Raw genomic sequence first — 72,089 nt, 5'->3', positions numbered from 1 at the left:
ATTTGGGATACCTAATTTAAGAAAGAGAATACAAAGACAGGAGTTGATCATTAGATCTGACACATATGAACACTTTGCTGGAGCCCCACCTAGGTCTGTGAAAAGAGCCCTGGAAGGGAAGAGCCCTGGATTTTAAGCCCCGTGAGCTACACAGTAAACCCACTTCTGTTCACAAGACAGGGCCAATGAGAAATGATGAAACTGGCACTTTCATGCATTTCAGGTGTCTTCTGAAAACTCATCTCAATTAGATAAACAAACATGCTGATAATATTTTTATTCCTAAAAGTATTTCTGTTCATTTCAATGACATTTATTTATATCAGTAAAAATATAGAATCACACAAAATTAAATACCTTTACATCCATAACTACTTCACAAAAAAATTCATAAAAGCTGAAAATAAGGCTTAAAAAGATTTTCTAAAACTCTGGAAAGTTTTAGGCAAAAATATAGAACACAAAACAGGCCTGTTTGGCATAGTCTGAGCTATTTCCCATACATATACAGCAAAAGTGGAAGAAATAACTAAATCTGACTAGTTGTCCTCTTAATCAACACTATTGGTGTTTTCTCCTTTTCTTGTATCTATATTTTTCTAAAATAAGGATGCATTACAATCTCAGTGAAAATTTGATACAATAAACTTTTGAACTTGTTGAGTGATCATAGGAAAACGATTCATAAGTAAAAGTTCGGTTTATCACCGACAGTATCTAGAAAGTCGCAAAAGAAAAAAATAATTTTAACTTACTTTAATGTATAAATCAATTCACACTCTCCAGATTTTTTTTTTCCTAGGCTGAGATGCCATTTGACGTTGGAACGAGTAAACTCTGATGAGGTGTCATAATTTCTAGAAGCCCAAAGCGACAAAGAAAATGTGTTGAGAGACTGACTAGCAAACCAGAAGCTCCTCCAGTGCTGGGTGCTTCCCATGTCCTCTCCCCAATCTCCACACCCCTGCCCAGTACCCCTGAGGGCTCTTCCAGCTGTATTACTTTCCACTTCATCAGATCTTGGCATTAAAATAGAACTCAGTTGTTACTCGAAAGTATAAAAATGGACAATGGAGCGACAACATGACAATTTCATACATAGCAAATAATTTCTTTTAACTTCAGCCCACAACTCCAGCTTTGTTTGTTTGTTTGTTTCTTTAAACTGATTTAAAACTCTCTTGTGTGAAGTTTCAGCGAAATCCAACTGAGGTGCCCTGATTTCAAATACTGGTTGAGTTGTTTTCTGACTGTATGACCTGAGATGGTTCATTCAACCTCTTTTAAATTAAATTTTTCTCATCTCTGAAAGGAACTCGAATGAGTTCTGCAAAGGATCATGATGCAGTCTAAATGAGATAAAGTAGTAAAAGTGCTTGATGCAATAACTTAGTGATAAATCATATTATTTTTTACTAGCTTGCACAAGGTAATAATGAGCTACCCATAACATTTTTGCTAAATTTATTTTTCATATCTTAAATGGGAACAGCTTGCAGAATATGAAGCTGCTTTGGGGGGACTTCTTTCCTCCCTATGCTTTTATGTGCCTTTTTCTTCTTTCCTTTTTTTTCTTTCTTTCTTTCTTTCTTTCTTTCTTTCTTTCTTTCTTTCTTTCTTTCTTTCTTTCTTTCTTTCTTCTTCTTCTTCTTCTTCTTTCTTTCTTTCTTTCTTTCTTCTTTCTTTCTTTCTTCTTTCCCTTTCTTTCTTTCTTTCTTTCTTTCTTTCTTTCTTTCTCTCTTCCTTTCTTCTTTCTTTCTCTTGCTCTTCATCCTCTGATTTCATCTTTTTGCACAAACACACATAAACACTCATTCTTGGTCGTGCATACCCTCTTGGTGAAACAGACTCTACCCCTCCTACCAATCTTTATTTCTCTCTTTCCATCTCCGCCCGACACATAGGCATACACACACTCACTCACATCCACCCGCACCCACATTCAAGCATGGTGAAGAGACCCAACGATAGAATGACAGTTTCAGCTTACATTTTAGTCTTGGACTAGTCTTCAGCTGATAGAAAGAAGGTTCTGGTCCCCAGCCCTTGTGTATAAACAAGCCCATAGGAATTTCAAGTGAAAAAGACTCTCTGTCTTTGAACATCCAACAATTAGGATGATCTACTTCCTGGGACTGGCAGCAAGAGCAGTTTCATCTGGAAACTTGGAAATGCAGAACCTCAGGTGCTATGTCTCCTCTGTGGAATCAGAAGCTGCAAGTGGGTCCAGCAATGTGTCTTTGAACCATTCCCCCAGGTGACTAAGCATTGTAAAGTTTGAGAACTTCTGGGCTAGATTATGGCTCATCTTGCTGAAAAATGGATTTGTCAAAATGGTGACCACAATCAATGACTTATTAATTATACAATAGAGCCCTCTCGGTTGCTAATTTCTATGAGAAACTGATGAGGAGTCACATTACATTTGGTTTACCAAAACATGCAAAAAATTTAGGACAAATCCAATTAGAGGTTTTTGCTTACACAGATTGCCAAGAAAGAAACAAACATAAAGCAAACAAACGGGCAAAAGTCATTTAACTCTTTTGGCATTCAATCCAGGAAAAACAATCAAAGGAGCAAAAACTTTTTATCCTCATATTACACATTTAGTGGATTCCAACATGTACAATCATCTTTGGAAATGAGATTTTGTATAATGAGTTTTTTTTTTAGACTGTTTCTTTTGAATTGAACTCCAGTCCTTAATATTCTTTCAGTAAGAACAGATGGCTCAGACTCTACACATGTACTGCACTCTTCCCAGGAAAATAGAATGTAAGCTCCATGAAGACAGAATTTTCTCTCCTCTTGTCCACTGATATACCCCACGCGCCTAACACAGGGCTTGGCATAAGGCAGGTGGTTCGTAACTCTTCATTGAATGAGTGGTTGAAAAACTGTATTTGCATAAATTGTTTTTGTATAAATTATCTCTTGTTTTTCCACTATCCAGAAAGCTGGATTCGTGGGCTTTCCACCAGTGTCGTCCTCAGAAGGGGGACGACATGCACAGTTTCATACTCTCCTGTTACCATCTTTAAATTCTGAATAATTTATTTTTGAAAATGCGTATTGTTAAGTGAAGTTCTGTGAGATCACGGATTAGGAGCATGGCAGGCGACATTATGCGGGTATGATGCCCACTTCTGCGTGCCATTCCATTGCAGTACGGTGCTCACCATGGAAGTCCCATGGACACATGGAGTGTGGGGGTTCAGCAAGACGCAAAGTACGAAGTGTGTTACCTCCATCACTGACGGAGCGGGGCCCTGACAGATCTGAGAGGCCATAGTTTGTTTCTATTAAAACCCAAACTCTTCTATCAGAGAGGAGGCCGTGACGTTCTAGAAATGCAGACCATCAGGGGATGCCGTCATATCTGTTCTTACTGGTATTGCTTCCCTACCTTAGCCAACTACTTATGATGTGCAAATCATGGCATAGAAGGAAAAGGAAAATAAGGTGACCTCTGGTTTTCCCTTCAGTTCTTTCCTGTTCACCAGTGAACTGCAGGTAGTGAATATTGGTGGGATGGACATGGGTCAAACGGTGAGATAAAACCAGTTGAGTTATTTGTGTTGTGCTTCCACGGTTCTGCGTGTATGAACTACAAAACAAAGATCGTAAAATTTTGGTGATTCCGCATACGACTTCAACGCGCTTATATTTTCATCTAGAACTGGCATTGTACAATATATGGATGACAAGAAAAATATATGCTTCTCGTTTAAAATTGCAATTTTATCTTCTTAGAATAACACTAAATGGCAAATAAAAACCACCGCGCCAGTTGAGAGTGCATGGAGGAAAAGAAAAAAGTTATATTTTAATACTTTTAATAAAACTTTCTCCTCTTTGAACAAGGGATGACGCCTTATTATGTTTCAAACTATATTGTCAGTCCTGACTATCCATAAGGCTTACAAACAGATCCACTCAATCAGTACAACTTTCTAAACAAGCCAGGCTTTTCCTTAGTTTTTCATTTTTTTTACACGTGTGATTTCTGCTGTCTGAAAGGCCAGTGTGGGAAACACCCAGCCGTGGAGCCAAAAAGACTTGAGTTTTTATATCCTGACTGCTATTTTTAGGTATATGGCTCAACCTCTATCTCCCTATAGCTTTTACCTCCTTGACTATGAATGGGGGCTTGCTAATACCTACGCCTCAGTGTAATAAAATAAGATACTTTATGGGAAGTTAAAATGAGACAATGGGTATAGAAGTCCTCCTGTAAATGCTTCCAGGGCCAGGCAAGTCGTGCAATGGGTTTGGCATCTTAGCTTCAGCCCATAAGCACTATCGAGAGCCACGGAGCAACTAAAGTGGCAAGGCTTGCCCAAAGTAATTCCGATTTTACAGAATGCTCGAGGCATTGTGTTGGACTCTGTAATGCTTCTGCTGCACGGAAAATGTAAAACACGGACAAACCCTGGGGCTGGCAACCCTGCGGACCAAATGGAACTCTCTCGCACTCCTCGTGCAAATGTAAGATTGCCTAACCACACTGGAAAACAGATAGTTTCCCTAAAAAGTCAAGAAATATGTTCACGCGAAATAAATTCAAGCAGATATCCGTACAAGGGTCTGCGCACGACGTTCACAGCAGCCTTGCTCGCCATAACCCGTAACTGCAGTCGCCTCAATGTGCTGGCGACGCGTTTCCTCGATTTGAAAAAAAGGGAACAAGCCACCGATAGAGACGCACCAGGGTTAGATCTTACAGTCATTACCGATGACAGAGCCCAATATCAAAGATTGCATATTATGTGATTCCAGGTATGCAAAATCCCAGAAAGACAGATCAGCCGGACTCACCTGTGGTGACAAAATCCAGAGGCGAAGCCGTGGAGGGCGAGCGGCCGGCCAAGGGCACGAGGCAGCCTCGTGGGGACCTGAAAATGATCCCCGGACGTCCTGGTTCCGGGGCTCTGTATGGAGGCGTTTATGTCCAAGCTCAGCAGATTTAGGTTCGCCGTGTGTGCGGCCTGTGTTATGTGACCCCAACCTCAGTGGAACCCAAGGAACTGAACTGACTGAGGCCGTGGGAGGACCGAGGACTCGCCCAGGGCCCCGCTGCTGCCCAGCCGGGAGCAGAGCAAGGCCGCCGACCCTCTGCGCCCCAGGAACACGCGAGAAGGCCGTCGCAGGGGAGAGGCACACAAGCTGCACGTGTAGCAGGTGTCTGGTGCAGGTGGCAGCTACAGCCCGCTGGCGGCTGGCAAATGAGCGCAGGGGCCCTTCACGGCCCGTCTCAGGATGGCACCTCCCCTGCGACACCTCCATATGCAACGACTTCTGCAAGAGCGGCCCAGGCCTTCTCCCGACCCACCTCCTCACCTCTCCGCCTCCCCAGGGGCTGGGCCCTGGCATCCCGCTGTCCCTCTGGCCGCCGCACAGGTGTTGCCCTCACGTCCTGGGCGGGAGCCCGGCCCGACCTGCTACCCTCACCAGGCCCGAGGCAGAAGCCCTGGACTGCGACCCCTTGGGTCACCAAAGGGCAGAGTAAGGGTACCCTCTTCTCAAGGTGGCTGGGGGGTGACAGAGAGTATGCGAAGCACCGGGCAGAGGTCCTGGCACAGGGTAGACCGAATTCAGTGGATGCTGCTCTCAGGTTTTCTTTCACTGATGGGCGGAGAAAATCCGAGACCGCAGGGCCAGGCAGGGCCAGGCCGCAGGTCCGACAGTGCTTTAGTGGGGGGCACCCCGGCTGAGGTTCAAGGCTCGGAGAGGAAGCCCGACTCAGGGAGGGGAAGGCGGTGGGTTTTTTATGCCTGTGCAAGTTAAGAAGAAAAAACGGGGTGGTTAGGGACGTGTGGTTTTAGGTGATAGGGTGAGGCAGGGTGCACGGTCTTGCTTTTGGCCGATGCTGGTGTTCCTCTTCTCTTAGGCGGGTCTCGGTAGGTTTGTGACTTGGTGGGTTTTAGGGACTTATCCGGGGTGACGTCTGGGGGAAGGGTGACCCCACGCATCAGCCTGAGGTCGTCCGTTTTGGAGAGGCCCTGCCTCCGCCTGCCAACAGTTACTCCCTCGCGGCCATCAGCAGCATCAGGACCTTGGATGTCCCCGGCTGGCGCCCGCCCTCACCCATGCACGCGTCCCTCCTGGGCGCACCGGGCGCCTGGCTCCCGCCGTCCCAGCACCTGCACACAGGGGCTCTGTGGGCCCAGCAGGGGGGCTGGGTCAGCACCCCCACCCCGTCTCATTCCCCAGGTTCCCACAGCGGGGTGTCCGTTGTGCTGACCTCCACCAGTGCCCAGGAACGGTGTCTTTCTTTCCACGCTTTTCGACTGGCGTAGTCAAGCTTCACCTCCTCGTGTGAGGCTCTCTGCCAAGAAGAAGGCACCAGAGAGCGGTTGAGCTGATTTATGAAGACGTCGCGAAGGTGAGGGCCCCACGGAGGTGCTGGGGGCAGGAGGCCAGGTCGCCGGGTGCTGCACGTCTAGGAGACGCCCTGCAGGCCCCTCGGTGCACCCACGGGACACAAGCGCCGGCCCGGGGAGGAGGAGCAGAGCGCGTGGGTCCTGCCCTAGGCCCTCCGGAGGGCAGAGGGGTTCACCTTCAGGAAACTGGCTCTGCCTCACGAAATGGCATTTCCAAGACCCGACAAATCCAAGTTAGGCGAGGAAAGCGGTGTGGTCCGAGGGCAGCAGCAGTGGGTGCCACGTACCCAGGGCGGGAGTAACCTAGGTCTGGTGGTGCCTCCCCAGAGAAGGGTCAGGGTTTCAGCATTATTTTACTTAGACGTGGGTGCCTTTCAGAGACCAATTCATTCAGGGACTTCATCATATCTTTGTCGAAGTCGTCAAAGCAACACGGGCCTACGGCAAGACACGCGGGAGTCTGCTGTTGAGCATAAAGAGGATCCTCACTCAGAAACGGCCCCTGTTGAAGCTGTGGTGTGTGACGTGCGTTCCTCCAGTTTTCTGTAAATTTATGATTTATGTAACAAAGTAGAAATCACCCAGGGAGCTCTCGGAACTCGCATTTTCCATACCTGGGAGAGAGAATCCTTTCTGCGCCCACCCGTTTCTCCTTTCACCGCCCTCGCTCGGCCCTCGCGGAGCGGCCTTCGACTTCCAGGGCGGCCCTGTGGACACCAGGTGTTGGCTTGGACATAGGTTTTGGCTGGAGGAGGGGACACGTTCGAAAGGGGATTCTGGAAGATGAAGCCAGGGAAAAGCTGGGCCGCGTGTAGGAAGAGAACGCAAGAGAAAGGGAGCTTTAAAAACGCGTCGTTAAGCGGTATGACTAATCTTCACGGTGTTTGAGAAAAATATGGAAAATATTTGAGTCATCGAAAAATCTTTTTTTTTTTTTGGGGGGGGGGGTTTCCAGACTGTGTTTCCTTGAGTTGTAGTCAGGGTTTATAACAGTTTCTGAGGCAGAACTGAGTGTCAGAGCCACAGCTCATTAATGATGTAAAAGCAGATATCAGTGTGAATACAGAAATCAGCACAAGCGCAGGCATAGGCGTGAACATAGGATCTAGGGGAGATACATAGATAGATAGAAGCATCACTATTAACACCAGTAAAGCTTGGATGGGGAAAGGTGGAAAATTGAGAGGGATTTGAAACCAAAACATATTATTTTAAAGGAGCCTTTCTCAGTAAACATAAAATGAACATGGTTCCATATCAATAAATCCTTCAGCGAAGTTTTTCTTTTTTCTTTAAAGAATCAGACATCCACCTAAACCAGCACAACTGAAAAGGATCCTATTAAAATGTGTGGGAAAATAAGGGAGTAGAAACACAAAGGTCTTTTGTTAGGAGGCCCAAGCCTCGTGGAGGTTGAAATCGGAGAACCGCCTGGATTCCCAGAAGCTGGGGGTTCGCACCTGGAGCCGTGGGAGGTGGCACCGGCAGGTACGGTTCGGGACGAGGAATCGTCTTCCCCTTGCTTACTCTGGTCAACCGTACAACATACCCTCGTTTCTAATTTGAATTTCTAAGAGGTGGTGTGTGTGGGGGGGAGCGGCTAGCATAGGACCTGATTGGGCTGGGTGTTAACTGGCACCTCTCAGGTGTAAGTCACGGCCCCGGGCTGGCGGGCGAGGAGGGTACAGTCCCAGGATATCTGCATCGTTCAGAAACCTTCGTTGCCATTGAAATTAGAAAGGAGAAAAAGAGATTTCCCGGCTCACTTATATTAGGAGTTCTGGACAAAGGACAGGTATGCTGAGCGTACGTGGTCAGGTGATACCACCAGGGATGGTTTTCACTTCCCAGTTCTGCATTTACCCAACTTCCCACTGTCCCTTGTGGCTTTTCCCCTCGGGTGACAGAAAGGGGCCCCAGAAGTATCAGACTTTCAGCTAATGGGGGGAAGGTCCACTTAACGGGAAGAGGTCGCTTCTTCTCCCCTAACTGTGGCCAAGTTCCCACGCTCACCTCATTCAGTTTGATGGGGCAGGTTCACACTGCGACATCAGTCAACGGGGCTTGAGCAGCGAGGTGATCACGTTGGCCAAGCTGCCACCGTACACATGGGTGAGCCTCACCCACGCCAGCCTGCTTCGACGTCGGGGAGCTGCAGCTCACAGATGCTGGGCAGGCATCAGCAACAGGAAGGAAGCAGGTGCACCTGCCAGGTGCAGGGACAGCCTGATGAGGAGCCGTTGACAGAGGTGCGGACGGTACTCAGAAGTAACACATGGTGCTGTGGCGTCTGCGAGCACTCACGGGCCGCCCCTACTCCTTGTAAGTCCGAAGAGGCAAGAAAGAGGCAATTCCAGAACTGGGAGAAAGCTTTAAAAATAGGCTTGCCTTTAAGAGAGGGATACACCCCTCCACGAGGCCCTAACCGGAAACATCGGAGTGAGTACCGGGCCCATCTCTCCGTAGATTCTGGGGTCTCAGTTTGCCTCCCCGGGTGACCGTGGGCCACCGGGCAAGGATGCCCATCGTCGTGGGCTTTGATTTATGTCTTTGTAGGAAGTTGAACAAGATAATCTCCCAGAGATAAACAAGCCTGAGAGTTTGATACACGAGACTTCAGACTTCTCTGCTCCTACAAAGTCCACATCTGCAGACACACACGCGTGGGTGTACCTACATTTATTTGCGTAAATAAACACGTAGCACATACGCAAAATCACATATATGAGCCCATGTATGTGCGTGTCGCACTGAGAAGGTGATTTTGTGGGTCTAGTTCTCCAGGCTGCTGTTGATGTGATCATGTTTGGGTATCTTTCCAAGTCCATAAATTTATTTTTCCGTAATTATTTTATTAGGCGTAGAGCAACTTTATAACCTCATCAGAACGCATTATGCCATATTTTCGTTGAGATTTTTAGTTTATTTCTGCATTTCTGCTGTGACACGCACAGTAACAATATATTTCCTTTTTTTAAAGATTTTATTTATTTATTTATTGATTGATTGATTGATTGATGATAGACATAGAGAGAGAGAGAGAGAGGCAGAGACACAGGAGGAGCGAGAAGCAGGCCCCATGCCGGGAGCCCGACGCGGGACTCGATCCTGGGACTCCAGGATCGCGCCCTGGGCCAAAGGCAGGTGCTAAATGGCTGAGCCACCCAGGGATCCCCAACCATATATTTCCATGCACATGTCTTTATGAACTCCTGGGGCAGTGGAGCCCTGGCTTCACAGATTTTTATGGCGTTGTCTTTCCTAATTAACCTTCAGTATTCGATTTTATATATTTTAAAGAGGGAGATAGTACGCTCCCTACTTCTTTGAAAAACCTAAATGACACCCGTCGGAATTAGTTTCCTAGGGTTGCCCTAACAAATCACCACAAACCTGATGGCCTCCACGAGTTTTTCACCGATTTGAGGCCGGAGGTCCGCAATGGAAGGGTGGGCAGGGCTGGCTCCTCTGAGAGAGGCTCCAAAGGAGACTCGGTGCAGGCCTAGCTCTGGTGGCGTGGCCGACCCTTGGCAGGGCTTGGCCTGGAGCTGTGTTGCTCTGAACGCCGCGCCGACCTCGCGTGGTGCTCTCTCCTGCATCTCTGTGTCTTCTCCTAATTTTGTAAGGACACCTCTCATTAGGTTCCGTGTGGCTCCTAAACCCAGGATGGGCTCAACTCGAGATTCTTAATCATATGTGCAGAGACCCTGTTCCCAGATATGGTCATATTCACAGGCGACAGGGGTTGAAATGTGGATGCACTACAATGTGTTTGAGGAACACACGATCCTTCACATCCTCTTTGGCCACTAGGTCACAAAGGGCTACCTCTTTTTATTACTGCTGCTGTTGATTTTTTGTTTGTCTTTCTTTATCAATTATCAAATGTCAAATTCGTATCACGTTTTTTGTGCGCTTATGTTATTCTTATCTGAATTATCTGTATGTATTCGTCTTCTCTTACTGTGGTCTGAGTACTTTAAATGGGATCTACTCTTGTAACAAATTTTTAAATGCAGTATTACTGTTGACCACAGGCCAGTGTTTTCAGCAGATCTCTGGAGCTTCCCCATCTTGCTCACCTTAACCCTTACACCCATTGATCGGCAGCCCACCTTTTCTCACTCACCTGCCCCTGGCAACTGCCCTTCCATTCTTAGGTTCTACGAATTTGACTCTTGTAGATTCCTCATAGGAACACAATCCTGCAGTATTTGTCTTCCATGATGGACTTGCTTGTGCTTTCTAAATGATTATTTCCCATTATTAATTAGGATTTAAAAATATTTTAAATAGTAGATCTAAATAAATAAATAAATAAATAAATAAATAAATAAATAGTAGGTCTATGTTGTAAATTTAATTCAAAGAATTTTCTATCCTTTAGATTTTTTTTTAAAAAAACATATTGACTTCTGTCACACGGAATTTCTATTTTCTGGATAATAAAGCCTGTCAATTTTCTTGATAGATTTTGGCGTTCACTACATGCTTTCAAAACCTCAGGTTTATAAAAATACTCTCCTGTTGCTCATATGAATGATTTTTGCCTCTAAACTAAATCTTGAGAGCACTAATTTATTCGGAATTTAGTTTTTGTGTATGCTGTGTAGAAACGAGTTGGCACTTTCTTCAGTAGGGACAGCATTTTGTCCCCAAAATTATTGATTATTATATTATTTTCTCACTGTTTTGAAGCATTTTTATTTCACAAAATTTTCATTATAGATTTCTCTGTTTCTGGATTATTGAATTAACTCCTAAGATTCATTTATCTATTTCTGTGTACAACTCATTTAATATTAGTTTCTCTATAGTATATAATAAATTCTAGCAGCATAATTGGTCATATTTTTCAATATTTTCTTGGCCGCTCTCTTTTTCTTTGCCTTTTATTTTATTTTATTTTATTTATTTTTTTGATATTTTTTATTGGAGTTCAATTTGCCAACATAGAGCATAACACCCAGTGCTCATCCCATCCAGTGCCCCCCTCAGTGCCCGTCACCCAGTCACCCCATCCCCCCACCCATCTCCCCTTCCACTATCTCTTGTTCGTTTTCCAGAGTTAGGAGTCTCTCCTGTTCTATCTCCCTCACTGATATTTCCCACTCATTTTTTCTCCTTTCCCCTTCATTCCCTTTCACTATTTTTTATATTCCCCAAATGAATGAGACCATAGAATGTTTGTCCTTCTCTGATTGACTTATTTCACTCAGCATCATACCCTCCAGTTCCATCCACGGTCGAAGCAAATGGTGGGTATTTGTCGTTTCTAATGGCTGAGGAATATTCCACTGTATATATAGACCACATCTCCTTTATCCATTCATCTGTCGATGGACACCGAGGCTCCACTCTCTTATACTCACTCTTCTGACTGACGTTTGAAATTTTTTACAAAATCATCAAAAGATGGAATTCAGATTTAAATTGAGTTAAATATGCAACTATTTTAATGGAGTGATAATCATCTCATTCCAGAGGATAATATAATTCCCCAAATCTTAAAATCTTAAAATATTTTAGTAAATTTTATAGATTTCTTAACATTGTTCTTACATAGATTTATATTGAATGTGTATCTTCATATTTTATGATTTTAGCTTAGCTTACTTTGTTTTGTATTTTAGCTTTTGAATTTGGTTTGTTTCCTGATTTTTGTTCTGATTTGTCTTCATAAACATAAATAAAATAATGTGATTTTGCTTCTTTTCCTTCTATCCAGTCACTCGATTGATTTTTTTTTAATTTGTGGTTAAAATATAAGGTAATGATAGTAATTATGATGGGTATATTAATGACTAATATGGTTAATAGCCTTATTATTAACTAATAACTGATTAAGTATCAGACATTTTGCTAATCACTTTACAAAGGTTATTAGATTGAATCCTCACGGCACTCATAAGTGAGGGAAGTCAACATCTTTTTCCCAGATGACAATTTGAATCTTACAAGGGTTAAGGATTTACCCAAATCTTCCAGGTAATAACTCTGTCCCAGAATTAGAACTAGAAAAAATAAAAATAAAAATAAAAAACAAACAAACAAAAAAGAACTAGAGTCTGCCTTTGACTTCTGGGGTCGTATGGCTAATCATAAGGCTATAGTGCTATCTCTTTAGCTAGAAACTCAAAACCAGTGCCAAATAACAGATGCGTAGTGGTGATGGCCAGCATTCCTATTTGATCATAAAATTCAATGCAAGGTAGTAATATACTTACAATAACATTTGCTGTTGTCAAATATACATTCTTCCTCAATTTTTAAAGGCATTTTTGTTTTATTTCTATTTTATTTAATATTTTTAAAAAGAGTAACCAAAGTAGGATGCTTTTAACTTATTTATCTATTGACACAATCACAGATTAAAACATTAGAAACACCAAGTGTTTCCTAAAGTTTATCACCTCGCATGTTTTAAATAAACTGTACTTCCATTTGGTGCATCATATTAATATTTCTCTGAATTCTATGTGTGTATTCATCATATTTTTCTTCATTTGTATTTTCAGAATAGCTCTTTCATTGTTTAATTTTTCAATGTCATATTGGCCACATTTTGGTATGAAATTATGCAAGTTTAAAAAAATAAAAAAATAAAAAATAAAAATAAAAAAAGAAATTATGCAAGTTTAGTAAGATATCCATATTTGTCTGTGCTCTGAAATAATTTTATCACATATATATTTCTATACTCAAAAGGTTTGATAAAGTTTACCCGTGTATTCACCTTGGTTGGTAGATATTTTAGGATTAGGCCTCAAAAGTCTTTATAATTTTTCTATAGATATTTAATCTTTTCATGCATTTTAGTTCTGAATTTATTTTGGAAATTTATAGTATCTTGCAACATTATCCTCTTCATTAAATTACTTGCATTTACTTTCATAAACTCTTACACAAAATTATTTATGGTATTTATCTTATTGGAATTTTTGTTTTATCGCTTTTTACTTTTTAAATATTTTTAGATGTATTTATTGCAGAGAGAGAGAATCTCAAGCAGACTCCTTACTGAGCACTGAGCCTGATGCAGGACTCGATCTCATGACCCTGAGATCATGACCTGAGCCAAAGTCAGATGCTTCAACCACTGAGCCACCCAAGGGCCCCTCACTTTGATTATTTTCAATGTCATAAACATTTCTTTCTTTTTTTCGAGATTATAATGACCTATTTGATTTGGCCAGCTTTTTATTTTACTAGTATTTCCTTCTTGGTATTTTTGGAGATAAAAGTTGTTGCTTAGGGCAGCCCGGGTGGCTCAGCGGTTTAGCGCCGCCTTCAGCTCAGGGCCGGATCCTGGAGACCCAGGATCGAGTCCCATGTCGGGCTCCCTGCATGGAGCCTGCCTCTCCCTCTGCCTGTGTCTCTGCCTCTCTCTCTCTCTCTCTGTCATGAATAAATAAATAAAATCTTAAAAAAAAAAGTTGTTGCTTAGATTTCCTTATGAATTCTTCTCCTTTCTTACTTTAAAGTTTTCATAAATTTAATATTAACCCACTCCTTCATAATCTTTTTTATATATTAATAAAATTATTTAAAGCTTTAAGTTTTCTTCTGAGTATGGTTTTAGATGCATTCCATATGCTTTTATATGGACCAATCTACTTTTTGTTAATCTCTAAATAATTTGGAATTATAGTTTTATTTTATGTATTTTTATTATTTAAATTATTTTTTTTGTGGAAAGTTTAAAATGTCTTTATTACTTTTTACAAGACTTTGTACTTTTTGGCTTTTAGCCCAAAATATGGCTTCTTCATTTTCCATCTTGGGGAATTTGTTAAGATTTATTGTACAGCCAGTTGCATGTTGCTTTTTCATTTGTTTATGTACCTTACTGATTCTTGGTCACATTTTATTGGATATAAAATCTGATAAATAGGAATTAAGTCACCCTTGTCAATTTTGTCATATAATCTTATATATGCTCATGGTTTTAAAATTTACCTCATCTGTTAAATTATGACTATCACTGTAAGGGTTTTGTTTTGTTTTGTTTAAGATTTTTATTTATTTGAGAGAGAAAGAGAGAGAGAGAGAACAAGCAGGGGTGAAGGGATGAGAGAGGGAGAAACAGGCTCCCCATCGAGCAGGGAGCCTCACTGGGGCTCGATCCCAGGACCCTGGGGTCATGACATGAGCCAAAGTTGGATACTTAACCATCTGAGGCACCCAGGTGCCCCCAACTTTTTTGTTCCAACTGTAAGTTTTACTTTACTAATTTTCTTTACCCTGATTTTAAGTACCAAATGTTCATAGATGACTTACATTCTTTATGGGTTTTCCTCCATTTTTTAAAATGCAACATATTCATCTCTATGCTGATTAAGGCTTTAATCCTTCAATTTTACTTTACTGATACTATCATTAACTCTGGTATTTTATTTCTGTGTTTCTATTTACCTACCATATCATCTCTCTCTCTCTCTCTCTCTCTCTCTCTCTCTCTTTACTTACAAGCATCATGTGGCATTTTATTTTAGATACATCTCTTGTAAACCATATATATCGCTAGATTATTATCCTAATTTGAGTGGATTCCTCAATTTTAGTATAAAAAACTCAATTCTGGAATGTTCATCTTATAATTTAATTCTAAGGAAATCATCAAGCATAAGGGAGCTTCATAGATACTATATTAAAAACTCTTTTTATAGATATTTGAATGTTACCTCCCTCATTTTTATATTTTGATTACTTTTGGCAATCTTGCATCAAATGCCTTAAGACCCATACAGTAATAAAAGGCAGTGTATGGATCCTTATAACCTTTTTCTTGTGCCATCACAGTCTGTCTCCATAGAAATATTTGTTTTCTATTAGGAAAAAACTCCACATAATATTTGGATGTCTTCCTCTAAAGAACTATTTAAATATAGTCACCCTCAAAACTGCACCAGGATTGTAAATGTTAAGGAAGATTTCCACACAGAAATAAATGCCACCCCATGTTCAGTCTTTCCCTTCAGCTTTACTTCCTGGTGAGCTGAAATGTGCTTCAAGGAAACTTTCATTTTCTCTAACTTCGACAAGATCAGATCGGGAGAGGGAAACAAAATGATGTAAATGGGAAAGAAAAACGTGTCCATACAGCAGGAAAATAAGAGTGTTCAGGACTCAGAGTAATCCTTGGCAACATGCATTGGCCTCTGTGATTTTACTGATGTGGAAATGAAGTCTGGACGAGGCTGGACAGCTTGTCTGAAGTTACGTTGTTTCAGTAAGATCAGTAAGGCCAGAGCCAAGAAGAGACGAACCTGGCATAGGAAAGAGATTCACAGGTTTCTCGTGGGTGGGGCGCGTGTTCACACACCAACCCGAAGACAGACGTACCTGGCATTGAATCCCGTCTCTTTATTTATTAGTGGTGAAAACTTGGTAAGGACACTGCACTTCTAAACCTGAGTCTTCTCCAAAAATGAGTCGGACGGGCTCCGTTATCACGCATGACCGTGTTCCAAGGGGCACACGAGCTGCAGGCACCGAGTGTCTAGCAGCGTGTGGGTCACCTAACCACTTCCCGACGAATGCCCCTTTCCTTCCCTCTCTCGTTGACTGACTTGCTTCCTACTGGCTTCCCAAGGGTTAGGTCAACTGGTAGGAGCAAGGCCTGCGTGCCAGCGTCGGGATCCAAGGCACCACGGCTGGGCACAGCTGAGGCTCTGGAATGATGACACTGTGAACTTGGAAAGTGGGCTGACCACGATGAGGAGGCGTTAGAGAGTTAAGGACTGTGCTTCTCAACCAGTTTCTAGGAAACACTTTCACTTTTCCCCCGCAGGCGTGTAGCTCAAAGATAACTTTCCATTTTTCATAACTCCCAGAAAAGCCTAGGGGTACCAGTGGGAACCATCAAAAAGAATTAAATTGTTATGTTTCCCAGGGCTGGTGTGTGTGTGTGTGGGGGGGGGGGGGGTTGGGAAATGAAGGAAAAAGTCTACACCAAAGTCTGTTTCATGCAATCCTGCCGTAGCATCATTTTCAAACAATCACTTAAGGTCTCATTAGTACGACCTGGGAATAGAGTCTGGCATTGCCGGTGCCTAACCCTCAGGTTAGACATCCACGGATGCTTAGCGGCCGTTGCTCTGTGAAACACATCTGGGTTCTTAATTAATAATTCGCTAAGTTGGAGACGATTTCGCTATTGCTTGAACACGCCTGATGGAAAGCACAGACATAATGCTCATAAAATGCTGGGGGAAAAAAGTAATTGAAAGTAAGATTATAAATTACTCTTGGCTTTAGGCTCCCCTCGAGCTATGGAAAGCAAAAGGCAATTATTTATCTTTGGAGATGGTATTAGTGCCCCACCCCCCGGTATCTAATCAATGCTTGTTACTCTTCCCTGCCTGGCTCTCTCGTTGGTTAGGGAAGTTAAAAGGAGATCGTAGTTTGCTCACCCACATTTCTTCATTTCTTTCTTTTTAAAAATTCTTCTAACCATCGCCGTCGTTCAGCACACCAGGGCTTGCGGATATCCCGCAAAACAGTTCAATACTTGTAATTAGTGGCCTTGTTTTCAGTCTCTGTCACAAACGAGATTTGATTTATTCACACCCCTGTTCCATCAAACGACTGATGAATAAGAGGCATCTGCATTAACCGTTTTACAAGACATTCGGAAAATCCGGCCAGGCCCATAGGGGCGGTTGCGTGGAAACGCGCAGACAGTTGGCACTGCACATTTTGCAGTCATGTTTGGGGTTTTGCTTCTGCGGCCTGGACAGGCATTTGTTTCGTGGGCCTGCTCCTCCCCGTCCAGCCTGAGGCTGGGTGAGCCGAGAGCGCGCTCTCTGCAGGTAGGCACTGCCTCAGAGAAGGCCTCTGGGTACAGCCTCACTGGTATCTGTCAAGGTTTGGCAGCAAACAGAATCCACTCCAGGTGCTCAAACCAACAGAAGGACATCCTCTAGGGGATGTCGGAGAAGGGACTATTTTTAGGAGTGAGGTCAGGGTTCAAGAAACAGGATGGAGAGACAGCAAGAGACCAGCAAGAGGTAGAAGCTGTTAACAACCATTAGGGCTTAAGGGATAATAGGGAAGAAAACTACGAGTCCGGAGCCGTGAGCACGGGGCCCTCAGGGAAGCGCCAGCGGTTACAGCTGTGACTGTGGACCATGCAGCTCCTCCCCGGGAGGGATTTGGGAAGAGGAGGGAAATCCTGTGCCGCCTCCCCCCCTGCCCTCCCGTCCCTGCTGGTGGATGTCACGGGTCACAGCCAACGAGAGGTCGGAGGGTGACCCCGGGGTCAATCGGCCACGCCACCTCTACCCACCCTGGCCCTGGCAGGCTGCTGGTGTGGGGATTGGCCTAACGGGAAAGTCGTGGCTAATCGGATCACTGAGCCGGACAATTGGCCAGAAGCAATGCAATTCCCTCTGGAAGGAGTGGGAAAGGGTGAAGAGGAGGAAGACGGGAGGGGGCCAGTATTTGAATGGATTTTTATTTTTCCGATTTTTTTAACAAGAAGAACGTGGGGTAACCTTGAGTCATACAGACCCGTACACCCACTGCCTCAATCTTCCCTGGTCAACGCGACTCACACGGCTCGTCGCTCCCCGTCCCGGAGCCTTCGGTGGCCCAGTCTGCCCTGGAGGCCTCCCTGCGTCCGGGCCTGGGGACCGTTCCCTTTCTCCCTAAGCCGCTCCTTCTCCCCATACCATTTCAAGAAGCACCCCGTGCTGGGGGGCACCGGGAGCCTTGCCCTTTCTTTCTGGGCCTAGGCAGGGCTCTTTGCTCCAGATCTGCTCCTTCCCAGCCCGTCTCACATCGAGCCACTTTCATCATTCAGTGGGATAACGTGGCGGCGAGGAGAATGGACAAAACAGCCAAAGGTAGACGCTCTCCATAAATGTACCTGTAGTGTCTCTGGCTGTCTAGGCCTCCCGAGACATTTATCTATTCATCAGGGGTAATCCCTCTGTGGCGAGGTTGTCATGTGGACCAAATACGATAATTTTGAGATAACGTGTCAGATTCTTAGCAGGGGACCCAGCGCAGAGTAAGGCCCCAACATCTGGTAGCCACAGTCCCTCCCCAACCGGTGTGTGGGGTGTGCCCTTCCTGCCGCAGCCACATCTCCTTCTCTTCCTTGTCAAGTCATCCCCTGAAGAGTGAGATGCAGGCTAGGGAGGGTCACTGCATTAACCGTGGCTCAGTCAAAATGTTCTGTGACTTTTTCTCTTTTTCTTTCTTTCTTTCTTTCTTTCTTTCTTTCTTTCTTTCTTTCTTCTTTCTTTCTTCTTTCTTTCTTTCTTTCTTTCTTTCTTTTCTTTTCTTTTTTTTAATAAAGACAGATGGATGTATCAGAAGTTCTGTGCTTAGTATTGTATTAGATCTTTACTTAGGAAACCAGCTTAAAGTTCAAAACAAACTCACTTTTCTTCATTGTCCGTTAACCTTTGACAAACTGCAAACCCCACAGTTTCTATAGGCGTGAATGTGGCCAGTCAGGCCATTACCCAGGCCTGTTAAAATATGGCCTTACAGGCAGCTTCCTGTGTGCACTCACCCCAGCCAGAAATTCTTTTGATAGAACTTATCATGCATTATTTATGTTTCTCTGAACCTCTAATGCAAATTTATGGAATATAATGGAAACATCCTGTACATCACAGTGTTCCCCATCCTTCTACGTCTGCCACAAGAGACTTACAAAATTACTTCTGTGGACTAATCCTATATAAACTATCATAGCTCAGCTGTAATTCCTGGGAACATTTCAATTCTTAGCTATTCCTTCATCGTGCAGATTTTATTTCTTCTTTCACTGTCCAAAGTATTTATTGCCCATCTCATCACAGCACATGTAAAAGAACATATCCCCCTGGGAGCAGGAAAAGTGTGGTACATTACCAGTTTCCTTTCATTTAGTGAAGGTTATAATGGGAGGGAGAGGTTCAAGAAATTTTGTCTATGGTCTATATAATCTGTAAATCCCCTTGGCTTTATGTGGGTTGGGAATCTTGTCGTTCTAACCACGACAGCCAGGTGACATGAAGGAAGAGTTGGGGACAAACTTGATTGTAAGTATATCCAACCCAACCATCTTCAAATTCAGATTTACTGATATCAAGAGCATACCCAGAGTTAGGCTTATCTCAATCTTTAAATTTGTGGTTGAGAAAGGGATTTAGGCAGGAGATAATCTCAGGAACACTTTATTTGTCAATTTTTTTTTCCAGCAGATTTTATCAGTTGTCCATCCATCTGACCTTTATTAAGACCAGCAAACAGCACTGCATTTATCAGAAATAAGACGTACTTTATACATTAAAGACAAAGGTAGGGAGTCAAAGAGACCCATGAGGAATAATGTGTTGGTTCTTCACCAAGATAGAAGTCATTTTGTACAATCAGGCAATCTGTTACATCTACACGGAACATGTGAATTATTGATGGTCCCATTCATCATTTCATTTCTTTGTGGCAGCCACGTAGGTCTTCCTTGTTACATGCTTTTGTTGGCTTTAAAATTAAGTGCATTTCTCTGACTGAGGACACATAAGAGCAAATAGAAAGTTAATATGTTTTCTAAAGTCTACAACAAGGCACCATATGTTGCAGGCAAAAGTCAAGAAAGGAAATCTTACAAAGAGTAGCCATTTATAGGTTCAACTGAAAAGACTCTTCACGATCAAACTCCATATGGCATGAAAGATACAGTTCTGTTCTTTTTTTTTCCCTCCCACAAATTTCAGGGATTTCTTTATTCTCTTCATCTTTGTCTTTTTTTTTTAAAGTAACTTTATTGTCCTCTGTTTATTTCTTCAGATTTCTCAACTATTATTGGTCTTAAAGGTAAATTGTAATACCTGGAAAATTAGCTGAGGGGCCTTTCACCTCCCACAGGCTCATTGTGTAGCTTTTCTTCTGTCTATTTAAACTCTCATGTTCTCTTGTGTCATTTGTCCGCTCATGTCTGCTTGAGGGATAACAAAAAATAGACTAACTATGCAAGGTACATCACAATTCCTCATGGGCTTCTGATAACAACCTTATGATAGATACAACTAAATGTTACCATTTTGATTTTCAAATAAGAAAATTGAGGTTATTTTTTCAAAACCAGAAAAAATTTTCTTCTCTCTCTTTCTCTGTCTCTCTCTGTCTCTGTCTCTCTGTCTCTCTCTCTCTCTCTCTTTTGGTTTAATCTTCCAGCTCTTTTTTTTTTTTTAATGACAATTCTTTTTTATTTTTTTTATTTATTTATGATAGTCACACACAGAGAGAGAGAGAGAGGCAGAGACACAGGCAGAGGGAGAAGCAGGCTCCATGCACCGGGAGCCCGACGTGGGATTCGATCCCGGTCTCCAGGATCGCGCCCTGGGCCAAAGGCAGGCACCAAACCGCTGCGCCACCCAGGGATCCCATCTTCCAGCTCTTGATGTAATCTTGACCTAAGGTCATTAAACACCCACTGGAGACATAGCAAAAACTGGCTTTTAATGCCTAGTGTTGAAACTGCTGGTGGAGAGAGTGGAGAAAAGGCCATATTCTGGCTTAAGAATGCTTTTAATTTCCTCTTCTATTCAAAATTCTATCTCTAACCTAATTTGCCAGCATATAATGACGAAAATCATATTTAAAATAGGTTGGATTATAGTCAGAATGCTCCTTCTAGACTTTTGTTTGTTTATTTAATCTTTGACCTGTCATTCCAACTCACCTCAACATGTGTTTGTCAGACGGGTATTAGATGCTAACCACCAAGGATAATAAAGATGATTAAATAATGACCTTGTCCCAGAGATGTCACTGTGAGGATGATAGGCAGAGTGACCAACCCTTGAACTGGCCTGTTAAGACTGAAGAGGACCTCACTGATGAATGTGGAGGAGATGGTGTTTTTGAGCAGAAGGAGGACCTATCAGGCAAAGGACAAGATTTGTGCAAAGTATATGAGGCAGAAAACAGTATGACAGCTTGAAGGAACTGAATCAACTAATTCTGTATAGCAGGAGTGTAAAGTCCAGAATAGAAATGGCTTCAGAAGTGACCGGGTTTCACATTGTGCTTGGCCTTATCAATAGGGGTAACTAGATTTAGGGGATCCATGGTGAATGAACTGAATTAGGTGGAGGGGAATGGGAGAAGAAAGTAAAACCAAGGACAACAAAACCAAAGACACTGATGTCCTGAAAGGGGAGGTAGCCAGTTTACATATCTTGTTTTCATGATGGGGATATATTGCTCTTTTTCGTTTGTCAACTTAAACCCATCTTTTCTCAACTGATTTTATTCCAAAACTGTTCATTTTCTGAAATTCTGTAGAACACTTTTATAGTCAATGTTCAATAGCTTGTCCTGCATAACAAATGATGCCAAAATCTTAGGGACTCTCAAGAACAAATATTTGCTTTTGACTTACACATGGGCAGGTCTTGCCTGGGTCTCCGCTCTAAGTTGACTGCTGGGTTGGGTCTGCTGCACACGTCTTCATTCTGAAGGTGCAGCTCTGAGCTGAAACAGCACATTCTCATGGCAGAGGGATGAGAGAGAGTTGTAGGTGTCCGTTTGGGAGGGCATATGCCATGCTACATCTGCTCACATGACGTTGGACATAATATATGACCAAACCCAACAACGGGGTGGGTATATGTAATAATTTTGTGGTGTAGGTGAAAGTATCACATTTATTTTAATAGTTGTCACTTATGGAACCCCTCCATGCCTGCTGTCACTGTGCAGTGTGCTTTACTTATTTTACACTAACAATCTAAGAAAATTATTATTATATTATTTTACAAATGAAAAAATGGAGGGCCTAAAAAGAAAACCCAAGACCACACATCTCAGAATTAGGAAATTTACTCATTTGATTGTTCACTCATTTACTCACTCGTTCATTTATCTGCTATGTGCTATGAACTATTCTAGGCTGTAGAGATGATACTACAGTGAAAAAATATAGACAGAGCCCTTGTTTTCATGGAGCTTTTCCATTAGTAGAAGAAGAGAGACCACAAATTAATAAAAAAGAAAAAAAAAAGTTGAATTATTATAAGTATCATACAGCAGATTAGAATAGGTTAATATTTTTGATAATGACCGTGACAAAGAACTTTAGGAATCCCATCCTGGTGTCTTTCATTCCACAGTCCACATTTTTCTGAATATGATGCAGTGAGATCTACCTTGTAATATCTGCTGTGTTATGTTTCAGAATTGTTATTTTTATTAATTATTATTTTATATTTCTAGTCTTCACGTTTTGTTTCCCCAACTGATTACCATCAAAATACAGAAATCCCACATTTGATGTAAATATTTGTTATACAGCAGTCCCACTTATCCTCAACTTTGCTTTCTGTGGTTTCAGCTATCCATGGTCAACCACAGTCCAGAGGCAGATGCATCATCAGAAGGTCGATAGTAGCATAATGCTACGTCACAATGGCTGCGTCATTCACCGCCCTTCATCTCCGATCACGCAGGCATTTTAGCCTCTCACATCATCACAAGAGAATGGGTGAGTTTAGTATGGTAATATATTTTGAGAGAAAAAGACCCCATTCACATAATTTTTATTAAAGCATATTGTTATAATTTGATCAGTTGTTAATCTCTTGCTGTGCCCAATTTATCAGCTAAATCTTATCAGAGATCTGTATTATAAGAAGAAACTTAGAATATATAGGGTTTGATATTAATATGCAGTGTCAGGCATCCACTGGGGGTCTTGAAATGTACCCCCACAGATAAGGGGGTGACCCCCTAGAGTCCCTTTTATTTAATGTATTGCAATCTCCTAATTTGTTTCAAGGTAGTTTCCTAGGTAATCCTTAAATAAGGCTATCATCTCATAAATAATTCAGATATTAAGATAAAGCACCATGCTTTCAACTTGCTTTTATTCGCTGATAACAGTTAATGCATTAACAGTGACAATGAGGTAAAATAGCTTTCATGATGTAGTATGTACCTCCTCATGTCTACAACTCTGATCTTGCTTCTGAGAGAGCACCGTTGAATATGAGCAGATATACCAAGTGTTCTTAATTTCACAATTTTCAAACCTCTATTAAAAGATGTACATGGGCCAATTTCTCATCTGGATGAAAAAGAAATTGTGCAAACATAAAGAAGGAATAGCTCTTCCTTTTTTCATTCTCTAGTTATCTTTTCATTAAGTCTGGAAAAAGGGAAGACTAGGCCAACTGCAGTATGGCCTAGAGGGAAAGGACTTACTTTTTGAGTTATATAGACATAGTTTCTGACCAAGAATTCCATTTCTGATGTTGTCTATTTATAGGATGGAGGATAAATCACTTAATCTCCCTGAATCTTTGTTTATAAAATAGCACTAAAAAATGGCTAGTCATTCAGAGCTTAAAGGATTGCTGAGTTAAGAGGATTTAAATAGGAATATATATATATATATATATATATATATATATATATATATGTATATACTCATTAGATAATCATAGTAATAGCAGTAAGTATAGTAACAACAGTAATCCAAGCTAATATAAAACTAATAACACATGTATACATGCCAGTCAGCTAATCTTTATCAGGTTTTGTAACAATATACATATGGTATGTTTATGAAAGTTGAAATAATGCAAACATACGAATAAATGTGCAAAACCAAGATCAAAGTATATACCATATGCATTCTTAAATTTTTTACAAATAACAAAAGTGAATATTGAAGTTCCTTAAAGTTGGTCCTAATTTTTCATAAATAAAACTTGGGGTTAGAATAGAAATAATATAATAAATCAACAGACAAAAAATTATATTTCCTAGAGGCTTTCAATTATTTGAATATATTGCCAATTCTTATTATGTGATTAACTTTTATGCATGTTTTGAACTTTCTATTATTTTTTATCTTTCTGGCTACTATACTTAACACCTCTCATCCTTCCTCCGTAAAATAAAAAGACACATAGACTATATATGTATGCATATTATATATAAGGTATTATAAATTATATTATTATATATAATGTAGGTATATTATATATATTTTATATAAATTCAAAAATACTAATATCATTGCAGTGAGGCTACAAAGAGAGTACCCATCTAAAAAAAGATTGAAGACACACCCTGCCCCGTTCGTCACAGGAAAGTGATTCTTTTTAACGTTGATAAGTATGGACATAGATATGCCCCTCTGGGGACCATACATCACACATAAATCGCATGAAGAAAGATGTTTTTTTTTCAAAGCACAGCTTTTCTTTTTCTCACAGCACAAGTAAAACACTTTCTCGATGGAGGATGTGCCCACAGCCTGGGTTGAGAATCACTGTCAGAGTAAATACTGATGGAAAAGGTTGTATAGCCCTTCAAAAGGCTATATTCTAGATGTTGGCCAAGGATTCTGTGGCGTAGATAGTAATGACCTTCATGAAGGAGATAGGATTGCCACAGATATTAATTCACTCATTGTTTATCTAAAACTTGATTTTAAGAGGGTATCATATTTCCATTTGTTAAACCTGGCTACCCAAGGATTAAGAGAAAGGAGACATATATTATCATATGAGGTTTACCTTAGTATTCTTAGCTTCTCTCAGGTCCTTGCAATATATCTTGACATCATGGAATAGATAAAGGAGCTACTACCTACTATCAGGCACAGGTGAAAGGATCTGTATATGTAATTACAGAGGCACATGTATATCACAAGTTCCTCCCATTGCGACACTGAGCAACCCTCTCTTGTGTTGGTCTTGCTACTATCACTCTCACCCATCCCATCCCATTATGAGCAGAGTAGACATTTCCAAAGCAATGGGAGAAGTAAACCTGCAACTAAGACTTTCACCCTCCATTCAGAAATGCATATTCACTCATTCTCGCAGAACATACTTAGTAACTCTCACATCAGACAGTAATATTTCCCTATTTTCTCATTTCTTTTTCTACTGCCTGCTGGGCATTTGGCAAGTATGTGTTAAATGAATGACTGATTGAACAATAAGCCTTTAGCATATCAACTAGGAAAATGGTAAAAGCAGAACATTGGAAAGGAAAGGGAACACAAATTATCACCATATCTCTGTCCAGTTGCAATATAACTCACCACAGCTATTTTTAGCAATTTAAGATCCCTGTGACCAATAAAAGTATAATTTTCTCAGGAGAGTTCACTAGTTTAGAATGGACTCCATACCAAAAAACCTGTGCGTAATGTAATATTAAATGTAACATGAAACATATTCTCAGTCTTGAATCTCAAACCATTTGGGTAACATTAACACAAGGATTGGTTTTTACAAAAATCCTCCTTTCCCTTAAAAGCCAAACCTATTTCCTTGAATTTTCACCATGTTGTGAGACCCTCTCCCAAGAAGATGGATTGCCTAGGCTTGTCAAGAGCTTGTTATACCCTACACACCACGTCAAAGACCATCCTGATTGACCACTAGTCTAGGAAGTCTACATTAGTCTCAGACATGGAGCCTCCTCTTTTCATAGCCGCAGTTGCTCTCAGCATTTGAAAAGCAAATAACTCGATTGACCAGGTATTTTTCCAGGTCATCTTCTCCATTCTAGCTGCTGGGCCTTCCTCACATTACTGAAGTCCATTCTGCTCAGTAGCCAGATATGGTCAAGACACCTCATTATAGAAAATCCATCACTACTTGATTGGTCTAGGTGCACACTAGGGATTTTTATTCCTGACTTTCATTTCTGCAACTAAACTTTTCATAAACCTATAAAGCTTTGATATCTGTATTATTTTTTCCTATACTACTGAAGTCTTAAATTTATTGGTCAATAAATATACAGGCAATAGTCTGATCCTGATGCAAAAACTGTCTTCGTGAACGATTACCACTATTCCTAGTAGAATTTATCAACAAATTGTCCCATGTTGAAAAATTCACATTATATATTATAATTAATTAGCCAGATGTATTGTCTTCAAATATGATATTAATTTTGGGGAAAAAAACCAGCACGGCAACATAATGATAATTATATTGCTCAATGGATAAAATCAGAGAATATTTAGAAAAGTACTTGTAAAAACGTCTCTCTTTGCAAAATAAAATAAAATGTACACATCATATCCCCAAAATATTGTAGTTCAAAATACTAAGAATATTTTAATTAAACGGTATTTAGAAAAAAACTTAATTTACAAAATCCTTTAAAATAAACTTACTTTTTTTAAAGAATTCATTTATTTGAGAGAGTGAGAGAGAGCACGAGCAGGGGGAGGGGCAGGCTTGTCCCTGAGCAGAGGGCCCAGCACGGGGCTCAATCCCAAGACCCCGGGATCATGACCTGAGCCAGAGGCAGATGCCCAGCTGACTGAGCACTCAGATGCCCCTAAAATAAAGAGAACTTTAAAATAAAAGGAACACTTGTCAGTAGGTAACTCTGTTCAGTGACAATGCAGCTTACCGCAGTAAGTAGTATATATTTTATGCGTATCCCAAAGTGCAAATTATTAAGTACTACACTGAACGTATGCATCTGAGCTGAAAACTGCTCTGCATAGAATTGCAAACAAGCAATGATTGGTTGTGCCCGCTATGAGAATGTCAATTGCTTTTATTTTTTGGTGTGCACGAGCGACAAAAACTTCAGTTTCTAACAGCAGAGCCAGGAGTATTGTTAAGGTGAGAGAAGGGTCACGTAAAGAAACAACAATATATTTTTTAAAGTTTTCCAATTCAAATGCATGGATTTATTTACCTCAAGAAATCCATTTGTTAGTAGCTGACTCACATTTTCCCAGACCTTTTTAAAATACGATTATTTCAAACTGAAATCCACAAGCTGACTGAATTTTCACTGTCCTTTGATCCGCTTTAGCTGTTGGTACCGGGCGGGACACGCGGTAGACATTTAATTATTTATTGAATTGGTAACATGAAAGCTGTGTTCTTAGCTTCATCACAGATTGTGGTGGAACTAAGGACTCACAGTCGTTTCTATTTGTTCTAGTTTGCTTGGGCTGTCATAACAAAATACCACAGACTGGCTCACACAATAAAAATGTATTGTCTCAGAGGCCTAGGGGCTAAGCCCATAATCAGGGTGTCCTCGGGGTGGGGCCTCCTGAGGGCTCTGAAGGGAACGTCTGCTCCCGGTCTCTCTCCTTGGCTCACAGATGGTCACCTTCTCCCTGTTTCTCTTCACATCGTATCCTTTAGATGCGTGTCTGTCTCTGATTTCCCATTTTTATAAGGACACGAGTCCTACCCTAATGACCTCTCTAATATCTCTGTCTTCAAATACGGTAACATTCTGAGGCACAGGGGTTAGAATTTCAACTTATGAATTTTAGGGGACACAACTGAATCCATAACAGTCTGACTTTTGACTCCCCCCCCCCAAAAAAAATTCACGTCCTCTTCACATGCAGAGTATATTCATTTTCTTCTAACATCTCATCCCATTCCATTTATCAACTCCAAGTCCAAAATCTTATCCAAAACATAATCTAATTCAGGTATGGGTGAGATGTAGGGTGTGATTCATTCTGGGGAAAATTTTCCCTCTATCTTTAAATCCATCACTAGCAACTATATCCAATCCTAAATCCAATCCTAGCAACTCTAGGAACAGACTAATTACGTGCTCCCAAAATACAAAGTGGAATAAGCATAGGACAGACTTCCCATCCCCAAAAAAAAGAGAGAAGGAAAAATGGGATCATGGACCCTACAGAAGTCTGAAATTTGGCAAGACAAACTCCATTACATTTTTAGCCTTGAAAATAATCTTCTTCTGTGGATGCTCTGTCCTTTGGGCCCATTAGGGTGGCTTAGGGTGGCAGATCTACTTCCTCAGTGGCGGGTCCACCCTCTGAAACCGCAGAGATCTCTGCTTCCAGAATCCAGACAAAGGCCTTGCTCCTGGGCCTGTGCCTCCTGGGTCCACGCTGGTGGTGGCAACCTTGCCAGCTGCTGCACTGTGGCTTTGCCCACAAAGTCACTCTTCCCTCATTATATCCCGTATCTATCCCTTTGAATCCAGGCTGATAATGTTTCTGCTGATACAAATTTCTAAAAGTCCTAGTTGGCCTTGCCTGCAATTCATGTGAGTCCAAGCCATCAGAAAAAAAAAAAAAAAAAAAAAAGGGTGCTCTACAGATATTTTCTGGATAAATGCATCTCTATTCCCAGCTTCTCTGAGATGGTTGATTGGATCCATGAGTCACACACCTAATCTCTTTAGCAAACAGTTGTCCAGCCACACACTTGGCCCTGTTTCCAGAACAGCCTGTCTGGATAAGCTGAGAATCTTCCAAAGCATCAAGCGCTGTTTCCCTTTTGCTTCAGAATTGCCTTGCCAACCCCTTTGTGCTCTACTGTTGCACACTAGTGTTACACAGCAAGGAGAAGCCAGGCTGTGTGCTTCACATTTTGCTTAGAAATCTCCTCCACCAAATACCCAAGCTCATCATTTGTAAGTTCTACTTTCCACGAAGCGCTGGAGCGCAATTGTGCCAAGTTGTCTGCCAGCGTCCTTTCTTATAAGCGTTTCGATTTGTTTTTAATGTATTGCAATATTTTCTTTCCCCTCAAGGCTCCATGAGGTGAATGGACTACTCTCCTATGAGAGTCTAAGGATAAGAGGCTCCAAAGAGATCCTTCTCAAGCCGCTGCAGGGCTGGGGAGAGGGAGCCCATCGTCAAATTCCCACACAGATCTATGGGACACGAGGGTGCCCCGCGCCCCGACTTTGCCAGCCAGACTCAGTCTGAAGGCGCAGTGGAATTGACGAGTGATGTCCAGCTCAGCCCAGCTCGCTTCCAGCCGGAGCAGCCTAGGGATGTAGTTACCACTTTTCCCTAAATAACCCCTGATTTGACCACAGAGTACACAGGCGAGTCATGCAGTGATTGTTTTCTGTGAGGCACACGTAGATGTGCCCGCCTGGCAAGCTGCATGGCCAGGCTCAGCTGACTCTGAATCCGTCACCTACCTGTCAAGGAGGCTTCTTAGGGAGAAATCCACAGCAAAATCAAGCTTCTCAGTGGGTCCTTTAATTACTGCTCAAAAAAGCACTAACATCTCCTGATTTTCTGAAATTGCTGCTTTATGAGCAGTGCAATTTCTTAAGAAGAACACCTGGGGACTGTGTTCTGTGTTCCGTGTTCACCTGGGATCACACCTGGTCTTTATTCCTGTCCTCAAATCCTTAGGTGACATTTTTATCCTCATTAATCAAACCTGAACAGGTTAAGCATTAAGCTTTCCCTAGCATTTGGTTTAAAATAAAATTGGGGTATGAAAACAGCTCAGCATTCTGCTCTTCAGCACAGAGAATATGCTTTGTTGTTTATCCAGAAATTTGTCTTCCTGCATATTGGAAAAGTGGGGGTGCCCACATAAGTATTGAGTTAGGAGATGGGGAAGTTGAAGGTTCAAGTGGCGCAGGTCGCCCAGCTAAGTGTGTCTCCCACCAGCCATCACAGTATAATAATAGCCCAACCTTGTCCTCTAAGGCTTCCAAGGCATCCTATATGCTAAGGGGAGGGGAGAACCATTTGGAAAATGATAGGACAAGGAAGATGATAATACTTACACTGGTTACACGAATCTTGAAATAAATATATGATGTGTCACACTTACATTATAAAAACAAAAACAGGGACACTTGGGTGGTTCAACGGTTGAGCATCTGCCTTTGGCTCAGGGCGTGATCCCAGAGACCCGGGATTGAGCCCCACCTCGGGCACATTGGGCTCCCTGCTTGGAGCCTGCTTCTCCCTCTACCTCTTGTCTCTGTCTTTCATGAATAAATAAACAAAAATCTTTAAAAAAATAGGAGTTACCATTTTTTCCATAACTGAGATGTCACCAAATAATCCTTTTTCCAAATATTTTTATTCCTTTGTTTCCTTTTTACTCTGCATCTGTCGGTATCAGACACCAGAGATTTACACTTAGAAGGAATTAGCTGATCTGGAGTTCTTTGTAGTTTCTCTTTTGCTCTTCCTCATAATTCCTGGAAACGAATTAAATCTTAATTATCAGCATATAGAACATCACCTTCTTTGAATAGGCCTCGTGTGATAGGGAACTGTCTTTTGCTTATTACTTTATAAAACATCAGGCTATCGTGCAAGTACTAAATTCACCTAATATATATTTCCTGACAAGATACTAGATGGCAAATACTGCCTTAAGGACTGATGAGGTTTCGAGATGTTTAAAGGTTTGGCTTCAGCATCTGTCCCAACCGTGCAATGGAGAGCTTGTGAGGTAGACAAAATCTACCACGAACGAGCCGGCCTGGGATGGGCACCCTCTAATCTGCAATTGCTTGAATAAGGAAGTGATTTCATTTAATCCACTGCCAGTCAGAATGAGGGGTAAATTATATTTCCTTCCTGGGGAGGTACTACAGGGTCTCATCAGCTAAACCCAATAATAAAGGCCCTGCACTTGCCTGCCCTTCTGCGTGGAGTGCTCCGCCCTAACGTCTGGCTCCTTCTGGGCATTCAGCCGCAATTCAAATACCACTCCTTGAAAGAGATCCTGTCTGTGAGTTTCTAGAGGCCGATGATGTTTGCTGCAGCATTGTTTCAATGGCCAACCAAAACAAAAGGGGGGGGGGGGAGAGAGAGAGAGAGAGAGAGGCCTAAAATATTCAATAATAGTTTGTTAGAAGAATTATGGCGTAGCCATGTGATAATATATTATGCAATTACTATAATCGTCTTTTGGGAAAGTATTAATAATTTACATAAAAGGTCATGATGTACTAGTCATGCAAAAAGAGTATACAGAAAGAACACAAACAATACGCAGTATGATCTCAATGTTAAAAATTTGGCATTACACCTATCCGTCTAAATATCTTCATCTGTATAAATATATTCATGAGCAAAGATAAAACATTGAAAAGCTACTTAACAAAATAACCACAGGGCATAGGTTTTTTTTTTTTTTCAATTCTCTCTATTTTAAAGCAAATTATCTTTATGTACATGTAATATTTCTTGACTGGGGAAACCAGGGCATGGGAGAAATATCAGTATTGGGGCTTTCTTGCTGTTAAAGAATCACATACTTCGATCTTAACAATACTTTTTTTTTTTTTTAATCATTGCTTTTCAGTTAGCTGTTCTGTTGTCACAGAGATGCCCTTCAGTTGCTGTGGTAACAAATGAATAATAACCCACACTTGTGTAGCACTTCACAGCTCACACATTCCTTTCTCATGCGGCACCTCATTTATGATCAACAAAAACTCAGAATAGGTTCCGAGGGAGGCAGACCTGCTATGCTCCCCAGTTTACAGATGAGAAATTAGGGACTCAAAGAGGGTAACCAAGTGGCATATGGTCACATCACTAATAACTTAAAGAGCTCTCCCAGCTTCTTCATGCATTTCAATGTAGGTTTCATTCCTCTGTCTACATGTCTATCATATATGTATGCACATCAAATAAAAGCCTTTATAAAACCCAGCATATAACAAAGTGGAGTGGGTCCACGTTCATCAGAAGTGAGGTCCTAAAAAAAGAAAAAAAAAAAAGGAAGTGAGGTCCTATGCGCTCATCCATTTGTCATGTGTAGGTTTTCTAGATCCAGACGTATTTTGCAAATCACTGTCCCCTCTCTGGGAGCCCATACTTATTATCCCTCTCACAGAGGCAGAGAGAAATACAGCTTCAACAGATCCATATTCACATGCTGTTCTTCTAAATAGAATCAAGGTGTGTGTGTGTGTGCGTGTGTGCATGTGTGCTTCCCTTTGTGCTTACAAATGCCCAAGAAGTGTGAACTCTCTCTAAAGCAACAGCAACTGTCTCACACATCTAATGATCCATGGAAATTTGGAAGTGGTGGGCAGGTGAAGCTGTCTAGAGCAGGGCTGCCCAATATAGCAGCCGCTTCCCAGATATGTAGCTATTTGAATCTAAATTAATTTAGATAAATGCAATCAAAAATTTACTTCTTCCATCACACGAGCCACATTTCAAGTGCACTGAATTGCCACATGTACCTTGTAGGTATCATATTGGATGGCTCACGTAAAGAATATTGATATGATTGCAGAAAATTCTTTTGAAAGGTACCAAATTGTAACTTCTAAAGCTGAGATGTGAAGTGTTTTTGTTTTTTGTTTTTGTTTTTTGTTTTGAGGAGACTCTATGCCCAATGCAGAGCCCAATATAGAGTTTGAACTTAGGACCATGAGATCAAGATCTGAGCTGGAGACCTAACCAACAGGTGCCCCACCGAGACATTAGATTTAAATAAACCTAGTCAAATCTCAGTTCCTCAGTGGCTCCCAAAAGCCTCAGAATCTTTATCTGTAAAGGAAGGATGGATGATATCTACCCTAGAGGGTTATCACGGGGATTAAATGAGATACATGCAGTGAATGTAACCAGGATAAATTTGATTAAAGTGGGAAAAGAATGACCACCTTTTTCCATCATGTTCCTCAGCTATACTGTGCCAATTCTCTGTCTATATTATAATTTGGACTGATATCGTGGCTCACATCATGCTGGCTACCAAAAATCAAAAAGCAACCAGTTTTCACAGTTATGATTCATTTTCAGGATTTACAATTTTGGTTAAAATTTTTACCTCATATCAATGCTACAATTTCACAGACAATTAATTATTTTTCATGACGGCAACTGAGGCATAATCTTTCCTATTGGCAAAATGCACTTGAGAGGGAGTTGTATTTTTTTGTCACCGTTTTGCCATCTTCAAGTACCTTCAGAGACAGAGGCATTAGAGTGGATTGTTGTAGAAGAAAAGGAACACATATCACATAGCCGGGTGTTACTATTGCCATTTTTTTTTCTTGGCCATTATGCTTCCATGACAGAAGGCTTCCAAATCCAGGCTCTATTACAAATTTTCAAAGCCACTGTGGATTTCAGTGTGTCTCTTGTGAACCATCTCCCCTTCCCCTGATTGTGCTTTCCAGCCATTGCCATATGCTCCTAGAAACTCTTGCCTTAAAATCACATAGTTGAGAAGCAAGGTGGCAATGGCCACAGTCACATATATCCCTGAACTTCAGGGTACCTATGTCGACTTCTCCCAAGAACTTTGTCACGTTTGCTCTGGCCCCTTGGCAGAACGAGGGTCTTACGTTCCACAACTCCATGAAGATTCAACTAGCACCCAGGACATTAGCAACACGTATCTCAGAACCTTGCTTCCCTGCCTGGAGATAAGGTGGAATGATATTTTCTCTTCCTCCATGACCAGATACTAAAGAGAAACACCACAGACTTCTCTCATAGGTAAAAGAAGTCCCTACTTCCCTCATTTTTTACTTATAATTTTAAATTTCAAAAATTCTCTTATCAAGCCTGGCAGCAAGTAAGAGGAGCTGATAATGTGTGGATCAGTCTTACCATCTTGGGAAGCACTGCATAGATGGGTCTATAACCTCTCTGTTGCCCTTTGTCCTCCACCGGCAGGCCTCCGCCAAACTTCAGAGACAATGAAAAACACCCCATTCAATGTCTACTAGGAGGCATACTATTATTTCCAAAATTGTCAGTAAATGTTTTGTTTGTAGAATCACTGGCAAGAAATATCTGGTCTCAGAGGCATATATGTCATTACTATGATGTAAAGTCTATACAGATAGATGTAATTTCCCAAATGTGTGGTGGCACGCTCAAAAAAAAAAAAGTGACACTTCTTCTGATTCTGAAGCCTTTCCTCTTGCTTAAGACTAAATCGATGTTAAAGAGGATGAATGTCTGGAATGTAGTACCAAATATTTTTGCCTTTCCAGTGATCGGACTAAAAACCTTACTGTGGAATCTTGCTATGGAGAGGTCTGGGTGCCCCAGCCATGTGACATCCCACAAATCTCTTACCTGTCCTTGGCTTCTGAGAAAATGGGTGAGTTGAGCAACATCTGCTCTCTGACAAACTCATTCAAAGTATCCAGCAAAACATGTATGTGATTTGCCCAAATATAAGGGGTACTGGCAAAGAAATGAAAAATATCACAGAAAAACAATATTTGTTTCGTTTTTGTATGAAGTCTAATATTTCAGCCAGCATCCCCCTAAATGCAACAAGTTTTGTCCAGCTGTGATAGATGGTCATTTAGTAATTTCACATCAGATATGGCTATTTTCTTTTTGAGTAAATAGAAAACTCCTATTAATATTCATGGGATTATTAATAACAGACATTTCTAGGTGAGGAACACTGCCAGAAACTGCACTTTTGTAAGGCCAGTGGTTTCTTGTTGATCCCGCTAACCTATATACTTTCTTCAATAGGATTTCATTTTTTTTAGTAGCTGTATTACTAACCTGTTTACTTTTTAAGAAAACTCTTTAATCTAGAGTTAACATTATTTCCAGACTTCTTAAAATATGCAATAGCATTCGAAGAAAATACAGACCACATTCAGCTTGAACACAGAATGACTTATTTAGGTGGCAGAAGAAGCATCCCCAGAGAAAACAGTTATTAATAATTGTAATTAATTTTGGTGTAGCAATATCCACAAAGATATGCAACAGTGAGCTCACTAATTTCTTTCCAGATAATTCTTTCTGACAAATAATTCATTTGGCTTCCTAAGATATGTAAATGAGCTAAATAAAGTGCCCTACATAGATTTCCCGACTGGTATAGAAAATTAAAAATGGCTACCCCATCCAATCCTCGTGTTTACTTCCCCAAACTTTTAATCACTAATCAGTTCTCCTATACTATTTAATTCTTATGATTCTTTCCCAAAGTGTTTGTGTGTTTTGAAACAGTGCCTTAACTGATCTAAAGAACTGTGTAAGACACCGACTTCTAATCCGGTGCAGTTTTTTTTTTTTTTTCTTTTCAACATATGTATTTATCTGCCTTAGATTTGCTCCTCTTTTTGTATTTGGATACAGCATGGTGAATGGTGTACGGGAAATGTGTTTATGACTACTGACAAAGAAGAGTCAAATGTTTCCTTTGTAGAGGGGGGCGCATTTTGTGCTGTATCTTGAAAGATAGATTTCATGAAAGGAATCAGAGAGCCTGTGTTTGACTTTAACCTTCTCCACTAACTAGAGATATGCCTCTGGGTAAATCAACACGTCCTCAGGAAGCCTGCTATAACTTCCATAAAATAGAGATAATTGACCTCATCCTAACTGCTTTCAAAACTTCTGTGAGGATAGAGTGTATTTATAGACATAAAACATTATGCAAAATATTAAAAAGTATTTTTATTTTTCTAATATACAACCCAGAAAGGCATCCACTTTTTAAAAATACATGTTCCTATCCTATGGCTATAACATGAAGTTGGCAGGAGGCCCTTCCATTGTTACTCAGTGTTGGGCAAAACACACAATGATTAGTGTTTTTCAATGAAGGAAGTCCACCAATTTTGCAGATTCAGCTAACATTAGGATTGGTTCACTCAAAAGTGTATCTATATGCACTGCGTAGATCTCAAAATGCTTGCTAAATAATTTCCTGATCTGGGTTCTGCAATATTAGACATTAGGTATGCTTCAATTCAACAAAATCATTATCTGGATATTATTTGAATTCTCTAATTAAATTTCTCTAAATTTTAAAAAATATACCACGTTAATAACATTATCCTTCTACCTCAACACAAAGATCAATTGTATTTATATAGATTATCTATTCTGTTTTCTTGAACCTCTTTGTGATTCTCTTTGACATTATTTTCAGTGACCTACTAGAACTTTTTGGCAAACTAAGGAATCGGAAGGCCACTATGAACTTGAAAATCAGTTTGTGCATGAAATTAAAAATCCAGAAACAAACAAACAAAAATAATAAAAATCCAGAAACAATTTATTCTCCATTGTCAAGTAGATAATAGACTTAAATTCTTGTCTTAATTTTTGCAGATTACTGACATGCAAAATACCCTTCATAGTATTTCACGGGTCCTAGCACATAGCTATCACTCACTTTAGACGTAGTTCTCTCATTCTGATGTGCTAGACCTCTAAAATTTCTGTTTTTGCTTATTTGATTTAGAAATGACTCTTTCCTTTGAAATCTTTTCCCTAATTCCTCAGTTTCTTGAAGTTTATAAAATCAAATTTTTCCCCAAAAATCATCCACTCTGCTGGAAATATAATCTATTTCAACGTTCAGAGTCAGAAGATAAGGTCATTTACATATCATATTCAGTCTGAACATGGATTCTTTCGAAAGGTATACATTTTTCTTCCCCTAATAACACCTCGACTATCTCAGAAATTTCAATTCTCTTTCATGCTCTAGTGTCATGTACTTATTTCACCTGTGGGTATAAAGACTATTTCTCAGAAGAGGACTAAACATTTTTAATGTTTTATATAAAATTCTATTCACCCTTTCGGAAAACTATAATTGACAGTCAATGTGTACTTGAATTTTTCTATGCTTCCATTATCTTGGACAGAGAAATTGACCTTGTAGAGACATATCTGATAACAGCATGGAAGGGTAATTCTCAATAAATTCTCAATCTCACTAGTCAAAATAATTTCCTGCTTGGGTATTGACCTTTCTAATGTTATCCATTATTTTCCAAGACTATTTGAGTGATTATAGTCATTTGGACATGGATTTCATAGTTTGTTAAAAGATAATTTATAAATAAGTAAATAAGATGTCATATGCATTGCAAGTGTCAGATCAATTCAAGCAGTGGAATTGCAATTAATGTGAAGAGATTCTCTAATGGAGAAATGCCAAACAATATCAGAAAGAAGCCAAATGAAATAAAGTCATCTTTATTATACAAATGAATACAGTTTCAATAATTGTCCACCTGTCAAAAGAACAGTGTAATAACTATCAATACGTGTAGTTTTGGATTTTGGTCTCGTCTATATTTTACCCATTCTATATTCTCAAACCATAAAAAAAGCCATAATTAAATATGAATTTGTGATTGATGGCAGTATTCCAGGAAAGCTTCCATCTTACCTTTATTTTTTTGAAGCCAAGGATCTGATTAATATTTATGGCCAATTTTATGCTGTCTTCCCACCCATGTCTTAAATTGAGTCAAGGTGATTTAACCAAAGTATCTTCTGTACTCCTTTTGATTCCACAGAGACCATTGTCATCCTTTTTTTTTCAAAGCTATGCATAAACTGATTTTAAGACTACACTATACAAATTTTAAGAACATGCATTAGGTTTGCAATCGTTTGGCTGGTGATCAGAAAAATTTCTAATTATAATTGTAACTTTGCACTTTGAAATACTAATTCCATGATAAATTTATATTCTCATATAGATTATATATATATATATATATATATATATATGTCATATTGTCATATTTTGGGATCAAAGCAAAAGTCTCCAGGTACCAAAATCAGAACACAAAATTGCATGAGACTAAAGTACACATTTGATGAGCTCTATATCTATAAGAAATACAAGAGGGGAGGCTAACAGTGCCCTATGTGAGCAGACAGGCTGATTTGATTTAGATTTGTTGCTAGAAACCAGAGGCTGGAGAAAAGCTCATAAGATGTAGCTGAAGAAATCACTTCATTCCTTGATTGCTGGCCATAGGTAGCAAGCTGAAGCTGTACAAAATCAGAAAAATTTAGGCATCTCTATCCACTAGTTTGATATCTCCAATATCACTTTTGGGTAAGACTTTTGACTCAGAATTACAGGTTTTATAAAACTAGTGGACAATTGTGATAGTCTCCAAGGAGCTCCCCAGCCATTGGCTCCTCCTCAGATATTGAATAGAGCTGCTTCTATAACCAATAAGATATTATGGAAATACTTGTGCATGATTTCTATTCTAGATCATATGAAATATATGACTTCCATCTTGTTTTCTTACATTGCTCATTCTGGAGAAGCCAGCTGCTCTGTTAGAGATTTCTCAAGTAGCCCTATAGAGATGTATAGGATATACATTATATATATATATATATATATATATATATATATATATACACACACTATATATAGTTCTATATAGAACTAATATGCTGGTAGGAGAATTAGTAAATAAATCATATGAGATACAATTAGGGACATGAAATAAACATAATAAATAAATGGTTAATTATATTGGAGACTGACATTTTAGATAAGGATATCAAGGAAGTTCTCCATGAAGAGGTTGCATTTGAATAGTATTTAAGTAAAATATGTGATATGCTAAAGGGAAAAAAAACACACAAGTACAAAGGCCATGAATTTTGAACCAGGGTTAGTGTGTTTTAGGAAGGAAGAAAGGATGTCTATGTGGAGGTTGTGTAGTGAGCTAAGAGGAGAATGGTTAAAAGGAAGTTAGACAGGTAGCCAAGGGCAAATCATGTAGGGTCTTAAAAGCCATTGTAAGGACTTTGGATTCTATTCTATGTTTAATGTAAAATAATTAGAAGATTTGGGAAAGGCTGTGACTGATTTATCTTTGAAAGATTTACTCTCCAGTTGCTTTGTAGAAAGTGAACTTGCAAGTAGCAATCAGGGAAAAAGTGGAAGCAAGGAGATCACTTAGGAAGTAATTTCACTAGTCAAAATGAAAGTGTTGATTTTCATGAGGGTGATAGGAATGGAGGTGGTGAGAAGTGGCCAGATTTGATATATTTGTATGAGATAAGTTTAGAAGAAGGTCTCCACAAACTGGATGCAGAATATAAGAAAAAGAGAGGAGTCAAGGGTAATGCTAATGTGCAGCATATCAGCAACCAGATAGAGAAGTAACATACTAAGATGAGAAATTAATGGGTCAGGAACAAATTTGGAGACTTAAAGTCTGGAGCATGTTAATCTTGAAATGCCCTCTATATCCAAATGGAGAAGCTGAATAAGTTTCTGCATATATGTGATGGCATCTATGCAGATGACAAGAGCTCCTGCACTAAATTCGATAGCCACCTACAATAGACAGACATATTAGACTAGGGTATAAAATAAAATAAAGTCACATAGAGATTAAGAGTAAATAAAGAAGCAACATCCAAGAAAGGTGCTTTGGGGAACACCACTATTTTTTAGGCTACGAACATGAGGGAAAGACTATAGAAGAAATAACTAAGGATAAACTGTAAATAGGAACAGCATCAAGAAAATTATGCTGAGTGAAATAAGTCAATCGGAGAAGGACATACATTATATGGTCTCATTCATTTGGGGAATATAAATAATAGTGAAAGGGAATAGAGGGGAAGGAGAAGAAATGGGTAGGAAATATCAGAAAGGGAGACAGAACATGGAAGACCCCTAACTCTGGGAAACGAACTAGGGGTGGTGGAAGGGGAGGAGGGTAGAGGGTGGGGGTGACTGGGTGGTGGGCACTGATGGGGGCACTTGACGGGATGAGCACTGGGTGTTATTCTGTATGTTGGCAAATTGAACACCAATAAAAAATAAATTTATTATTTATAAAAAAATAAAAGAAAAGAAAAGACTACCAAAGAAGGTACTTTTAGGAAGAAATGATTAATTAGGACAAATGCTCCTGAAAGGTAAAGTGAGACAAGGACTGAGAATTGACCATTAGTTATGACAATATGGATGTCAATAATGACTTTAATAAGAATGATTAGGGAATGGACCCCAAAAGGATCATGGAAAGCAGACAAAATTATAAATACACATGAACACAGTAAAAAGATATGGAAGAAAGATTGTGGAGCTAAAACATATATTTATAAAACTTATGGAGAATGGGGCAGCCCAGGTGGCTCAGCGGTTTAGCCCAGGGCATAATCCTGGATATCTGGGATCGAGTCCCACATCAGGTTCCCTGCATGGAGCCTGCTTCTCCCTCTGCCTGTGCCTATGTCTCTGCCTCTCTCTGTGTGTCTCTCATAAATAAATAAAATCTTAAAAAAAAGACTTATGGAGAATGGGCAAGAAAGAAAGATGGAAGTATTATTTGAATATCTTATTACTGAAATTCAGATTGACTGGAAATGCTAAGTATTAAGACAAAGAACTAAAAATAAATCCATAGGCAGGAAAACTACAATCAAATTTGAAATCCACGGAAAAAGATAAAATCTCAAAAACTACCAGGAAGAAAACACAGATTGCCTACAAAAGAATGGTAATCAGATTGATAGCAGACTTCCTTTCTTAGGAAAATTGACAAATATTTTCAAAATTTGAGATAAAATAAAAGTCAACCTAGAGTTTTATACCCTTCTAAAATATTATGCAATATTTAGGGCAAAATCAACGTTTTCAGACACAGAGTAATGATGTATATAAGAAAAGCACAAACCTAGTGAGAATGTATAGAAAATAAGATAAAAAACCTTGCAAATGAGAAATTTTAAAATACGGTAAATTTATTTTTTTATTTTTTTAAATATGGTAAATTTAATTATTTACTATAAAATAGCTTTGTGGAGAGTCTAATACCTTATGCACCTAGGAGAAATTATAGTTAATGTTGTATATTAAAATTTTAATAACTAAATATGTGAAATATAAATAATAGCTTCCAAACTAAGGAAGAAAATTTAAATGAATTGGTTAAACCTTCCTTAATTTAATATGAAGCATAAAAAGAGGAGATAACAATAAAATACAGTGTGATCAGGAAAATTAAAAAAAAAAAACTAAGCTAGTAGTATTTGGCTAACTCTCAAAACATAATATTGAACAAAACAAGTCAGTTGTTAAAAATGTACCACATGACAACATTTAAATAAAGTTTTAGAACATGAAAGACAAAATGATAGACTTCATATACATATATGTGATAAAGCTGTAGAAACTATAAGAAATAAATGCCAAATACAAGAGCATAGAGATAAATGCCATCATGGAAGAATGCACAGAGGGGCTTCACCTCTCTTTATAAATTGCTAATACTTAAAATAAAAGAAATTTAGATGGATGTTAAATAATTATAATACTTATCATTATATAATTCTTTCATATAATTTCATATAATTGTCTTTTATAATTCCAATTATTTGGAATGTTGCATAATATGGCAAAACATGCTATAGAGATACCACCATAAAATATATATTTCGAAAAAAAGTACACCCAACAAAAAACAAAAATATGTCATTCATCCTCTGTTAGTGTTAAAGATATCTTCCTTTAGAGTTTCATCCATCAGACTTACTCTGCTTCTCTAGGTTATAAATTATTTAATCTTTGAATCTAATGCTGAGGTGCATTTGGGTTTCTTCCTGAAACTACATGATAGTGATAAAAATGTGAATGAGACCAAAAACACTTTTCCCTTGGAGACATTACATAAATACATAAAAAACATAACAATACATAAAATAAAAGAGTTAGTAGTAAGATACATGCATTTTTGGAGGAAGTATAATGTGTGATTAGGCAACCAATGTAGGTATGTGAGGATAGAGGAAGGGTTTGGGAAGGAGATGTTGGAGGAGCCAAGATCTAAAAAAGCAGGAGTTGGTTGGCCTTGCAAAGAGGGGCTTGTGTTGGATACACAGCGGGAACTGAGAAAATCAATCAGTGAATAGAAGGCATAAAAATGAAAAGAGCACTGAAGGCATTCACTGACTGGAAAAGAGAGGATCCAGAGGGAAAAAAGACTCTTACAGAAAAATTTGGGTAGGGATGTAATTAGTCAAAGAGAAAACTATAGGAAGAACCTCATAGGAAGCAGAGATCCATGGAAGAGCTTGGGCACAATGAAGTGCTTAAAGGTTGAATTGTCACCAGAATAAGTGGAATGTCCAGCAAGATGACTTCAGAAATAGTTCCAGAACTTTTCTGGTGGGCAACTACGCTAGGATTGGCTTCACAACAGCCAGAATAAGAGGACTTCAGCTTAAGAAAGGAGTCCTGTCCTCTGCAGATAGACAGGTTAACTCTGCCTATGGACATACCCCCCATGAAAGTAGTAGTCTGGATTCATTAACATCACAACAGCCGTGTCTACCCTTCAGCAGTTGTCACAGTTCACACTCTTTCCCATTTTTATGTTTAAAAGCAAATCTTAGTGGAGATCAATGCCTTTAATACTTCGATATTTGATGCGTGTCACATTTGGGACATTTTGGCTGTACCTAAACATGCATGCTTTGAATGGATTCACAGATCATAAATTATTGATTCATAGATTTTAAACACGGTTAAGGGACACAATGCATGGGTGATTTGTGAGGAATCATGGAGAAGTCCAGAGGCATCAGAAATCTAGAAACAGTAAACATTTGACTGTCAAAACAAAGTTTAACTTTGATGCCAGGAAAAATTTTAGAATAAATTATTTGACTTCCAGATGGTCCTGAAATATTTAGAAAATAAACGTGTATTGGGACCCAGCGAGCCACAATTGAGAGAAGGATGTGGTGAGAGGCCTGGCATTGTATAGTAAGAAGACACAGGGGTGACACCTGATTCTATCATTTACTGTCCCTGTGATATAAGATTCAAGGAGGATAAAAGTGGCAGGCGTCGGAGCCAGAGATGTGACAGGGATCTGGTCATGGAGAGCTTTGTAAGTCATGAAATGGATTTGGATTTTGTTTTGAAAGAGATGCCAAGTCACTGGTGGACTTTGAGCAAAATGGTAACATAACATCGGTTGTATTTTACAAGGATCAAACTGTGGAGATTGATTTTTCTTGCTACATATCTTTCTGCCTTTAATACCCCCCCTTCCCCAAACTAGGCTCTCATTGTGCTTAAGAATTTAGTGGAAACATAAAAATAAGTTAGTCCTCTGTTAGGGTTTCAACCAGAGGGTTCAGACAATGGGTTTGTACACATGTTACTCCAGCACTGACATTTAACTCCAGAGACACTGGGATTAGTGCGGGTCTGCCCTGGAACCCAGCTGTATTTATTGTCTGCATTTAATAGAGTGATCCTTCTTTTCTCTCAGACCCCTGGCTCATCTATTGACTTCATCCCTGATTTTCAAGAGATTTCTACAACCAAGACCTCAATTCCTTTCAGAGAATCTTGCTGCTTATAGACTATCTATCTTCCGGGATTTGCTTTCCAGTAGTGGCCCTGTTCAGCCTGATTCAAAAGGGCAAGGATATTTTCTTCAGGCTGCATTCAAACTCACCTTTTTTTTTTTTTTTTTTCTGCAGCTGTAACAACTTCCAGCCCCTTCGAGACTTTTAAGAGCAAATTGAAAATGCTCTTATTTGTCTAGGCTTAGCTGTCAGCTAATATGCTCAGAGTGTATTTTATATTGTATTTTCATCATAGCCCTTTGATTGCTTTGCATAAAAGACCCTTTATAACTGTCTCTGCCATTCCCCTCTTGCCTATAGAAGGGAGGTCTGTGCCGGCGAGAAGGACTATTTATTTCACCTCCTCCTGTTATCGCTGCCCCCCTTTCGAGTTCTCCATTGTTGCTAACAGGCACTTGATTTAGGCAGACTTGCCAGCAGCAGTCTCTTTTAACTCCTTCACCACTGCCTCCTGCCAGCTGTCTGGATTTTAGGAAGAGCTAGCCAAGATGAATTTCCTACTTGGTTATAACGATGCTGTATGAGTGTACGGTCTTTGAGCACATAATTCTTTCAGCTATGTTGAGACTGATACCATTAAAAACCAGTGTCGCGTTCAAAGACTTGCGTAGGACAAACAAAAAAGACTCTACAGCATTGTTGAAATTGCTCATTCTGTCATTGTGAAGCTCGTATAAAGAATATGCACATTCCATTACCCTTGCCATATCCTATAGGTTCCATCAACACTCAAGATGGGGATGAACTGCCTGAGGCATGGATCATGGGGACCATCTTGAGAGCCTATCAGCTACATAAGTGAAGAGGAATTTTAGCAATTCATTTTATTGTAATGACAGTCATTGTGGCATTATTGGACTCCTGGTAAGTGATCAGTATATTGGAGCTGCCTTTCTATTAGGGGATAAGACATTTTTACTAAAAGTATAATCAAAAGTTCAAAGTGCAACAAGAAATACAGAAAGAATCACCTCTTCATTGTAAAATAATAAGAACAATAATCATAATAAAGCAAGAACTTTCTTCACCACTGACTCCTCTACAAGCAATGACTTATTTCTTCATAATCAACCTTCTCGAAACCCTTTCTTGATAGGTCACTCAACAAATTGCAGTCTGATTTTCTTTTCCCCTTCAGCCCGTTGTACCTACAAAACCTCAAATGCCGACCCCACTGGCCTCCATCTGACGTATCATATTGAATAACTGCATATCTTTGAATACTGTTTGCCACTCTCTGTTCCACTGCCATATCTTATTTCTTTTTTTTTCCTTTTGCATATAATTCTTTGGCTTCTATTGTCTGTTTTCCATCCTTCCATATTAGAATTTATGTCCCATGCGAATAAGAAGCCTGTTTTATATACTGCTGTGTTTGCAGAGTTAGAGCACAGCCTCTCGTAGTGTAATAATTGATTTTTGAATGAATGAGTGAGTGAAAGAAAACATAGCTCCTTCACAAAACTACTCGTGAGTCTAGTGGGTGGGGGTGAATGACACCCACCATCATGATTCATCAGAACCATTCAGTCAGCCACACACGCATAGGAACCCTTCTTGCTACAACATGATAGAATTTGTGAACAGTCTAAGTTTTTATCTTTATTTGGTATAAGCTCTTATGTCACTAACTGATATGGAGAGGACTTGTTTTCACTGAACCCTTCGATTAGGATTCTGTTTACAGAAGGAAGGAAAAAAGAGAGAGAGAAAGCCATGGTTAATGTTTGAATTTTTCGGCTACATAAAAGTGCTAAAAACAGAAATTTATTGTTTTTAAGATACTATCCTACAACATTCACAATATGGTGGGTTCTTTCCTCCTCCCACTTTTTTTGTCATTAGTAAACTCACATGAACCATATGCGATACCATTTATCTTAAAACTTTCATTGAAGAAGAGCCAAATAAATTACTGGCAAATCTGCATATGTCATGAAAAATTATCCTTAGTCTTGAAGATTAAATTAGGGTAATTTATTTCAAAATTAGCTTCTTTAATTGGTGTAACACAAGTATTTTTTGATCAATAAATATCCATTTGCTCTCTCACATTTCTTAACCTTCGTTCCTTGTTTCTTGGAGTCATGTGACTAATTCTAGCCAAAGAACCAAAGATCTGTGAGCAGAACCAACAAATGTCACTCTAAGGATGAGGCATTTGAGAACTGGTTTACCAGCTCCATGCTCTCCCTTCCCTTCCATTCCAGCCCAGAGCGTCCACTTCCAGATGGTGTGGCTACGCCATGCACAGCTTCTTCCAACCTGAGTCACTAAGTGATTATGTCTAGTAGATTCTACTTTCCGCCTCAACTCCCATTTTTCTACCCCAAAATGGCCCACTTTAGATACATAACCTATAACAAATAATATACTTTCTTTTGCTGCTAGAACATAAATATTCATGGACTCATTGTTCCTGACTTACCTTGACTCATATAAATAATTTTGGAAAAATAAAATTTTGGAAGATACTTCTTCTCTCTTTGTGGGTAGAAAAATTCTAAATATTTCAATTTGAATATTTCAACTCAAAATAATAGAGAAATTTATTGCCAGCAAGCAAGCTTCAAGAACATGACTGAAATATCTTTCTTATACTTGCGTTTATATTTGTGAAATTTTTAAAGTGAAATTCCTGAAAGTATAAATATAAAGGCATCCTTGTTGTTTGGATGTAGAATTAAAAAGGAATGCAGTGAACAGTTGAATGAACAGTTTTCAATTACAAACACAGTGCGGGGTCTGAAAAGCACACGCTCATAGCAAAAAATGGGGTAACACTATCCTTTGTACTCTCTATAGACTGAATTCTGTGATTCCATGAGCCTAAAAGGACTTCATAGCCAATGCCTTTTGTTAGGCTATCGCTATATTGTCAATAGGAAAAAAATAAGTAAATACTCAAAAAAGGTAACTATGTGACAAATATGTTAATTAGCTTGATTGTGATAATCATTTCACATTGTATGTATATATATATATTAAAACATCACATTGTACACGTAACTTATATTTGTCAAACCTCAGTAAAGCTGGTTTGGGGGGAAGAAAAAAATAACCAGGTTCTTGATCAGGGTAGGATTTCAGAACCTTGAAACTGTAAAGTGCATCCAGGACCTAAAGGAAGAAGATACTTCACAATGCCTCTGTTGAAATTCTGGAAAAGGTCAAACACAAAGATAAGCAACCCACGATTTTTGTACGGTTGTTTTGACTGGGATTGATTGGTAACTGGAAATAATCTCGTGGAGAATGCACATACTTGGACACAGAAGATCTTATTTTGAAGTTCAGCTTGGTCACTAATCATTTGTGATGCCCTGGGAAAGTAATGTAAATGCTTTAATAGGCCCAGATGGAAGAGTCTTCACAGGTTTGAAGTCAGCACACAGGGTTTTGTATCCTGCAGTGTCCTGGGCCCTGGGGAGGAGGCACCAAACCAGACAAACCAGGTCCTTCAGGGAGACTAAATGTAAGTGGAATCTGTTTGCATAGGAATGAGAATCTCAGGGTCCCAAAACTTCCACTTGCAGAAATAATCTCTTCTTGGGAGAAAAGAATTTATCGCCCCACTGGGTGACCAGCAATGGAGGCCATGAACAATAGTAGACACATCTACTGGAAATAATTTCCCTTATATATTATGGTTGAGTCTATTTACCTGGTTTGGACAAGCTCACCTTATTAATGTCTTCATTCATTTATTCAGTAAATATCTATTGAGCAAATGCTTTGTGCTTGGCACTGTGGTGGGAACTAAGGATTGACGTTTTTTGTCCTTAGTCTAACATGGTCAAACTTCTTTAAATGTACAAGACAATGTAATCAGATAACTGTGCTAATAAAAATAATCTTAAAACGCTATTGGAACAACAAAGAAGAAATATTTAAGAGTTCTGATGTTGAGGAGATGCAGTGATCAGTGGTAGAAGGGAAAGACTTCACAGATCTTTTATTTTTTTATTATTAATTTTTACAAATCTCTGAATAAAGCTCTTTTTAAGGATGATGTAGAAGTTTCTCAGGTCGATGTCAACTTCCGGTTAGCAAGTTTGAGTCTAAGGAGAGAAGAAGATGTCTCAGGACAAGGATATAATTATGTGCAAATATACAGAGACTTATATTTGGAGAATTTCGCGTAATTAGGTTTTTATTATTTTTTATGAAGTATGAAATATAGGGTGGGTGGATTATTTCCTGGAACTCAGCCATTCATTTGCCAGGGTTTAAAAATGTCCTTAAAACAGCTAACCTAAAAATGTTAGCAAAGGAAGGAAGAGGTGTCTTTCCTTTCACATTCTTATTTAAAATTCAATTTGAAAGTTGGTTTTCTAGGTTATATTTAGACATTTTAGTGTAATGGAGAGAGAAGCCTTATCATCTCAGCACATCGGCATGCACCTTGGGTTTGTACTTTTTAAAGTAATTACAGGGAAATGTGTGTATTTATAGTTGACTTTGACTTTCTTACAATTATTTAATAAGGCAGGCTCGCAATACTGCTCTCATGATCTAAGAGCCTGTAATCTCTCTGGGGTCTAATTATCTCCCGATAACCTTGCCCCTTGACGACATCTGTATTGCTATTATAAAACATGTTTATTTTGGGAAAGAACATATATTTTGTAGTGTAATAGCATTAAACTGTCAGACCTGAGTGTTAGCAATTTGCCCAAAGAGCTTTCAGAAAAGATTAGCTCAGGCATTATACATGGCTTATCAGACAATCTAAGAGGATCAGAAGTCATTTTTATAACAACTACATTTTTTTTCTTGGAAAAGGAAGCCTTGCAGCACTAAAACCTGGCTCGCAACATCCACAATTAGGACTATCTACATTTTTACTGAAGGATGCAGCCAATTAGGATGATACACAAAAGAAATAGAACTGGCAGGAAAAGGGAATAGAGATCATGTCCAAAGCAATGTTACTGAAATTTAAGAGCTAGGTTCTAGAATCAGAAATATCTTGAATCAAGTCCCATCTCTGTGCTTATGAGCTCTGTAAGTTTATGAAACATATTATTTAATTTCTTTCAGCTTCAGTTTTCTCAGTTGTAAGATTGGGATAACAATATGAACACGGGTAGATGATAACACTATTCAACTCACGTTATTATGTTAAAAATTAAAATAGGTGTTAGTTAAAATGTTTATCATAATTATAAGAACATAATAACTTCTTAAGAAAGTTACGATTCAACAGATACGTGTTCTCCAGCTTTGTGCTAGTCACTGCCATGATGTAATGTAGGTGTGCAATAGTGAGCAAAACGGAAGTGTTCTCTGCCATCAAAAGCTAATAAAAACTAGGATTGTATAAATAAACAATGAACATGATTGTATTTCATTATCACTCCAAAAAGAATTCTTTGAATCTTCAATAGAAATTGTTCTCCAGGACTGGCATTTAGTGTTGAAATAGGAGAGACTCTCAAGGACCCAGACCAGCCAGGAACCCTATCAAGAGGTATGTTGTGCCCAGAGCCTTGTTGACTGTGCCTTCTTTAAAGGTAAAGAAAGAGGAGAAGAAGGAGAAGTGGAGAAGTTAGTGTACTGGGCATTGTGACAGTTATTCCAAAATTGCTGGTTTGGGGAGCTACTTTGAAGTTGATAGTCATTAAAATTTACCCAAGCATTCACCCCTGTGCTCTAGGTCTCAAGCAGTTAATATGGAACTACACCCTAGTAGGAGGACATAGAAAACAAACAGCAACAAAACACATCTAGCATCTCAGATGGCGGTGAATCTTACAGAGCAAAATAAAGTGGGAAACATGGAGACAGTGTGGAAGGTAGGTGCCATCTTTTAAAAGGTCATCAAGAAAAGCCTCAATAATCAGAGACACCCGAGAGGAGGAGAGATGCCTCAGTTGAAGAAACATACGCTAAGAAAAATGGTTTTACTCATTTATATACTTCCATACTTATTCATGCCCTTTGTGTGTGAATTGTTTTTAGGTAGCTTAAAAGCAAATGTAAAATATAGCCAGAGAAGATAAAAAAGGAGTAAGAAAATCCAGGCCAAGGAAAGATAATGTAGGGAAATAAAACAACAACAAAGGACAACAGAGGGTTTACCTACAAATTTTACTTTCCAAATGCGAAATATTGTCTTTGGGCTTTCTACTAGCCAAGATAAAAAGATACTAATCAATTATAAAATTCGAATAAATCCCTAACAAAACCACTCAACTGATAATTCAGGAGCTGCTCCACTACAGCTGGTATTGAGATCACAGAGGAGTTTGAACCAGACATTCCACAATATCAATACAGTAAATACAGCCACAGATCTCCTAGTGTCCTTTATTATAATATTCCTCCAGTGTGAGCAAAAAGCCAAATGCCAAAGTGCAATTCCATTAAGAGCACTCCACAAAAGCAAAAACAACGCAGTCCAATTACTTCTCACCCAGGTGAGACCCAAAAAAGATTTTAGATTATCTCAGCAAATGATGCAATGAATTTTCTTCAGAAAACAACATTTTACTCAACTAAAGAAACCCCACCATGTCCTATTAATGCAGCTATTCTATGAGGAATGGGACAATGTCATTTTATAGTCTGAGGAACATAACAAAGGCGTTTTCTGAAAAGTTGACTCTTACATTGAGATGAAGATAAATCAAATTGTGAAAAAATACACAGGGAAGGGCATGGAACAAGGTTCAAACCCTGATACCTCTTACAACCTTACAACTCTTACAACTCTTACAACCCAATTGAATCTATTTCTTCATCTTTATTTAAAATTAGACTTTTATTTTATTTTATTATGCCATTAGTTGGATGCATATAGAACAGAAACAATATACTATGTAATAAATAATAAATGAAAATCATAAATCAATAACTAAATAAAAAATAAGTAATAAAAAATTAAAGTGATCTATATCTATATCAAAATTACTTGTTACAATTCAATAACAATCTTCTTTTACCTGTCTGGTAAAATAATTTTAAATTTATTTAGGATATCCCATACCTGAGACTAGCCAATAGAAGTATGAAAGGGAAAAAGTGTGAGTAGGTATATGCCAACTAGGAGAACTTACTCGAAAACTGTTGTGATCTAAGCACAATATCATCGGTACGAGAGGAGAAATTGATCAGTAGAAGAGAGAGGAGTCTAAGAATAGATTGAAATATATATTTGAGGAGCTCCTGGGTGGCTCATTCCGTTGAGCGTATGCCTTCAGCTCAGGTCATGACCTCAGGGTCCTGGGATCAAGTCCCGCATCAGGATCTCTGCTCAGTGGGGAGCCTTCTTCTCTCTCTGCTGCTCCCCTGCTCATGCTCTCTTTCACTCAAGTAAATAAATAAATAAAATCTTTAAATATAGATAGATAGATAGATAGATAGATAGATAGATGATAGATTCATTGATTTAAACTTGAAAAGGGCCAACTATTAGTATTTCTATTCAATGTAAAAACAATGGTTTACTGAATAAATGATGATGTGATATTGTTTTCTATATATAATATATATAAATATACAATAAATATATACTAATAGTAAATAGGTGGTCTTGATTAAGGAGTGCACTTGTGACGAGCACTGGGTAGTGTACGGAAGTGTTGAATCACTAAATTGTACACCAGAAACTAATATTACACCGTATGTTAACTGGAATTTAAATAAAAAACTTAAAAGAAAAAAAAAAGTAGGACAAAGAAAAATCCTTATATCACACAATATAAAAACTAAGATGGGTTATGGACTTTTTTTAAGTAAGGGAAATGGGGTTTTGAAAATTCTGTTGACTTCACATCTACTGGAAAGTATCATTGTTCTACAATATCTGACTGAAAGAGGTAAGGATGAGAGATTCCTTCCGTCCAACAAGGCCCATCATTCTTATTGCTCCTGAATCTATTCTCTTCATAATCCCTTAATGGAAATTCAGAGAGAGACGGTAGGAGAGATGTAAATACACATATAGTCAGTCTCCATTTGTAACTGGAGTTTTCCCATCGTAGTTCACTTTCATATTAGAGTAGAATTATTATGCTCATATTCAAATAGAATAGAATTAATTCTGGTCATGGTGGGCTTCATCATTATTGTATTTTTCTGGGCTTGGAAGGGATTGTGTCCAGTGTTTCATCATTTAGCATGACATTTACTTGGGATTGTTTTTTGTGCGTGTATTAATATATGCTTATATACATTGGGACTTCATCAAGATAAGAAGCTTTTGCACAGCCAAAGAAACAGCCAACAAAACTAAAAGACAACCTACAGAATGGGAGAAGATATTTGCAAATAACCTATCAGATAAAGGGCTAGTTTCCAAGATCTATAAAGAACTTATTAAACTCAACAGCAAAGAAACAAACAATCCAGTCATGAAATGGGCAAAAGACATGAAGAGAAATCTCACAGACGAAGACATAGACATGACCAACACGCACATGAGAAAATGCTCCGCATCACTTGTCATCAGGGAAATACAAATCCAAACCACAATGAGATCCCACCTCACACCAGTGAGAATGGGGAAAATTAACAAGGCAGGAAACCACAAATGTTGGAGAGGATGCGGAGAAAAGGGGAACCCTCTTACACTGTTGGTGGGAATGGGACCTGGTGCAGCCACTCTGGAAAACTGTGTGGAGGTTCCTCAAAGAGTTAAAAATAGACCTGCCCTATGATCCAGCAACGGCACTGCTGGGGATTTACCCCAAAAATACAGATGCAGTGAAAGGCCGGGACACCCGCACCCCGATGTTTCTAGCAGCAATGTCCACAATAGCCACACTGTGGAAGGAGCCTCGGTGTCCATCGAAAGATGATGGATAAAGAAGCTGTGGTCTATGTATACAGTGGGATATTCCTCAGCCATTAGAAATGACAAATACCCACCATTTGCTTCGACGTGGATGGAACTGGAGGGGATTATGCTGAGTGAAGTAAGTCAGTCGGAGAAGGACAAACATTATATGGTCTCATTCATTTGGGGAATATAAAAAATAGTGAGAGGGAATAAAAGGGAAAGGAGAAAAAATGAGTGGGAAACATCAGAAAGGGAGACAGACCATGAAAGACTCTTAACTCTGGGAAACGAACTAGGGTGGTGGAAGGGGAGGTGGGCGGGGGGTGGGGGTGACTGGGTGACGGGCACTGAGAGGGTCACTTGATGGGATGAGCACTGGGTGTTATTCTATATGTTGGCAAATTGAACACCAATAAAAAATAAATTTACAAAAAAATTAAAAATTAAAAAATTAAAAAAATCTAACCACTACTACATTAGTACAATTTTTGCCTATGATATTTTTCTTTTATTTACATTTATTTTCCTAGAATATCCCTTTAGTTCTTTTACAAAAGAGTATCAAGTTCTTTTTAAAAAATATATATATATATCATTGGTAAGCATGAGAGGCTCAGTGGTTGAGTGTCTGCCTTCGGCTTAGGTCATGACCCCAGGGTCCTGGAATCGAGTCCCACATAGGGCTCCCCGCAGGGAGCCTGCTTCTCCCTCTGCCTGTGTCTCTGCCTCTCTCTCTGTGTCTCTCGAGAATAAGTAAATAAAATCTTTAAAACAAAATAAAAAATACATAAAATTGTATACCGTTCTCACTTTAGGAGTATAAATTATGGTCTTATGTTGTTTTGTAATCCTAATGTACTTATTTTAAATTTCCTTTCAGAGTGCCCATAGCTTTATTTCTGCTATCATCTTTAGTTCCCATCCAGAATCAGATGACAATCTCTGGTTGTGGGTTTTCTTGGGTGCATAGTTATTTTGTCTGTTATTTCATTCAGTGGAAGTTCCCCCCATAAGAATCCCATTTTTTTCTCAGCTTCTGGAGATATTCTCAAGAAGTGCTTTTTTATTTGCCTCTGCAAAGTCCCTACGGGGATTTCTGTAGGATTTTCAGGCCAATTTTAGATTAGTTTCCAGGCTTGAGGTTTTCACACTGCACGAATGATTTCAGGTTCCACACACATGTGTGGTTTTTCTGGGTGTTCTGATTTCTCCTCGGGATGGTTTCCATTAGTGACTCAGGGGTAGAGGGCTTACTACCAGGCCAGCATCCTAGGCTGATAAGTGGAGATTTTTGGATTCCAATGAGGGAAGAAATAACATCCTCCTAGATTTGAGGGCTATGTACAGATTCCACATCAAATTCCATACATACATCAGAATCAATCAACACTCCAGCTTCCTTTCTTGTGAACACTGAGGAAAGTATATGCAAGGTTGGCGACCAACCATAGCATATAGGACCAGTTGTTACAACATTCAAATGTTCCTACGTCTTTTAGCCACTCCGATCAACCCCATCCCTTCATTCTGATACCTCTCTAGGTCTCCACACTATGTTCTAGCAAATAACCATTCATTCTCCGAGACTCAACTCCCAGAGTAAAGTCTGGCGTCCGGTTCAGCGCTGCATTTGTTATTAAATATTTGTAATATTCTCAGTATAATCAACCACAAATCTCCACAAATATTATGACTCTTACTTTGATTATGGATTCCCTTTTTGTTTACAGCTTCTAATCTTCCTACCTTCAAAACTCCATGATTATCTTTATATCCTCTCAAATACACGTGGCATTGTGGCTCATGAATTATTTGAGATATAACGTCCATACTCAGCATTGCATATGAGGCTTAAAAATTCTAGACAAAAGAAAGATAGACACGTTCACCTTCTTGTTCTTTAGCCAGAGATAATATCACAATCTGGGGAAGCAAGTTGGATATTCTTTTTATCTCATTTTCTAAAATACAAGGAAGTTTCATTAGTTTAGCGACTCTCAGCATCACATCTCAAAAGGCTGAGGTGATTCTGAAGTTTCATCAATGTCAAACCCAACTGAGACAATTTTCGTGGAAAGTCTGTTCAATTCACTTTACATGCACAGTACAAATGCACGACTTCCTTGCTATGTTTCCTCATCCTGGTGTAAGAATTATAGGAAGAATTAAATGAGTTCTCCACTAACACTGCTTATTTCTGCTCATTTGCGTATTTTCTTTTTATTCCATATTAATTAAGTGGTACACTAGCTGTGCCATAACTTTGGCAGTAATTAAGTTGAGTTTAATATCTTGGAGACCCCTGGGGTTCTCTCACTTTCTGTGAGGATGGTAAAAATAACTGGCAACAATTTTTTTTTCAGTTTCCTAGGACTTACCCTGTAACCTCTGAGTCTCCCTCATGTTGTCTGAGTAACATCAATGCTCTGCCTACATTTCCAGGAATAACCTTTGCTTAATTAAGGCACATAGTACATATATATATATGTATATATATATATATATATAGAGAGAGAGAGAGAGAGAGAGAGAGAGATCATAAATATATGTTTTGTTGTTGTCCTTCTGTGCGTGTGCGTGTGCACACATGCATATGTGTTAAGGAAGAACAGTACAAAGCTACAGAATCATATATGTTGACTCTAACAACCGTCAACCTTCTTCTATGCCATAGAATAAAATTACAGGGTTAAATAAAGTTCATTTGCCTTTTTGAATCATTGGGAAAAATATACCTTTTTAAAATAAGTAATGACTAGAAAAAACAGAAAACTAGTACTGTTGTCTCCACTTACCTCTGAGGCTGCGGAGTACCTTTGGGGAGTTATGATCATAAATGAGAAATATCAGGTTCTACTGAGCACCTAATATCCTGGCACTACAAATGCACTTACTTTTATCACTTAATCCTTCAAACTGCCTAACAGGTTGGGAACTATTATGTTAATTTTACAAATAAGAAATATGAGACTCCAAGAGATTAATTAACTTATGTAAGGTCATATCATTTAATTTGACTATAACAGGATTTGAACCCCAGTTTCAAAATGCGTCCTTTTTCCATTACACTCAACTGCCTATAAATTAGGTATCAGCCTCACTAATTTCTGGGCACATTCCACTTTTATGAGAAATTTTGGCCTTTAGGTTGCTTTTTCTGGGAGGAATATTCTCTTCTCCTTCACTACCTGTTTGATATTCTATTGAGAATACTAAATCAAGCCCTTTGACTTTGGACATAATAACCCCATATTATTCCCATGATCCACTAATTTCAATAGGGTGTGGATCAAGTTTTCAAATTTTCCACATAAATCATTCCATCCTGGCACATATCTCCTGCCTAAACTGATTGGACAGCCTCTTTCTGGCAAGATTGCTATTACAACGTTTTCCCCATGGCCTGTGGTTTCCAACTTATTTGACATGTTTTCTTTAATTTGATCAGAATGTCTTGGAATCTACACTGGCTCATTATGACTGACACTATTTCTTCCACAGACTGCTTTTCTTCTGCTGTTTGAAACTTGCCACCTTTTTTAAAAGCTCTTAACCCAAGCTCAAGGTTATTCAAGTTTAGATCATTTACATGCATGTAAACTATTGCAAGGAAGATGACACATCTACTCCCTTCACCAGACAGCACTGGCTCTATCCGAATGCACCAGGCCTGATTTTGTAAATGCTTTGCTGCTTCAGAAAAATAACAGAGAAGAAAATCCCCTCTATTGTTCAACACTATTTTTTCCCATCCAATAGACATGTGCTGGGTACGGTGAGCACATGTCCTGAGCCCTGGATACGGTGCTAGAATCAAGGCATACGAAGGCATGATTCTGATACTCAAGAAATTGAATTCTTGTGAAGGAGAGAAATAAATTCATACAGAGCTATAATAAATATTATATGTCAAAGAAGCTTCCCCAACACCATTCTCCTCCAGGTTTCCTTGTACCTCTTTGCTGGCTCCTGCTCTTTTGTCTTTCCTGGAACTTCGCTACGAAATTTTTGGTGTGTTCCCGGCCAGCTTCTCTCTTCAGCCTTCACATGCTCGTTGAGCGCTCATTCCCACTGCTGTGTCTTGACAGGTGAATTCAAGATGACGTTTTCTTGGGGCTCATCATCCTTCCACAGGTGATGTGGAATCCCCAGCAATATGCTCTCCAGCAAAAGGCCCAATTTTGGTGACTGGCGCCATCTCTTCTGGATTCATCCCTCTTAGTAATGTGCTATCATCTAACTTGAAGGCCACCTAAGAAACCATTTTTGATGCCTTTCTGTCTCTAGTCACCAGTGTCCAGTTACCCTATCCTTCCAATTGTACTTCTTCAATCTTGAGAATCCATCCCCATTGCCCTATTTTAGGAGAGTCACCATCATCTCACGATCATATCCCTACAACAGCCAAAACACTTTTCCTTCTCTGAATATTTTCCCCTCCCCAATACAAAATCTATACTTAAATATAAAAATATTTAAGACCCCAAATCAAATAGCTTCTCTGCTTCAAACCCTTCAGTGTCTCCTCACCACTCTTAGTCTTTACCAAACCTCTGAACAGAGATTTGATAAGGTTTTGAATGATCTGACCTTAGATTACCTCTCCAGGGTTCGTTCATGAGTTTTTCTATCCTACAAAAAATGTGCAACTTTTAACTCCCTTTGTATTTTATCCCTTCACGCCATAATTCCTGATACATTTTGTGCTGAGACATTCTCTCCACTCTTGTCATTTTATTGCTCTTTTCTATTAGATAAGTTTCATTCTAGATTTCGGTTTGAATGCTGCTGATATTCTCCAGGAAACATTGTTTGACCTCTCCATACTGTTTAAATTTCCCCCTTACTTCCTTCCCTTCCACCCAAAGTGCTCTGATAGCACTCGATTCTTGCTGTCTAAGGATAACACTAAAAATAGTGAGTTACAATTGCTACTTTTCTCTTTTCTCCAGCAGACTTTAAATCGATATAAGCCAGCAATTGTTCTCTATTTACTATTCATTGCTAGAAGATTGTTGTGAATATCGCAAGCATTCTGATAATAGATGTTGAGGAAAAATGGATGGACAGATGGATGGATGGATGGATGGATGGATGGATGGATGGATGGACAAATGCATGAACAAACAGATGGATGGGTGGATGGATGGATGAGTCAATGAATGATAGAAGGATGGATGGATGGATGGATGGATCATAGATGGACAGATGGATGGATGGTGAATCTTCTGAACAGTAGAATTGAAAAAGGTAAGGAAGTATCAGAAGAATCAGCAACTAAGGTGTCCCTTGAAGAATGAAGTTTCTAGAGGTAAGAAAGGGAGAGGGCTTATCAAAAAATTAGCAGGAAATCTGATGATGAGTGAAGAATGAAGAGTAAAATTTTTGTGCCACTAAAGTTTTTACTTCACTCTTTTAGGTGAAAAGAAAAAACTGTGTGACCAGATTGTGGATGGTCTTAAATATGCCAATAAGATTAGACTTTGTCTTTATATAGTAAATATAAGGAGGTATCATTAGTATTTAATTTTAGTAATATTTTGGGCATTTACCATATGTAAGGTCCTCTTCCAAGTACTTTAGATGTTAGTTCATTTTAACCCTTCCAGAATCCCCATCGACAATATAAAATAGGCAAGACACTGGGGTGAGTCTGCCTCTTGATATAGACAATAAAGAGATGCATTGTGTATAGAGCATTTAAAAACAATGATAGAACAGAGTATGATTACCACCATGAGTTAAAAATCATGAATAATATCAGTGTGATAAAATACTCTTTCCTAAGAAATATAATTTATTATTTTAAATCCTATAATTACTGGTTGCTGTGATCTTGACTGGCTTTCATTATGTCATTTTATACCATCATTTGAAGAGTTATTTAATTGCAAATTGAGAATAATTGAACAATGCAAAACGCAAAATATAATTTTTGTCTGGTAGGTGCTAGCTTTAGTTCACACATAAAATATTTTACTGATTTGGGGCATCTTTGTGCCTCAGTCAGTTAATCATCTGCCTTAATCTTAGGTAATGATCTCAGGATCCTGGGATTGAGCCCCACATCTGGCTTCCTGTTCAGGGGAAGTCTGCTTCTCCCCCTCCCTCTGTTGCTAACTCCTCCTGCTTGTGCCTTCTCTCTCTCTCTCTGTCAAATAAATAAATAAAATCTTCAAAAAATATATATTTTACTGATTTGAATAACATTTTTAGAATTAAAATTTCTTAATCTTATTTGTTATTCGATTGGTCACACCAAAACTATTTCTCTTTAATCAAAAATTGTTTCTGTTTTATCAAAAATATGTATTTATAAAATATATAATTAAATTGCGAATCTATTAATTTGCTATTTATTTCATTTTTTTAGTGTTCAGTTTTGCTGGCATAAGTATCCAAAGTTCAACAAAAGACAACTATCACTGTGTTCCTTTTCTAGCCATTATTATTATTACATTTTTTATTTTATGGCTATGACTGAAAATAATTTTATAATAATATGGTCATGAAATGGTTCACTCTGGTTATCAGAGTGAAATGGTTCACTCTGGTTATCAAGGATGCTAAGTGTACCACTGACAAACTCTGCAAGCGAGGTGCAAGTATTACCCTCATTTTTACAGATCAGAAGAACTGAGTGAGAACTGGCAAGTGAGAGTCATATTTTCACACCAAGTAGATTATTCTAGATAAGGGCAGCCTGGAGGCAGGGAGACCAGTTGGAAACAGCCTTAAAAGCCTGTCCTGGTGGCCACGGGTGGAGAGATCATTTCTTTGAAGGGACTCAGCAGCTTCTGCCTAGAAGAATGACCTAGGCATTGTTCCTTGGATGATTCCTACTCATGCTTACACACAAGGTTCTAGTGTACTGGTCCCTCTAGGATATATATGGTTGATGAAAAAAAAAAAAAAAATCTCATCTCTGGGGAAAGAATTGCTTTTCAGTGATTATGAGGCCAAAGTGATAAAAATGAAATATTGTCATTTCATAGTCACAACACTGGCTTTCTAACTGCATTCCCATTCCTGATTTGATATAAACTTAATGAGGCAACTTTCAGAACATAACGTGATGTGCAGGAAAATATTAGTAGTTCCCGCGCTGACCTGTGCTGCACCATTAAGGAAAAAGACTCCACATCGAGTCAAGGATAACAGATTTCACCGCCTCTCTCTGGATGGCTGGTAGCACAACACAAAATAACCAGTTAAGGTTCTTTCCACTCTGATACTGTTCTCATCCTGCATTCATGAGGTATTCGTCACTATTATTATCCAAATAGTTCCTGCAGGTTCCCACAGCACCCCAGCCCCCATTCTCTGTAAGCTGGATAGGAGCCTGAGGCAAAGAAAAAAAATGGGACTTAACCATTTAAGATTCAGATCACTCGGTCAATTTGGAAACTCTGCTCTACCTCTGATTCTGGTGTGTTTGCATTTCTTATCCATGAAAGAATGCATTATGCTGCCTTTTTCTTTGGTTTTTCTGTTGTTATAAATCTAGGAGGCAAAGCCCGCTATTTTCACTCACAATGTATATGTTTTACTTGAATTCCAAATAACTAATACATGGACAGTTTCAGTGAGCAGGGGAAGAAATAATCTTTCATTGACAGAGAAGATATCATCCAGACTGTTGAAGCCTAAGATTGGCTGAGTATTTACCCAGAGATCATTGCTCTTTGGCATGTCTCAGGCCTCGAGGTCCATTCAGCATCAGAATTTCCAGTGATAATAGAGAACAAAAAACACACGGGGGTCAAAGGCAGAGATGAGTCCTGTACGAGCTAAGACCATCAATTTATTTTAAATAAGCTAAAGTATAGATTTTCATTTGCTGGTAATTATTCTGGGTGATTGCTCTTTAACAATTAATTCCACACTACTTTAAACATAAAGGTGTCATTCTGAAGAAAGGGTGATAGGGACAGCTCGTCTCAGGGGATACATCAAGAGAAAATGAACATGAGTACCGCGAGAAAAAGCAATTTGATTCAGATTCCAGAGTTTGTATTTGGCGTGTCTGTGTCTGTCATCATTGGAAAACTGCCTAAGGAAGTGTTACGAACAAGTTGATCATAAGGTATGGATTTTAGTCCCATTCTTCCATAATTCTGTAAGTAAAAGTAAGATAAGTATAATGTTCTCTCCTTAGAGGAAGGAGAAAACGTTGAAAAAAAAAAAAAAAAGCAACAGCTATCTACAATCATGACTTTTTTTTTTTTTTTTTAACCAAAATGGAAGCAATTTTTGAAGGTCACAGAATCTGGCCTAGCCAGCAGAGCAAAACTTAATATTGAAAATCAGGTACTTTATGAAAAATCAGCGTATAGCCTTATGGAGTTTCCTTTATATATAACTACTTGTTTCTCTCTTGCTACTTTTAAGATTCTCTCTTTGATCCTTGGTGTTTTGGTCATTATGTCTCTTGGACTATTACTCAGCCATAAGGAAAAATGACACTTTGTCATTTGTGACAATAAAGATGCCAAATGAAACAAGTCAGACAGAGATGGACAAATACTATATGATTTCACTTACATAGAGAATATTAAAAAAAAAAAAAACAAGGCAAGCAAACAAAAAACAGAATCATGAATACAAAGGACAAACTGGGGGTTGCCAGAGGCGAGGGGATAGGGGAATGGGTGAAACAGATAGCTAAAGGGAACTAATAGGTACAAACCTCTAGTTACGAAATAAGTCACAAGGATGAAAAGTACAGCACAGGGAACATAGCCAATAATATTGTAATAACGTTGTATGGGAACAAACGATGACTGTGCTTATCAACGTGAGCACGACGTATTGCATATAGTTGTCAAATCTCTAATGTTGTACACTTGAAACTAATATAACATATGTTAACTGTACTGCAATAAAAAAAAAAGGAAGAAAATTAGATATTTTAGCCAAGGCATATCTGCAATGCAAACCTTCAAATAATAATGGAGCCACCCACAGCTGAGCATTTTTAAGTTTGTGATATGTATCTAGCACACTGTTGACACTTAATCCCCTGCAAATTTCAATTTAATGACTTTACCATCCCTGTGAGAGATATCCACAGAAGCCATCTAATGCGGTGATTTTCCCTGAGTTGAAGAGAGAACAGGGCAAGGTGAATTAGAATTCCCTGAAAGGTGTTTTCCAACTACATACCCCCAGCGTAATCCAATATTCTCCTCCTCAGGTGCTCGAGGCATGTGGGCCACCGGAGGCCTGAATCAATACAGGAAAAGTGAGGGCCTAGAGAGATGAGATGATGATGACTAATGTAATTCTCCGAGCCGGACATGTATCCAGACGTGCTACCCACAACTCCTGGGGCAGTAGAGGGTGATTCTTACAAAGACGGGCCGCGGAGCCAGGTATCTTCGGTTCAAATCCCGGTTCTGCCTTAATGTGCACTGCGTGATGTTTGGCAATTTATTTAGATTCTCAATAATTCAGCTATCTTGTCTTTTGCTGAAGATAATAATAGAAGTTATTCATCATAAAGCTCTTGCCAAGACCATGTGTGACCATAAGTGATAGATAGAAAGACAGGTAGATAGATTTTAGAGAAATGGAACAATGTCTTCCACATCTAGGGAAGAAATAGACTGACTTCTGCTCCTTGGTGATCTCTCAGGGGCTACCTCCAAGTGATTGGATATAATACACTGTTTCATCCAAGTCCAGAAGTGGAGCGATGTTCCAACACAGGCAGGCAACAGCTAAGAATAAGGAAGAAGGAAGAAGGAAGAAGGCTTTTGATGGCATCTAAAAATGTACATGTTTGGCCTCCAATAGATCCTCTTTTTTTTTTTTTGATTGTATTTATTTTAGAGAGAGAGAGAGAAAGAGAGGAGGGGCAGAGGGAGAGAGAGAGAGATAATCTCAAGCAGACTTTGCCCTCAGCGTGGACTCTGATGCAGGGCTCAGTCTCATGACCCTGAGATCATGACCTGAACCAAAACTAAGAGTCTGACACTTCCCAAAGGAGCCACATAGGTGCTCCTAGATCATCTTTATTTTTTTTTCCCAGATCATCTTTTTTTTTTTTTTTAAATCTTTATTTTATTTTTATTTATTTATGATAGTCACAGAGAAAGAGAGAGAGGCACAGAGACACAGGCAGAGGGAGAAGCAGGCTCCATGCACCGGGAGCCCAATGTGGGATTCGATCCCGGATCTCCAGGATCGTGCCCTGGGCCAAAGGCAGGCACCAAACCGCTGCGCCACCCAGGGATCCCTCCTAGATCATCTTTAAATCAACCTGCCCAAAGCTATCTTCCCTCTTGAAGTGCCCCTCCTTCAAATGCCTACTCTGTGTAAAACCTTGGTGTCATGTTTATTTCCTTTCTTTCTGGCACACTCCATACATAGTCTCAGGCTGACGATCCCAATTCTTCCTTCAGAACACAACTAAGACCTGGATGCCTAACCTGGGGCCCCAGTCCGACTGGGGCTGGGACTGGAGCTGCGTTGCTGGCTCTCCCAAATCTCCAGCTTGCACGCAGCAGATCATGGAACTGCTCGGCCTCCAGAATCGAGTGAGCCAACCCCTCATAATAAACCTCTTTCCATGTATCTCTATATATTCTGTTGATTCAGTTCTTACTGGAGAGCCCTGATTAATACGTGTTCAAAAAAAAAAACAATCAAGTGAATGATTTACTTCTGTTTTATTCTTTAAAAACATAGGAAATACCTTACACATATTAAAGAATGTGGAGAGTTGAGTGATATTCTGGAATACGAAGCTGATCTTATTCCCCTGTGCTTAACATCTTTTCATGGCACTTCACTTCCAAAGCCTAAAAGCTAACTCCTCAGTCTAGCACATAAAATCTTATCGACCTTTCTAAAGTCATCTCTCTACTCTCCCAGATGCTCCTTTCTTCTGGTCTAAGATTTCTCCCAAGTGCTCACATAAAGTGACATTTTCTTCTCTTTATCCTTCTCGAAATGCTCTTCACTTCCCTTTATCAACCTGGGAAGTTCCCACTTTCAAAAGGAACTCAAAGTTTACCTCCTTCCATGAGTCTTTCTCTGGACCCCAAGTGAGCAAAACTGGACGCTGTCACCTCCATGTTTCCAGAACTGCTTACGTATTTCTGTTTTGTAGCTTATAACTATTAGTTTAAAAGTCCTTTTCCCCTTCTCAGTCTTCTGCAGATACAGGGTCATGGTTTGCTTGTACATTCCCAGAACATGTGCAAAATCAATCAAGTTATTTGAATCATGGGACAAAGTGAATGAAAACTAGCATTCTTGCATGTACATAGATGCTTTGTCCAAAAAATAATTTTTAAAAAGGATGCTATTACCAATAACAAAAGGATACTATTAGAATATTAACTAAGTAATTTTCCCCTCTATGCAAAATCCTCTTAAAATGCATTGTCAGGAAAGTATCACATCTTCTAAGAGGCGGCTTGAAATGCTTCAATCCTGTCAGTGAGAGAGACTCCATAAATTATTCTGGTTCTTGAGGTGCACTGGGATATTTATTCCCAATGATGAAAATGATTTTCATTTGAAATATATTTTCCTCCTTTTCATAATTCCGATTTCTTTTTGTTGTTGTTGTTATTTTGTCTCATTCACTCTGTTATGTTTATATGTTCATCTATTTTTTTTCTTAGTGGTAATCTCTAATCGTCTTGAGAAAGAGAGGAATAAGAAAGAAATAAAGTTCTAAGATTACTAAAGCTCCTTCAAATTCTGCCGTTATATAAGGGAATGAAACTAAAAGGTTTCTTGGGTTGGAGATAATATGAATAAATTAAAGGTGACAATTACAAAGTGGAAAAAAAATCCCTCCTTAGGAAGAAGTTCTCCTAGGCATATGCATTCCTTAGAGAATATATCCACATTCTCTCTGCTTTGAATATACTTAAGACTTACTCTACCTCCCTAACTTTATAGTTGCCTGTTTTTACAGATTCATACATTATACTTTTCCCTTAACCAAGCTTCCTTCTCCCTCCAAAGGCTTCACTAAGTGAGTAATGCAAAAAGGCATTCAGATCACACCAAAAAGCAAAAAAAAAAAAAAAAAAAAAAAAAACAACATATTTCATACAAGATATGTTTTGTACTTTTGTAATCATGTGACTTTGGGGAAGTTGTTTAATCCATTTTAGCTTGTTTCCTCTGATGTATGGAAGCATGGCTTTTATCCTACTTCAGAAGACTATGAAGGATAATAATGACAGTTGTGTTATATAATAATGATACATGATAATAGTAATATATAAATGTAAGTTTAAAATCTTTTTTTTTATTTTTTTTTAATTTTTTTTTTATTTATTATTTATGGTAGTCACACAGAGAGAGGGAGAGGCAGAGACACAGGCAGAGGGAGAAGCAGGCTCCATGCACCGGGAGCCCGACGTGGGATTCGATTCCAGGTCTCCAGGATCGCGCCCTGGGCCAAAGGCAGGCGCTAAACCGCTGCGCCACCCAGGGATCCCTTTTTTTTTTTAATCTTTTTTATATTTTTTTTATTTAAATGTAAGTTTAAATGTAAATTGTGTCATTGCTTAATTGCAGGACTCTAACTAATTAACTTTATCAGCTACTAACAATAGACAAAACTACTTCTATCCACAGGATGTGCATTATCTCTAACACTTAGTCCATCTAGCGGCCCCTGGGTCATTATAGAAGCAATATTCTGGTCATCTCCAGAGTTTTATGCTAAGTTCCAGATACAGTCATTTACTTCTTATCTTCTTTTTTTTATTTTTTATTTATTCATGAGAGACAGAGAGAGAGAGAGAGAGAGAGGCAGAGACACAGGCAGAGCGAGAAGCAGGCTCCATGCAGGGAGCCCAACGCGGGACTCAATCCTGGGTCTTCAGGATCAGGCCCTGGGCTGAAGGTGGTGCTGAACCACTGGGCCACCCAGGCTGCCCCGACTACTTATCTTCTTAACCTCCTTCCTTTGTGCTCACCGCATCATTGCTGGGCGTCTACTTGTCTTCTTTTCTACTTCTACTCAGGCTCTCTTATACATTATTTTCTGTATTCACTTTTCCACAAGCTTTATGAAGATAAGATTACATTATGATACATTATGTTTGTGGCTAGAGGAGTAGTTGGCTTATAACAGCACTTGATAAATGTTTACTGAATAAATAGAACATATGGAATGTTCACTGAGCACCTGTTATAAGCTTTGAGGGAGGTGTAGTGGTGAGAAAGAAGGTAAAGCACTTTCCTTTTCAAAAACGTTCACTCTCAGTTGAATTGGTGAGGGGTAAACATTTAACAGTTAAATTAGCAAAAAGGATTATTTCAGGCAGTGAAAACAGTCATGTGAGAGAAAATGGCTCAAGATGACAAGGACAAATCCAATGGGGTGGACAGGGGAGGATCGATCATCGCAAAGAGATGTGAGTTGACATCATTGTGCCAAGAAAGGATGAGCCACAGGAAGAAGGGGAAGAGCGTTCCTGCTGGAGGGAACCACAGATGCAGTCTCGATTGCTGGTTGACTTATGGTTACTATTCTGGATGCCATTTCAGGCCTAATACCACCTCAGTAGGTAAAGCAACCACAGAAATGTGACCTCAACAACGCCCATGTCGGCATGGCTGGGAAGGCCTTCCACCCACCACACATCCTGACCTTCAGGGCCGCTTCTTTTGGAGGCAGCCCTGCCATTCCGTGGGTGACTACACAACTATACTTGTCCATATAGGTACGAGTTCTCTGTACCCTGGAGAATGACAACTCAGACACTTGCTGTTGAAGCCTAGTGTAACCTGGTCTTTGTTGTCTGGATGATGGTCTAGGGCAGAGTTTCTCAATCTTGTCACAGTTGACATTTAGAGCTCTTGGAAATGTTTAGAAGCTTCTCCAGACTCTACTACTAGATGCTGGTGGCACCTCCTACATCCCCTCCCCAGGGACGCATCAAACATGTACAGACAGCTAGCTATACATCCCAAGGGACTAAATTGCAGCTTGTTGAGATCCCATACTCTAAGGGAATAAATAGCGGAGGCATCCCCTGCCTTAAAAAAAAAGAAAAAAAGAAAAAAAAAAAAAACCTTTCTCAGTAATGTGAGAAGTTTGCTTCTCCTATTTTGTAGAGGTGACTTATTAGCTCTCCAGTCATCAGGGATTCTATGGATTTGACAACTCAGTGTCTGAATTCCTCTTCCTGTGTCCAGGAGCTAATCTTTGCAGATTGCATCCAATCTCAGCTTTTTATACCTAAACTAAAAGGCAGGATTAGTTGATATTCAGGAAGCCACCTACCTTTTTCTTTTTCTTTTTAAGGTTTATTTATTTGAGAGAGAGAGAGAGAGAGAGAGAGAGGAGCACATGCTTGGGGAGGGCAAGAGGGAGAGAAAGACAAACTTTAGCAGACCCAGTGCTGAGGGGGAAGCCCAATGCAAGGCTCCACCTCCAGACCCTGAGACCATAACCTGAGCCCAAATTGAAAGTCAGATTCTTAACCAACTAGGCTACCTAGGTGGCCCGGAACTCACCTCTTTAAACATTTAATAATTTATAGAAAACAAAATCCTAAAATCTTTAGCAACATAGACAGTCTTATGATTTTCATGATGTAACTTATTGAGATTTTAGGGCCTTGGGTCACTGGTATCTGTATGGACTAAAATGTGTGCTTTGTCTCCTTTAACTACTGGGTTCAGCCTCTCCCCCTCCCCAGCGCTGTTTAGGAAGACTTTAACTGTTTTTATTTTGTTCTTTTGATCATCATTTAGACCATTTTGTACTTGAAGCTCAAGAATCTAGTAATACAAGGTTTAAGGCATGTCTTTCATATGTTTTTTTCCCCAAATGATAAAAATAGTTTACTGTTTCAAGTGGAGGTAGATATCAGATTTTTTTTTCACCTTCTGTCCTTAACCCACTCAACTATTTAATATGCACTATCGAGTACTTAAGATCCAGAGAACTGATGGAGGGGAGATACAGAAACATATTGGCCTGTTATTAAGGAGCCGATACTGTGTACTACACACATGGGTGATGCATGTGATGAGTGCTGTGGACAAGGAAGTGCAGAGTGTTAAGGAAGCAGAAAGAAGATGCATGTAACCAAACCTACCAGAGGGACAGATTTAGTGAAGACATGGTATGACTTTCAGCACGTTTACATATGCGTTCAGACTCAAAGATGCTAAATATTCTCTCCACAGTCTCAAACTTGAATTTCAGGGCCGTGTGTGCACAGTAGTCAAACCAGAACTTGGGACGGACGTGTGAGTATGCAGCTAAAACCTTTCACATGTTATGTCTGAGTGCACTTGTTCAAGCACTCTTGCTGGGCATAGCATCTCCATGACATTTAGACAAAAGTAAAAAAAAAGAAAGCAAACAAACAACAACAACAAAAAAAGCTTGGCAATCACCTGAGTGTTTATTCTGTGCAGCGATGCGCATCAAGGAATTCGAGAGCATGAAGCTCAATAAGATAGTTTTGTTTTTTGGGGATATTTTTTTTTGTTTTGTTTTTTTTCCAAGGGGCAGCAAGAGGGGAGACCAAAGCCAGAACAAAGAGATCTGGGCGTCAGTAAAACCGTGAAACCCTTTAAAGTGGAATTGTATTTCCTAACAACATATGTATTCAATAAAGTAAAGATATTTGATTGCAATTTGTCCGCATCCCATTTGAAAGTTAATAATTAGCCATCAGGAGAAATGACTCTTTTCAAAATTATAACACAATAGAATGTGTCATACTAAAACCTCTGAGGAGTGGATGAGTAGTTTCATTTTGTTTCAGGATGGCAACCGGCTTCAATGTATAACCTCACTAAGCATTACGGCGGAGAAGCTTTTGTGCAAAATGAGTGTAGCACCAGGTCAGCACCAGTCAATCACTGTTCAATAGGCTTCCTTCAGATAATACAATGGGCCTCAAAATAATCCAAGAAAAACAGTGTGAGGCCATTTCAGCTGCAGGATTATCCCATTGAGAGCTTAAATTTCACTCCTCTCTACACTCATTTTCACGTTTTAATTTACACGCAGTCCATACATTCCCCCAAATAATGATTTAGCTGTTGGGTAATATTATTGCTCAGATGCTTTCATTGCATATAATATCCCCTTTGTATTTAAGAAGGTCCACCTCCTCTCTCAAGCTATTAGTGTTCCACCAGGTAAAATACAGCTCAATTGAAATAAAGATCTGATAAGTCCAGTCTATCACTCATTGATTCCTTCATTCAGCCCAATAGCCAGTTGACCGTGTTTCTACAGGACGATGGCATACGTTGTATCCAAACATATTTTCTGATGGATAGAAATTTCATCCTATTGGCGAGGATGAAATTAAGGTGGTGCTCTCGAACACTGACCGGGGAAATGATCATGAGGACCGTTGATTCCCCTGCATCTCCTCCATTCTAAGTAACTAGTCAAGTCAATCATGGTAATCCCTACAGAGACTGATTGGGAATAAGTACGTGGCCAATCTGACCAATGACTTGTGAAGCCTGCAAAGGTTTCCGTGTTGCCATAAAGGAGTCACTGGGTCTTACTGTGTCCAGAATAAATATTTGAAGCTGTTATGGACACTGCCACCTGCCTGCCTATGATACTGACACCAAGAGAAGACAAGGGAAGGACGTGGTACCTTAGCAATTTGGAGCTGTCTTGTCAAGCAGCTTTAAAGACTGCCCTATCTAGGGAATTTCTGATATATTTTTTTCTTATTTATTCAAGCCACTTTGAAATTGTACTTTACTTGGAAATTGAAACGTCGTAATTGAAATGGTATAATTTGGTATTATTTCTCTGCAGAACAATGCGTCTGCATATGAAGAATCCTAAAATGCTTGTATACTTCAGCACACTTATCTGCCATTCAGTGGATTTTTTTTCTGACTAAATAATCAAAAAGGCCTATTGAGTTTTAAATATAGAAGCTTGCCATCATCTTTTATAAGTAGTTAAAATTTGAAACAACATAAATGGCCAAAAAATGGAAAACACAGTTAAATTAAGCATATGGCCCAATAGATATTCATTAAAAACTATATATTCAGAGAATATTCAGTGATATAGGAGACTATATCTATGTTATAATATCAAGTGGATATAAAAACAGTAAGGACATCGAATACAAAATGATATGCTAATACTGGAGCTGTCAGCTAGTTTCTATAGAGTTCTGGCCACTTGCCAGGCACAAGACTGTGACTTAACGTAGATCATCGAACATAATTTTCTGAGCAAAATTATACAGGAGGTGCTCTCATCATTTTAGTGTTGTAGGTAAGCAAGTGGATTTTGGAAATTATATAACTTGTCTAAGATTTTATAGGTACTAAATAGTAACCCGGAATCTGAGCCTTGAGAATTATCTCTCTTTTTTTTTTTTTTGTAATATGTTTAGGATATTAACAATAATTAATTAATACATCAATGTGTCCTAAATATATATTTAGGATACATAGGGTATGGCCCATGTCCATCTCTAAATTCACTTGCGTGTGGCCCGCTTTCCCTGGTCTTTGGGTCCTTCCCCGGGACTCGGAGATGCTCCTCAGGTCACCTCTCTCTTCCCTGGGAACCATCACCTTCGATCCCCAAGGCCAGATGATAGATAGTAAGGCGGCAAGCACTTCCTATCTCATTTAAGTCACTTACTTTCCACAGTCCCATTGACACAAGGCCGTTGTAAATAAAGGATTTTTAATAAAATGTTGGCATAAACTAAAAAATACACGCCACAGAGTCATAAATTTATATTCTAAAGACACAAATTTATATTTTGAAGCTACACATTTCTGTTCCTCTGAGTCCCTGCCGCGGGAATTCCCCATAGCTGCCTCTCTCCCTCTGACTGGGCATCCTGCCATGTTGCTAGGGTTCTTCTTCCCTCTACCTCCTGTCTCCCCAGCTGTCAGGATCCAACCAAATCTAAGTTCCTATTAGTTTTCTATGCAAAGCATCACAAGCTAGGTCCTGGGTGCATTTTTGCATATCCCAAACTCCTTAAGGTATCTTTTTATTTTTTAAGAGGAAGAGGACAGCATCTTCTAGTATCAACATTTAGAACCTACAGAAGTAAAAAAAAAAAAAAAAAAAAAAAAAACGAACCTACAGAAGTTTGGAATCCTTATCATAACATAATTGTCCTTGATACGTTTCGGGCAGAACTTTCTAAAGAACAAACATTTATCATTTGCACATTTTCTAGATTTCCAAAGTAAAGGTTTATTTTAAACAATAAAAAAAAAACTTTCATTATTTCAACAAATTAAGCCAGTTAGTTTATTTTACTACTTTTTTTAACAATATTTTTACAAAAGAGAATTTAATTATTATCCTGTATTTGCACTTTACTTTACACAGGACTTAGGTGAATGCACTCGTCTCTTTGATCTCAGCCTCCTCCCCTACAAAAAGAAGGTATTTCTCTATCTTTCCCATACTTTCCCCTTGCTTGTCCACCTTTGGGTTTTGTGCTGCTGCTCAGGTGGCCCCCGAATGAAGCTCCTTACAATCCAGAACTGCCAGAGACATACCCTATCTCCAGAAATTTCCAAGTCGTGACACTCAAATCTCCAATTAAATACATCTTATTAATAAGATTATCATTTAGTTTATCATTCAAATTAAGACGATTTTGAGAATGTAAATCAATGCTATTAATAATGACATTTCATAAACCAAGGCTGTCTAGGCAACTAGAGACCTATGGTCAACCTTTACTAAGGGAAGTTCATGCTTTGGGGTTTTCCAATTTAGGAAAACCAGGTTTTAAATGTTAGCCTTCAAAATGAACATTTGAATTTTATGCAGAGCCCTCCATGATCTCAGGAGAAAGACAGGGGAAAAGAATATTAATGGAGATGTTGCCCACATGTTGGATATGCCATGCTGTGCTGGATGCATCGCTTGTTCCCACAAGAACCTTCCAAAGGAGGGTTATCATTATTTCATGACTGCCTGGTTGACAAAAGAGACAGAGGAGACTTTCAGCATCTGTTACATAACCTTTTGGCAGTTGTTGACTCTGTCCAATGAGGCCAGTTGTCTAGAGGCACAATTAATCCCACCCTATTCATTTTTATCTACTGGAGTAAAATACCTGGCCTCTTTCTCTGTTCTCTAATGAGATCGGTGTCTTTGATCTAAATTCTGCGATTCTTATTCATATTTAATATCTGTTTCAGAAGCTTCTTTTTAAATGCATATTCAATATTCAAGTGACTCAAGTACAAGTAGCACATAAAAATCTTATTTTTATGTTTATACAGTAATTCTTTGTTTCTTGTATGTGACTCCTTGAAAAGGGAGAATGAGGAAAAAGGAGATTTGCTTCATTCTTTCCAGGAGTTCACAATTTATAAAAAGAGTTTTTTGTTCTTGAAAATTTCTTTAAGGTATCCACTACCCATCACTACAACAGCAGGAAGTGGCTTGTATCCATCAACGGAAATAACTTTGGTCCAAATGGAAGAACCTGAGGGACTCGCAGTAGCTCACTTGTTTTCTTAAGCTTTTCCATTTTGTATTTCAATTAATTTTCCCACTGACAAAAATCTACCAAGGAAACAGAATAGTAAGGCCATTTTATTTAAACAGAAGTATCTAGGGAAAGGGGGAAAGAAAAGGTACAGATGTAAAAGTAAGTAGACCATATACTTAATTAATATTTTAAAAATACAATATGCTTCAATTAGAGCAGAAAAATATCCATAGACTGTACAATCTGATATTAAGAATCCCAGAAAAATATTCCTCCAAACTGGGGCAAAAAAAAAATCCCAGAATAAAAGGACATACACATACGCACTTCCATACACACACATATATACAGTCACTAAATATAGTGCGAGTGCAATTTTAGCTTAAAGAGACATAATGTAAAAAAAAAAAGAGAGAGAGAGAGAAACATAATGTTTTTGCCTTATACACACACACATATGTAGACAAATCAATTATTTAATATATATTTAGTAAGTGCCTACTTGTACTGTGTACTATGTGAGGTTCTAGGGATTCAAAAATATGTAAAAGCTAGTCTTGCCCTCTGAGAATTTAAAA

The 72,089-nt window shown here is 39.1% G+C and overlaps 2 long non-coding RNA genes across 7 annotated transcripts; one reads left to right on the top strand and one right to left on the bottom strand.

Annotated features, from left to right (window-relative positions):
* Positions 1-19,555: 19,555 nt before the first annotated feature.
* LOC140610712 (uncharacterized) lies at positions 19,556-22,754 on the bottom strand. 2 transcript variants are annotated; one of them, XR_012012260.1, is made up of 4 exons: positions 21,772-22,754; positions 21,070-21,267; positions 20,216-20,322; positions 19,556-19,894 (listed from the first exon to the last, which is right to left on the bottom strand). It is a non-coding gene; the product is annotated as an uncharacterized lncRNA (long non-coding RNA). The 2 variants fall into 2 exon arrangements; XR_012012261.1 differs by lacking the exon at positions 21,070-21,267.
* A 39-nt stretch (positions 22,755-22,793) lies between these two features.
* LOC140610701 (uncharacterized) lies at positions 22,794-62,610 on the top strand. Of its 5 annotated transcripts, none has more exons than XR_012012256.1 (8): positions 22,794-22,872; positions 34,113-34,222; positions 43,983-44,130; positions 48,657-48,739; positions 48,926-49,064; positions 59,954-60,137; positions 61,248-61,425; positions 62,458-62,610. It is a non-coding gene; the product is annotated as an uncharacterized lncRNA (long non-coding RNA). The 5 variants fall into 5 exon arrangements; XR_012012252.1 differs by lacking the exon at positions 62,458-62,610 and adding an exon at positions 61,689-62,038; XR_012012254.1 differs by lacking the exons at positions 48,657-48,739; positions 62,458-62,610 and adding an exon at positions 61,689-61,873 and having other exon boundaries at positions 22,795-22,872.
* Positions 62,611-72,089: the final 9,479 nt, after the last annotated feature.

This window comes from Canis lupus, chromosome 2 (assembly GCF_048164855.1).
Source record: "Canis lupus baileyi chromosome 2, mCanLup2.hap1, whole genome shotgun sequence".
NCBI lineage: Eukaryota > Metazoa > Chordata > Mammalia > Carnivora > Canidae > Canis > Canis lupus.
The sequence above is the reverse complement of the archived record's forward strand: the minus strand, read 5'-3'. Positions and strand labels throughout refer to the sequence as shown.